The sequence below is a fragment of the Cibotium barometz genome, chromosome 7 (assembly GCF_041138505.1).
Source record: "Cibotium barometz isolate CiBa-2024 chromosome 7, ASM4113850v1, whole genome shotgun sequence".
Taxonomy (NCBI): Eukaryota; Viridiplantae; Streptophyta; class Polypodiopsida; order Cyatheales; family Cibotiaceae; genus Cibotium; species Cibotium barometz.
In genome coordinates, this window is record NC_141052.1 from 15,003,126 (window position 1) to 15,075,214 (window position 72,089).

Consider the following 72,089-nt stretch of genomic DNA (forward strand, 5'->3'; position numbering starts at 1 on the left):
TATTCAATTTGTAGTCAATTGAATGGTTATATTCTTTGTATTATTTGAGTTTTGTATTATTCTTCATCAAGTAATTAAAGATCCCATGATAGTGTAAAATGTTCGGAAACACCAGCAGTGATTTATTTGGCATGTGTCCATTGAGGACAAGTTGGATTGCACCAACTATCCCATGTGGGTATATATCATAAAGCATGTACTAGTGAGACAAAGAATTTGTGGGTGTATGTATTTGATGTTGACTTATGGCCTGCTGGTTCCACTTGTGCTGACTCAAGGCCTACTAGTTCGACATCTATAGCTAGTGCATCTGGCGGATCCACTGTTGGAATCCTAGTTCTAGTGAAAGTACGTCGCCTACACCTACTCCTTCCACACAAGAACAACACCGCTGAGATGCTAAAGATGCACAATCTCGTGCGTTGATTGCTCTCTTTTAAAACGGCAAGTCATACCTCATATCCGTTGATTGCTCTCTCTTTTAAAACGGCAAGTCATACCTCATATCCGTTGATGTACTTCTTCTAAAAGTGCATGAGATATACTTGCCTCTCTGTATTAGATCTGCAACAATGAAGCTCAAGTTGCCTATCTATGGAAAAAGCTTGACTTAGAGCATCTGAGTGAGGGTGAATCTATGGATGCATTTCTGACCCATGTTAAATTGTTTCCTCTTGACATGCATCTCATTTTGTTGATTCCATCCTTGTTGCTTCCGCATTAAATGAGGAGCCACTTTCTCCTAATTGGGTTGATTTGGATGACTAGGAAAATTTCAGCTTTCATTACTAAATTGCAGCATGCATTTGATGTTACAGACATGGGGATTTTGCATTTGGGTATCCAATTTATTCCGCAAGCTATCGGTGGTAATTGTTTCGCTCTTGGTAGTTCATGTATTTCATGGCTCAATAAGAAGTAGCCAATAGTGGCACTTCAACTTGTGAAGCTGAGTACAGGGCAACATTCACAACTACTGTGGAGTGTGTATGGCTCCGCTGTTTATTAGTAGATCTTAGTGTTAGATAGCCATCTTCTACCACCATTTTCACTAATAGGTAGTGCGCATCGGCAGTCATGCAGAATCTGGTATTTCATGCGCAAACAAATCACATTGGTAGATCTTGGTGCTAGATAGTCGTCTTCTACCACCATTTTCACTAACAAGCAGAGTGCATTGGCAATCATACGGAATCCGATATTTCATGTGCGGACAAATCACATTGAGGTGCATTATCATTATGTAAGGGAAAGGCTCCATGCAAGAGAGATTGCCTTGACTTATGTGCCTACACAGGCCAATGTGGCAAATGGGTTTACCAAGTCCCTTTCCAGGGAAACGTTTGAGGCTTTTCGCAAGGCTTTGACTTATTACCTCTACCAGGGGAGTCTGCTACACCTTGTACACATTCACACCATTCACTTCAGGGGGTTTATAAGCCTTGGAAGTCCTCCTACAATTATGAAAGCATGGGCAATGTGTGGTGCAACATGTGTAAAGGAATAAATATTTGGCTATAAAATAAGGGCCATGTTGTATGATTTTGTATGAGAAGCTTATGATAATGTTATTATGCTAAATTTTTCAGGGACTTGTTTAGCATTTTCTCTCTTTACTTATCTTACTCTATTAGCTTAATCAAATTTATTAAACATGCCTTATGCCATCCACCATAGCCAATGCAATCCCCATGCATCCTACAATCCATGTATGTTTACAGCTCAATCTTCACCTTCCTTATAAGCGCTTGGGCTTGTTTCATTTTCTCCTTCTCTAACCCGGGGGGTTGAGGTTCTTTGTAAGTTTTGCATAGTCAATGGGTTTATTCTCTTTGTTTTGAACAGAAGATTGCATGTTGTCTCCATGAGGGAGGCTGCTATCGTCTAAACCACTTTCAATTGTCATCAACGACATCGTTGCCATTGACAGTTAATCGTGCATTACGTTTTCGCATGCTCTTCGAGGTTTTCTTCTTTTGGGCCTCTATTTTGGTTCTTTAGTCTTTTCAAGGGCTACTGCAACCTTTGGAACTTGCATCTTACATTATTTAGCTGCTGGCCTTCGAGGGTGAAGCCTGAGCTTTTTGTTTCTTAGAAGCCTTTGAAGTTTCCTTGGTAGCTATCCTCATCTTGATATGGAGCCTTGTGATGGCATTAGGGGGGATTGTATGAATAAGTCCTCCTTGTACGATGATTATAACAAGTTAAAGGCTTACCGAAGTGATTGATGCTCCTATCACTGGGTGATTATATCACTATGTTGGGACAATCCTTAAAAGCATGTTCAAATCCTGACTTGTAACATGTTCCTCCATATGGAATGACATTGAGGTTTGGGATTGGATTTGAGGCTGGAGTTGGGGTACTTGGTGTGACAGCTCTATGAGGATACTCAACTCTATGAGGTAGGCGTGGGTAAAAAGAAATTAAAAAATATGATATCTACATCAAGTTATTATGTTTTTTAACTTTTCCCATTTTGAAATACGTAAATGCAATCTATTTGGAAGGAATTAGAAGCTGAAAAGTCAAGTGGGCATTTAAGAGTGTCACATCTTAGATGCTTCACATTTTTAGATCAAATAAAATATTATTATTTTAGATTTGAGAATTTTGAGACATGTGATCATAGCTTTGAAGATGGGACATTACTATAATAAAATATCTCTTTTAAAAACAATATAAAGAGATCTCCTTGATTCTACAAGAGCTAATATTATAACCATGGGAATGAGGCCCACAGAGCTTTGTGGTTTCCAATGGCACTTGTCTTATACCATACCATCCTAGCCTTGAGGTTGGAGGCTCGCTACAACTAAGGACACTTTATGTGAATGCCCTTGTGGATCCCTTTGGTTTAATTAAGGAAGTCCTAGACATTGTCTCTTTACCCTTCCCCTTGTTCTTTGTTCCTCATCCGAAAGGAGAAGAACTGGAACTTGGTTTCAGTTTCATATGGTGAAGATGCTTCTATAATGAGCTCCTATGGAAAGCAGGACTCCTCCTTACACTATATGTACTTATTGTTGTGGGTTTTGAGGAACACTTATCCCAAATGGTACAAAAAAGGAGAGATGTCCTGATATCCTTAATTATGCTTGTTGATGTGGTTGGTGGTTTTGGTGAGCTTGGGATAATTCCATATCAGTATTAGCATTATATGTTTGAAACATTATGGAATCTAACATGGTTTGACCACTTCTTGAGGGAGCGAACCTTGAGGTCCTATTCACACTCCTCCACTAGAACTTTACCCAAAGATAGGCCAGTTTAGTGCCATTTTCATGAAGTTTATAACATTGTTTATAGAGCTAGTTGATGAGTCAAGGCTCCGAGGAACCATGGTGGCTCCTATTTTCAAGTATCTCGTTGTTCCTCCACTCACGTTTACATTTCGTGAGCTCATTTCATCCCAAAGCTCCTTGCAGGAGGTGGACCCGAAGGAGTTTTACCTTCTTAATAAGAAAACACTAGGTTAAATATACTGGAGCAAAGACTTGGTGGGTTTAAGGAATTGTGGCTTGATGCACTATAGTTCATTGTATTATCATTTCCAACAATAAGCCTAGATCGGGCTTGTATCACTCTAATGAAACGGTCTCTAGTACTTCTTGAAGTAGGTCTAAAATTTATTTCAAATGCATCTATTTTTCTCATTCTATTTTTTTGAAAACCTTTTTTTATAACACCAAACAAAAAAAATGAATTCTGAGTTTTTTGAACTTTTTTTTTGGTTTCACGTCTCTAGGTTCATGCCTCTAGACTCACGTGTCCAAGATCACGTTTGTATATTCACGCGTCCAAGCTCATTTCTGCAGGCTGACATCTCCAAGTCACGTCTCTAGGCTCACGTATGTGGACTCACGCTTTTTTGCATGAATTAGGCTCACATATTTTATTTTTATGAAATAGGCCTACCAGGGGGACAAACTTTTATGTAATAGGTTTATGACAGGGTTAGTGTCCATTTATTGGAAAATAAGTCATGAGCCTACATTAGCCTTGTTGAAGCATGAGTCGTTGGGCCTTGCCTTTAGAGTCCCAATTGTAACTTCCCTATGTGGGTGTGCTAGCTTGTCTATCACGTCCTCGCTCCATTGTCACACCGGAATGCTCTGTTATATCGATGGAGTGAAGAGAGAGCTCTATTCGTCTAGACGGAGGCAAATAAAGATTCGTGAAGGTTCTCTCTCTTAAAAGGCGGGAGAAGAAAAGGAAGCTAATGCAAGCAAAAAACCTACACACAATCCTATCTAGCAAGCATCCATCAAGCATGCAAGATTCAATAGAGCACAAGCAAGTAAGAGTAGAGAAGAAGGGGAGCTCACAAGTATTCTATCGCAAGAGAATGATTATGTATTTCTTATTAACAAAAATGACTTATATACAAGTGACTAGTTTTCACACTAAGCCGACCAAACTTAAAAACGGTACGGCCTTTATAAGTAGTATTAAGCAAGTATGTACACAAAGTCCTTAGACTTTCCCTATTTAATATTAAACACAAGGTATGGCCGCTTTATAGTAAGGTAAATGTTTTTCATTCAACATGATGTAAAATGGTCATGTCATTACCTCTACCCTCTAGAGTAAATGTTTCTCATTCAAAATGTGCTCTCCCTACCTCTACAATTGATTGTGTTCTTCCAAGATTGTGTTCTTCCAACCCCATTGTTTGCTTGGATGTGTACCTGCATGTGACTTCCACTAGTTAGTGTTCCTGGGAGCTCTAGATTGTTACCTTCCACTAGTTAGTGTTTTGCCAAAGTTTAAGGTCAAAGACATCTCAAACAGCCCCCCCTCCCCCCACTCACCCAGCCATCCCCTCCTGCCCTTTCCTCCTACCTCCCTTTGCCCCCTTTCCCTCACTTTCTCGTGCTGCTCCAGGTCTACTGCCAACAACAAACATGCAGACGAGGGAGGTGGCCTCCGATGAGGCAACGAAAGAGACTAGGAGCTGGAAATGAGAACAAGTGAGACCCGTGTGTGCGACCAAATCAAGGATCTCCTACAATCAACCTTTCTGGAAGAAAATGGTCAGATTACTGATGTCTTGTTCCTACATCAGGATCGAATTTGACTCAGCAACTCTAGCTAAGAGCACCCTAGTGCAAATCGCCATAATAGTTCAAGAGGCACAAGTATTCTTAGCACGTTGGCACCATGGCTTCTCTCCTTAATCGGACCCTTTGGCTTGCAGCATCCATTGACTTCCCAATTACCGGACGCTTTCATTGGGCTCCCCAAGGAGTACATGATAGTGCTATTTCTTGAACTTTGATAAACCACCACAAACATGGACTTCTAGAGTAAACAAGTTTTGCAGATCACCACAAATGGGTTCGATCATGCACTTCCACAGATCAGCAAGAAGAGTTTTCAGCCTGCGTCTTTTTGCAAGAAGAGTTTTCAGCCTGCATCTTTTCTCCTATGCTCCCTTCGCGGCTGCGTTTTGGAGAAGATCTCCAAGGGGTGCATCCTAATTGCCCTCCCATTTGCGATACTTGTAGGTGGGCATGGAACAAAAGTGAAGGTCCAATGTATGCATGAGAACATATGTGTTCTTGCAGTAGGGGTGACTGTATTGCCTTTCCCTTAATAGATAGCCTTCTTACCCAGTCACATTATAAATTAAGAATCAGAGAGTTTGACTTCTTTATACTTTTTTTCTTTCATGCCATCAAGTCTGTTAGACAATTCTGATTATAGACCTAAGTGATCTTTTCTACACTCTCTCTCTCTCTCTCTCTCTCCAAGGAAGACTTTTTTAAAGATACTGGAACACAGTAGAAGTCTTCTCATGCCCTAAATCCCATATGAATTATTTAACCACCAAACCAAGACAAGGTTGGACAAAGGATAATACACCTCCAGCATGCCTAGAGAGGCAGTGCTTCTATGCATAAATTGTTTAACCAGCAAACCAAGACAAGGTTGAAGTCTTTTGTCTTCTATCTCATTAGTCGTACCATTTCAAACCAACATTTTCACCTCTCAACAAGAACATTCTGAACTAGGATTAATCATATAACCCAGCCTACCGATTTCGATAAATTGAAAAACTAAAAGAAAGTCTTTTCCCCAGCTCTTCTACAATGAGTCTCAAACTAGTGCTATTCATCTATAGTGCCAAGAGTTTATTACGCAATAATACTCATTTAAATATCAACAAGATGATTTAATTTTCTGTTGTGAAATGTTACAAGATCATATCTGCAGGTATGTACTACTTCTTGTTTCAGGAGTTACCAACTTACCAACTGTGGATGTCTGTTAAATAACTACGACATTTGGACTAATTATCTTACCTTGATGCTGGATGTATCTTCTAGATCGTATTTAAACCTGTGGAGCACAAAAACTTGAACGAGGCATGTGCCAATGAGAGCAACAGCCATCTTGCACTACTCTCTTGTAGACCCTCCTTTTAATTCACGTTGCACTCTGATTTGAGGCCCTCGGTTTGGAATAGAATAGGCAATCTGAGAATTTACATGGTATCCAGCAAAGCAGGATGGTCCTGCTCGTATATCCAATTTTTATGCTGAACTACAAAATGTGCAGAAATAAATTTTCTAGCTAAAGGAATCAAAATGCAGAACCCATGGTTCCTTGGGAGATATAGATTGTATGGTGCTCATCTTTGAGATTCCAAAATGCTACCAAACTGCCAAGGGTTGAACTCTCTACTTTTTGGGTCCATATCAGCTTCATTCAAACACACTTCAATTTGGGATCTGTGCTCTGTGTACTCGCCATTATATTCGTAAATCTCTAGATCTCCCCAAGGAGTCGAAGTGGTATCTCCAGTAAGTCTGAACCATTTAGGAGTAAACTCTTGCTTTAAAGCTTCTCTCTGTCTTTTCTCGGCCCGTTGCCTTTCCTCTATTCTGCCCACAAACCAAAAAAAACAAAAGGTTAAGCGTGTACCCCAGTAAAATACATGTAATCCTCACCTTTAAGCATACATACACTAACTGACACAGCTATGGCCAACAACCTCACCTTGCCTTTTCTATTCCAGCCTTGCTCAAATCACCCATCTCCAAAGCATATCTATCAGGACGAAGACGGGAATCTGACACGAGCATCTTCCTTGGTGCAGTATTGAAACTGTTGATCTTGTGTGCAAAATACGTGTATTGAAACTTGTCATTTGAAGGCACATCAGCAACCTTCCATACCTGGGCCAAGACAGCTGAGCACATAAGAGAACATATATACCATCATAAGGCCAGATGAATCTGAACTTACGAATAATTTTAAAAGAAAGAAGAGAATCGCTAAAAACAAACAAATCAAAAATAGGAAAGCTTAATAACCCTAACAAAAACAGATCATTCAGATCTTTAATTGCCATGGCACACATCTCCTTAAACCATTCTAGTTCAAAAAAAATGATGGTGCCTCCTAAGCCTAAGTATCTTAAACCATTTTAATTCAAAAAAATGATGGTGCCTGCTAGACCTCAGTATCTTAGTTTAACATCACGAAGGCCAAAGCCATACCTCTTTCAACTCAGTGCTAGGAAGGGGCTCACCCTCCATATCACAAGGTTGATAGCTCATAGAGCTGTTCCATTTACCAGTCATAAGGATTTTTGGTTCTTCATTACTATTGTACACATATCCATCCACTTCGTACCGTCCAGCTCTGTTCCAAAAAACCATCTGTCATTATCCAAGGCTATGGAACTCCTACAAATCTTAACAAGGTTCACACATAGAAAGTTAAGATTTAAGAGGAAGCCCAAGCTCAAGGTACATGGTAGCAGTGCAAGAAAGGGGAACAAGCAATCACATTGATAAAAGCACAGAAAATACTCCATAACTAACCAGGCCAGAGGCTACCTCATTAGGATAATGATGAATGATGATGAACAATTGTGCATGAAACAAAGGGACCAGTGGAATAGAACACATGCAACTTACATACTACTAATCCCAAACCCTAGGCAAAAGATTCTCAAAGTGACAGTAACCCATATCCATATTCCCTCAAGTTTTCTTGGCTTCGCTTGGTGAAGTGTTCTTCCTTGCTCCTACCTCCCCTGCCCTGATGCATGGCAAGCAGGTAAGGAAGAACAGCCACCTACTGGTCCCCACCCCCCACCCCCCCCCCCCCCAAAAAAAGGGAAGCCTATAGGAAGAGGGCAGCTTTGGAAGGTGTTAACATCTACCTACATGAGGAATGGACTCCATTGCACAAGGCAGATTAAGAGACGTGAGCAAATCCCACTAGAAAAGAAGCTCCCATAATCACCGAGTAGAATATGGGTCAAGGAGAACACTTCCACTGGCAAAGTGGAATTGCAATTATTCCAAGGACCTTTGCAAAGACCATTTAGCACAGACATTATTTTTGCAGAGAGAGAATGAAGCCAGTACAAGGGTCTAACTATAGTGCAAGGGGAGAACAAATCTTTAGGGAGACCACAAGAAGTAAGAGCGGTAAAAAAGAGCTAGAGAACAAATGATGAGCCCATCATTAAAGACAATTACAGAGTGCAGGTAACATTCACTGAAGGAGAGAGTGCAAGACATCACGTCTATGTACACCAACAATTTTCTCATAAGTTCACAAAGTACAGAACCATAAAAAGTTAAATGACATACCCAAACCATCCACAAGGTTGAAAATACAGCACCACTTTGTCACCAGTTGTTAAATTGGTCATCACCATTTCACCAGGAGAATCCAGCCACGTTCGTCCAAAAATTAAGTTATTCACTTTGGTCGGAGGAGGAACTAGATCTAGAACCTCACCAGTCCTTTTTAATGTAACCCTCGTCCTGAAGTGACACAGCAGAATTGAGCCTTTTTGAAATGGTACACAAAAAAACACCAAAACCTCTGGCAACAGCAATTCTAGATTCCAATGGACCAGTAAATAAAGACACATAAAATAACAGAAGCATCAATTTGCCTATTGACCTATATTAAGGGGAGAAGACGAAAAACACAACAGAAATACACTCTGTATATTTACATGGCAAGACTGAAGCCTGAAATGCTTGGCGTTGAGACTACTTTCAAACAGAATGTGATAGACAAACTATTGAAAATGGCATACTCAAGAAGCGACTGAGACATGAAATTCTTATCCTCAAAGGACAACAGACTCTTGCTCGCACATCATGATGTTAACAGGTGTCCCTTGAGATTTACCAATGAAAAGGGCTGCCACATCAATCCGGCAGGTCAGTCTGGCAGAGCCTAAAAACACAAAACAAGAGGCTGCTATGATATCTAATCAAAACAACCCAACCACAAATCCAACAAAGAGCCCATCATTAGAATCTAATTGTAATTTGTGCATCCCAAACTTCTCATACTGAGTCGAAACTAGATGGAAAGAACGTGCTGTCCCATTACCATTCTCTTCCACCTACTCCTGTCCCTTGACTCGCAGCCTTTGCTGGACACACTTGACACACTCCTGTCCCTTTGCTGGACACACTTCAGCAAATAACCCGCACGCTGGCATCTGTAGCAAGCCGTACAGAATGAAGAAAAGACCACAGGTTCTCCAAATTAGACCCATGGAGGCCAGAACAGATTACAGATGTATGAGAGAATGACATGGATCATTGTGATGGAGCTACTCTCAAAAATGCCTCTATGCTTCCTTCAATAAACACCCACAAGGGCAATCCATACGCCAAAGACTGTATACTCTCACCCTGAGACCCACATTTAGGTATCCGCTATGCAACATGAAAGAAAGTGTTGGCAATTGAATAAAGATGATCTCTCAGTTCTGTGAGGAGATAAGGAAAAATGACTCAACCTGAGCAAGTAGAGTCCTAATGATCAAAGGAAGGAGACCAATGGAAAACATACACAGAAACCTAATTGCCCCAACAGCCACCTCCACAAAGGAGGTCATAAACCACCACCTAGAATTCATAGAAGCCAAAATAAAAGCTCTTTCCAAGCACTGAGTAGCTGAGACTCTCCCACATGCAAAGAAAACCCAATTCATTTCTAATGCAGACAGCCATAACAGGTACAAGATAAACATAGTTGAACTCTCTCAAAAAATCTGGATTCTCCTTATAAAAGCGCAAAAAATAGAAAAAATTAAGAGGCCGAATAACCATTGCTAATCTTGCTAGAAATAGCCTCAGTTGCAATGACCACTTAGGCCCTGATGTAGATGTTACAAGGCAGACATGAAAAAAGCAAAAGCAAGCATTGACCTTGTTATATTCTAGCAAGCATTGACCTTGTTATATTCTAGCAAACTTTAAGCCCTAATTTTCCTTGCTGGAATTGCATAGACATACTTAGAGAATAAAAAATAAACAATGCACCACTCCCTTGCTAGGACATTTTGGTCCCTGGATTTTATTTTGAAGAACTGCTCAAACAAACTAACACTGTCACACAAGTCGAAATGCAAAAGATGCAGGGAAGACAATAATATATGAATCTTACTTCACTTTGCTATAAATAGAAACGGAAAAAATGCCACCTTCCAACTGGATAGACATCCAAAGAGTTTCCAAGAAACTTCGTCCTTAATTTTGAGGTCACATCGTATGTGAAATGCTGATTCTCCCCATGTCCACAACTCATTGGAGGGTGGTGACTGACCTGAAACATCAAGGAAGAAACAGATTTAGCGTGTTGTGGAGATGAGTGCTCAAAGTAGGAAATTGAAATGAACAGTAACCTTCACAAGTGTATTTGCCAAAAACTCACCTGTTCGCTGATGAACGTGATACCCAAATGGTTTGCCATCTCATATGTCTCCCCCAGAATAGGGTTGAAGGGTTTCCATGTCCTTTGATATGCATAGTAAACTGAAATGGCCCAGCTCGCTGACAGAAGCCACCAAAAGCTGCATAAGCCTTGACAATTCTAATGTGCAAAATTATCAATTGTAGAGTAGCAAAAGAAGCAAGGGACCACCATTACCCCTCATACATGTTATACATCACTACACAAGCCCTGTTCCAATGGCCACATAACAGCATATCTTGTGCTCAATAAATTACCTCACAACCATTTGCTAGACAAGAATCACTTAGATAATGGTTAAATGACTTACATGCATAAACCATCTTTAAATGTGGGTCCTCACACTGATCTGCCATGTCAAGAAGATGTGCATACTCCATCAACTGCATCCTCCACAATTAGAACATGTTTTTTCATCATAATCGTAATGTGATATAAAATTCCACACAGCAAATGGATTGAACACATGTTCTAGAAATACCCACACGTCATACCTCGGCCATCTTTTGAAGCATGGTCATTGGCTCAAATATAAATACTGGAAGAGTAACCATAGAGGTCACATCAGAGCCAATGTACTTGTGCATCATTTTCCAATAGCCCTCCCGGTCCTGCAATGCATGGCAAGAATCTTGACCCGATTACAACAGCTCATGCATCATGTTCAAAGATTAAACATATTATGTGTCATGGTAAGAAGACAGAGAATGCATGCCAATCACAACTGATAATTACAAGTGAATAGAGAAAAGTGGTATTTTACAGCACTCTCTAACTCTCTAAGGGAAAATGCCCCATGAATTCCCTACTTACATATGTACAAAACTAGAACACCGTGTCTCCCATATTCCCCTTATTCCATATTTATATAGTCAGTAGCATAAGGCTGCAAAGTATTGTGGAAATAACAACCCAGACCAAGCAAAAGGAGAATATGGCTTTTCTTTTTTTGGGAGAAAATGAATTTCTATTGTTGTTGCTAACCATATTAAATATTGAGTATTTGTCTTTGTGGTCATCTTCTCCACATGCTTAGTTATCATCTTCAATTTCTTTCATGTGGACCGTGCATGGTAAAAGGCAGCCGTATTTTGCAAATTTGATGTGATTACGTGTTTTGCAATGTTGAATAGGATAATCAACTTAAGAGATGATCTTGAACGTATCGTTTAATGCTAGCAAAAACAAGCTCCCTTTCACATACATAACCTATAACATATCCTGTAATGGCAAGATTTCCCTATGGGCTAACATGGCTACAAGATCGGGAGACCTAGAAGGCTCGCAAATGTGAGAAAGCAAATGGCCAAGGTTTGAGTGTTAGGCCCAATTAAGACTAGGGATTAGGCCCAAGGCATTATTTGAGGAAAAAAGGTGTAGAGACTAAGGTTTAGAGGGGCCACTTGGCACACATTAGGCTAGGGGGAGAATAATCAAAACATGGGGCATAAGTTTAAAAAAACCCAAATTAGAATGAGGAAGAAACTTTTTTGCACAACCTATGAGAGCTAGAGCTCCCCTTGCGCTAACATGTTCTTCCCACCCCCCTCCTTCCCCTTTCGCCCTCCTCTTGCTTGCCCGTCCAAGTCCCAACCTGCCCTTCAGCCCTCCTTTGCACCCTTGCCGCCTTTGCCTTGGCGCCTGCCTTCTACCGTCTCCTTCCAGCTCTCCTTCGTGCCACCACCACTGCCCCCCCCCCCCCCCAAAAAAAAAAACCACAACAAAAAAGCCTTAGCCATCCATACCCGCCATCTTCTCATCTTCTGCCCTGTCCATTGGCCTTTTGCTGGCCCTTTCTTTCCCTTCTACCTTTGCCTCTCCCCTGGCCGTCAACGTTATCCGCCTCTTCGCCCTTCCCCCGTCCCTCCCTACATCATCCCGCACCCTTTCCTCTCCTACCCCTTCCTCTTCACGTTATTGTTCTTTCGGCGAGTGTCGGCTTACTCTGATCATCACCCCATCAGGAGAACTCCATGGCAGCCGCTCCATTATCCCCGACCGAGGCAACTACCGCTTGCCTATTCTCTAAAGCGGGCCTCCAACTCTTGGCTTCAACATTTGCCTCCCTCAAGGACATTTCCCTAGTTTGCAAGATCGTGCGGACAGATTCAAGATTTGCTCCAAGAAGCCCTCATTGGCGATCCACGCAAAATCACCAATATACATTTTCTTGGCTTGTCTACTCTCAAGTGGAGTTTGACTCGCCGCCGGTAACGGCAAATCGGGTGATGCGCCAAAGCCCCATCGCGATATGCAACGCTCATGCATTTTTTGCTAGATCACACCATGGCTTTGACCATGGTTGTTTGTCGTACCGATACGAACCTATACCGTATGGTTCGTATGGTACAGTTGTCACAAATCCCTATATTCTAGGGACATGCGGATGCGTGTGAGGCCTAGAAACATGCGGATGCATGTATGTATTATACCTGGGCATGTGTATGGATCATATGAGTGGATGCATATGAGTCCAAGGACATGGCAGGACATTTGTGGACTTTCGGGCGGTGCCCGTGTGGATTCCGGCCATGCACACATGGTGTGTTATGATGGCAGGCGGAATATTTTCAAGTACAAGAATGATGATAGGTGGTTCTCCAAGTTTACATGTGCACAATGCATAAATGATGCATGCCATAACTTTATTTTACTTTGTGTGACATTGTCTTGTTGCCTGGACAATGCTTGTTATTTTGGCTTGTGAAGTCCGAGGGACCGGGGACGCCCGGGCACCTTGTGGACGCGTGTGTGCACTCCTGTTTGGGCCTAAAACTGTGGGCTTATGGGTTTTGCACGTGGTAAGTGCATCCACACTCAATTTACAGCTTATTTCATTTACTACTAAAGTTTATTGGTTTGCAGGTCCACACTCATTAATAAGTGGCCGGACAACTTATAATGCGTTCGCATTTGGTTGGACCAAAATTAATGAAGTCCGGACAGCTTATGGCCATTTCCCATTTGGTTGGACCTAAACTTATACAAACAGGACAAATGGAGCACTATGGGCTGGACACCTACCTGGACACCTTATGGGGACACTTGTCAGCCTGTATGTGAACCCACCAAGCCCCATAGGTGGCACTGGAGAAAGGCGCCTCCTTCAAGAGGCCATTTGGGCTGTTTTATTCATAATTTAGCACATTGGAGAGCTGGTTGAAGCTTTGGGAGTTGCTACAGGGCTGGTTGCTTGCTTCCCGGACTCACACAAGCTTGGATATCGATCCCCACACTCTTCTAAAGGGCTGGTTGGTAAATTTCAGACCTGTAATTTCTGGTTATTGCGAGTTTTGGGCTGGTTACAGGTGTCCAAAGCCAACTTGGACAGTACAGGACAGCTCTAGGGACCTCCACAGGGCTGTAGGACCCTTTACAGGTGGATTTCTCGCGATGGAAAGCTGCTGTTTTTGACTGGTTATTGCATAAAACAGGCCGGACAGCAATGGAATATGAGAGCATGGATGTGTCTCAAGGATTCCTGGTGTAACAGGTGTTTAGGGCAAGCATTGGGAACACTTGCTCGCGGAGAACACAGGTTTCTGGATCAGTTTCTCGCGTGGAAACAGGGCCTAAAGATTCATTTACATCCTGTGCAGGGCGGAGTACCTGTGAGGATTGTGATACTCTTGTGCAGGGCAGATGTACCTGTGAAGAGGCTTGTGCAGGGCGGATGTACCTGTGTGTAGGGCGGATGTACCTACAGATTCTCTTGTTTGAGATGTATTCATACATGATGTATTTGGTAGAATCAGGTGCAGGCTGGTGGAGAATCCCCAGGCACCCATAATCTTGTACTTTGCAAACTCTTTTGGTAATATAACCTAAAGGGGGGGGTCAGCCTATCATCGGCCCCTTTATGTGGTGTACTGTCATTTTCAGCTTTGTGGTTGTAATGCCCAAGTGTTAAGTGCTCAGAATCTTGTTCACATTTATACGATTCCAATACACGCGTCCGCCTCCCGTTACATTGGTATCAGAGCTCAGTTTTTCCCCTCATTGGAAAACGGTCTGAGGCTTGGAATCATAAGTGGTGACCTGATTTGAGTGTCATGGACAGCCACATTTCTGACAGTGTGGAGAACACACAGGACCGTGAATTTCATGGTACAAAGGATGCAAGAGATGCTGCAGGCAATGATGTCTATGGAGATGCAGGTACTCATGATACTATGCATTCTGATTTGGAATCTTTGAGGCGTCAAGTGCGACGCTATAGGGCTGAAACCGAAGAGCTTAGGTCATTGAAAAATGACCCGGATGTACAAAGGGTGTTGGCTGCGAAGGCAAAAGCTTCGGTCCATGAAGTCACTTTTGAAGCAATTGCAAAGGAAATGGATGTTGAGAAACCCCGAGAGCTTGCACTTGCATACCTAATGGTTAAGGGTGATGTATACACTGAAGCAGATGGTAGTTTGGCTTTCAAGAAGCCACCCCTCATGGCTGCCCATGGTGATGCACATGATGCAAAACAAGCAGAAAGGGCACAGCAAGTGCCAAATGCTGAAAGGACAAGAGTCCCTGGTGCTAGGCTTGATGCAGGTCAAGAGAAGAGTAAGGATGAGGGATCCTCTACTCATTCCCGCTTTGCTCCAAGAAGACATGTCCGTTCTCGTGTTGAGCTTTCCACTCATTTGGAGAGTGTGGCTCAAGAGAGAACGAAGAGGGATCGTGGATCTTCATCGCGGCATCATCATCATGCAGATGAACAGGATGTACTTAGGGATGCTTATAGAAGGAAGAAGCCTCGAGAGTTCAAGTCCGGTGACAAGGATGTAAAGTTTGAAAACTTTCAGGGACGGATGGACTCTACCAAAGCACTTGCTTTCATCAGACAGTTTGAGATAGCTTTTTGCAATGAAGACTTTTCGGAAAAGTCTATGCTCAGGCATGTGGGAATGCATCTCAAGGATACGGCAAGTGATTGGTGGCTTGCAAAAATACTTGATGGAAGTGCTGCCCCAACTTGGTCTTCTTTCAAAATTCAGTTTTATGATCAATTCTTACCACCAAACTTTGCAAAGGATGTACGCAAGGAGTGGGATTGGCTGTCCCAAGATGAGGGAGAGTCCGTTGCTTCATACATAGCAAAGTTTTGGAAAGTCCTTCTCAAGGTTACTCCCTTCATGAAGATTGGAGAGGACGAGAAGAAGAGAAAGTTTGAATCGGGGCTCCATCACATCATCCAACAAAGCTTGGGAGTGTACCCAAATAAGACCATACAAGAGCTTATACACTCAGCCATGATTGCAGAGAACTTGCACATGAAAGCACCCACAAATAAGCCATTTGCAGGTCAAAACAAGAGCAAATTCAGGGCTGGTTATGACCAGAAAAAGGGTGGACAGCCACCTAAGAATGCTCCCAAAGATGGCCGAGATGCAAAGGATGACTCCGAAAAGAAGCCGGGGGGTAAACGCCACAATTTTGGGCTCTCAAAACAGCAATTGGAAGAGTACAGGAAGGCTGGAAAATGCTTTAAGTGTGGCAGTAAAGATCATATATATCCTAAATGCCCACAGAATCCCAAGAATGCTGAGCCTAATGTGCAAAAACCTCTTGTGAATGTTGTACCCGATGTGCAGGGTAATACAGGGCATGAGCCCAAGAGTAGAGTCATATGCAAGGCTTGGGGCAAATTTAAGGATCAGCCCGCTTTGTTTCTTTTTGATGATGCTTCCACAGATAACTTTATATCCGTACAGATGGCTGCCGCCATAGGTCTCAATGTGGAAGACATGGGAATGCAAATGAATGCAGATGCCGCCTTTGAGGGCAAACATGTTGATGTAACTCCGGTCATTGGTAAGCTCCGTGTACATATACAGGACTACCTCGACTATGAGAGCTTTTTAGTGGCTCCTCTTACAGGTTGTGATGTTTTGTTGGGGATGCCCTGGCATCACCGTTTAGAGCCTGTTAAGGCTTACAAAGAGAAGAAAATCAGCTTTGTACATAGGGGCCGTGACCACTCTATAGATGCTGGTACTACTGGAAGTACCATACCTCTTGTAAGCCATGTACAAATTAATAAGGCAATAAAGAAATCAGCTTGTTCTTACTTGGTTTTTGTACGTGATACCATTGAACATTCTAGTGTTGATGTTAGTGCATTAGATCAAGACAAGCTTAACTTTTTGAATGAGTTCAAAGATTGTTTTGCAAATGCTTTGCCAGCAAGGTTGCCACCAGAGAGGCCGGAAGATCATTGCATAGATCTAATTCCCGGTAGCTCTCCACCTAATAGGCCACCATACAGGGTGAGTGCTAGTCAACAAGAAGAGATTATGGCTCAGGTGAATGAACTTTTGGAAAAGGGTTTGATTCGGCCTAGTTCCTCGCCATATTGCTCGCCGGTACTTCTTGTTCAAAAGAAGGATGGTACTTACAGGATGTGTGTTGATTACCGTGCCCTCAATAAGATAACCATCAAGAATCGGTTTTCGATTCCGCGCATTGATGACATCTTGGACAAGCTTGAAGGTTCGACATGTTTCAGCCGAATAGACCTCAAGAGTGGGTATCATCAAGTGAGAGTGGCACCTCAAGATGTACACAAGACTGCATTCAGGACAGCCTTTGGTCTTTATGAGTTTTTGGTGGTGCCTTTTGGCCTTACAAATGCACCCGCTACCTTCAACAGGATGATGGACATGGTGTTCAGAAAACATAGAAAGTTCACAGGTATATTCTTTGATGATATTATTGTATTCTCAAAGAATGAAGCCCAACATCGTGAGCACCTGGCTATTGTGTTTAAAGAGCTTAAGGAAAATCAGCTCTACATAAATGCAAAAAAGAGTGAATTCTTCCTCCCAGAGATTCACTATCTTGGTCACATTGTATCAAAGGATGGTGTGCGCATGGATCCCGCAAAGATACAAGCCATGCAAGAATGGCCAGAGCTGAAATCAGTCCATGAAGTGAGGAGCTTCCTTGGTTTATGTGCTTACTACAGGAGGTTCGTCAAGCATTTTGCTTTCATTGCCGCTCCGTTACATGACTTAACGAAGAAGAAAGCAATCTTTAAATGGACACAAGAAGAGAGAGATGCCTTTCAAAAGTTGAAGAGTGCAATCATCTCGGGACCGGTACTCATTATTCCGGATTTGCACAAACCTTTTGTGGTGGAATGTGATGCAAGTGGGGACTGCATAGGGGCTGTTTTGAACCAAGAAGGACATGCCATTGCCTATGAGAGCAGACGCTTGCAACATGCAGAGCTTCACTTACAGGTTTATGAGAAGGAGTTGTTGGCTGTAATTCATGCCCTTACTATTTGGAAACACTATCTTTTAGGGGCTGATTTTATGGTCAAAACTGATCATCAAAGTTTGAGATACTTTTTGACTCAAAGTAAGCTCTCAGAGAAGCATATGAGATGGGCAAATTTCCTCTCAATGTTTCATTTTCAGATTTTGCACACTCCAGGGAAAAAGAATGTGGTGGCAGATGCCTTATCTAGACGACCACAGGTTCATGCTATTACAGTTGCATACCATGAGGACTTATCGGATATGCGTAATACTTATCATCTGGATGAGGATTTTGCACATGTATGGGCTGATTTGCAAGAGGGTATTGCTGTCCCATCTTATGTCATAAGAGATGGATATCTCATGATGCAAAATCGTATGTGTGTGGTAAAGAACCTTCGCCATAAGGTTATGGATGAGTGTCATGCTCCTCCATATGCAGGTCATAGAGGCATTTTGGCCACAGCACAAGCTTTGGAGAGGTATTTCTTTTGGCCACATATTCGCAAGGATATTGAAGCATATGTACGTGAATGTATGGTATGTCAAAAGGTCAAGTTTGACCGACATAAAGCACCTGGATTGCTTCAGCCTTTGCCTATACCAAATGAACCATGGGAAAGCATTGCTATGGATTTCATTATGGATTTGCCAAGGACGCCACAGGGAAATGATGCTATTTGGACCATTATTGACAGGTTTAGCAAGCAGGCACATTTCATTCCCGTGTGCAAGACAATAAAGCCAGATCATATGGCTAGGATGTTTTTGGCACAGATATTCAAACACCATGGCATGCCTAAATCTATTGTGGGGGATAGAGATCCTAGAACCACAAGCTTATTTTGGCGCGCATTGTTTGACAATATGGGTACAAAGCTGAACTTCTCATCAGCTTACCATCCACAGACAGATGGGCAAAGTGAAATAGCAAATTCAGCCATCCTCGACTTGCTGAAATCTTATGTATCCGACCGCAAATCGGATTGGGAGAAGTATTTACCACTTGTGGAGTTTGCCTACAACAATACGGTACATACTTCTACGGGCAAGGCGCCCTTTGAGATTATCTATGGCAAGGTGGTACTACCACCCATTCTTCGTACAAAGGATGAGATTTTTGCAGCAGATGAGTATGTCAGAGACTTGGATACTGCATTTGCACAGGTACGGACAGCCATAGAGAGGTCTCAAACCAAGAATAAAAAGACAGCTGATAAGCATAGAAGGGATGTACAATTCAAACAAGGTGATTGGGTCTTGCTCAAATTTGAAAAGGCACGCCTTCGGAAGAGGCCAGGGAAAGAGGGAAAGTACCCTAAACTTTCCAACAGGTATTATGGACCTTTTCAGATCTTGGAGAAGATCAATGATGTTGCATTTCGGCTTGTACTCCCAGATCATTGGAACATGCATAATGCTTTTCATGTGAGCCTATTGAGGCCTTATGTGGGACCGACACCGTTTGAGCCGGTTTTGGAAGACCCACCCGAGGTGGATGAGCTGGAAGAGATTCTTCAACCTGAACAGATTGTTTTTCACAAGGAACGAAAGCTTGCGGGAGGCAAACTTGTTCGTAGGTACCTTGTGAAGTTCAAGAATTATTCAGCTTTGGATGCAAAATGGATGGATGAGGCCTACTTCGAGGATTACCCAGATCTCTTGAAGGCCTATCTGGAGGCTTCTCAGTTGCGGTCAACTGATTAGAAGCCGGGGGGATGTCACAAATCCCTATATTCTAGGGACATGCGGATGCGTGTGAGGCCTAGAAACATGCGGATGCATGTATGTATTATACCTGGGCATGTGTATGGATCATATGAGTGGATGCATATGAGTCCAAGGACATGGCAGGACATTTGTGGACTTTCGGGCGGTGCCCGTGTGGATTCCGGCCATGCACACATGGTGTGTTATGATGGCAAGCGGAATATTTTCAAGTACAAGAATGATGATAGGTGGTTCTCCAAGTTTACATGTGCACAATGCATAAATGATGCATGCCATAACTTTATTTTACTTTGTGTGACATTGTCTTGTTGCCTGGACAATGCTTGTTATTTTGGCTTGTGAAGTCCGAGGGACCGGGGACGCCCGGGCACCTTGTGGACGCGTGTGTGCACTCCTGTTTGGGCCTAAAACTGTGGGCTTATGGGTTTTGCAGGTGGTAAGTGCATCCACACTCAATTTACAGCTTATTTCATTTACTACTAAAGTTTATTGGTTTGCAGGTCCACACTCATTAATAAGTGGCCGGACAACTTATAATGCGTTCGCATTTGGTTGGACCAAAATTAATGAAGTCCGGACAGCTTATGGCCATTTCCCATTTGGTTGGACCTAAACTTATACAAACAGGACAAATGGAGCACTATGGGCTGGACACCTACCTGGACACCTTATGGGGACACTTGTCAGCCTGTATGTGAACCCACCAAGCCCCATAGGTGGCACTGGAGAAAGGCGCCTCCTTCAAGAGGCCATTTGGGCTGTTTTATTCATAATTTAGCACATTGGAGAGCTGGTTGAAGCTTTGGGAGTTGCTACAGGGCTGGTTGCTTGCTTCCCGGACTCACACAAGCTTGGATATCGATCCCCACACTCTTCTAAAGGGCTGGTTGGTAAATTTCAGACCTGTAATTTCTGGTTATTGCGAGTTTTGGGCTGGTTACAGGTGTCCAAAGCCAACTTGGATAGTACAGGACAGCTCTAGGGACCTCCACAGGGCTGTAGGACCCTTTACAGGTGGATTTCTCGCGATGGAAAGCTGCTGTTTTTGACTGGTTATTGCATAAAACAGGCCGGACAGCAATGGAATATGAGAGCATGGATGTGTCTCAAGGATTCCTGGTGTAACAGGTGTTTAGGGCAAGCATTGGGAACACTTGCTCGCGGAGAACACAGGTTTCTGGATCAGTTTCTCGCGTGGAAACAGGGCCTAAAGATTCATTTACATCCTGTGCAGGGCGGAGTACCTGTGAGGATTGTGATACTCTTGTGCAGGGCAGATGTACCTGTGAAGAGGCTTGTGCAGGGCGGATGTACCTGTGTGTAGGGCGGATGTACCTACAGATTCTCTTGTTTGAGATGTATTCATACATGATGTATTTGGTAGAATCAGGTGCAGGCTGGTGGAGAATCCCCAGGCACCCATAATCTTGTACTTTGCAAACTCTTTTGGTAATATAACCTAAAGGGGGGGGGTCAGCCTATCATCGGCCCCTTTATGTGGTGTACTGTCATTTTCAGCTTTGTGGTTGTAATGCCCAAGTGTTAAGTGCTCAGAATCTTGTTCACATTTATACGATTCCAATACACGCGTCCGCCTCCCGTTACAACAGTACCGTGCGATATACAATACGATATGACTGTTGGGCGCAATTTCAACCATTTACAAAAGCGTTGTTCCGCCCAATTTCAGCTCGTTTTTGTTCACTTTTCTTACTATTTTTCATTGTTTTTTTTTTGTGGCTTGTCTCTGCTATAGGCTTGAGCTCTTGAGCAACTCCTTTAAAGTGCCCTCCCTTGCCCTCCCCCCCCAACCTTCCCTCACATTCAAGCTTCAAGCTCCATAGCTTGAACTTTGATTCTTAAAGCTCTAGCCTCTCTCTCTCTCTCTCTCTCTCTCTCTCAAGCCTATTCATCTCTTCTAAGTTCTCTTTGTCTCTCTATTACAATGACGAGGGAGAAGAATGAAACCTTCAATGTGCATGCTATTCATGTCGAGAAAGCCAAAGGAAAGTCCAAATCATGTAGGTGGACTTGTAAGTATTGTGGCAAACAATACACAAGCAGCATTACTAGGCTTCTCCAACATCTCGGAAAGGTGGGGGGACAAGTTGCACCATGCAAGGACGTCCCCCTAGCTATATCCGATGAGATCTTCAACAATATTAGGGGTGGATTGGGTGCTCACCGTGATAGTAGTAGAAGCTCAAGGGCAGATGATGAGGTCATCTCCCCACCTTGTGATACATCCTCCTCCGCCACCTCCACCTCCTCAAAGAGGCAAAGGTTTGAGTCTCTGATGGGGCAACCCGCTCTTGCCAAGCCACCGGGGGTGTCTCTTCTTCTCTATCACATATCCGAGAACAACAACGGTTATAGATATAAAGATTGCATGCACCATTATTGAATGCAATCTCTCATTCCATGTACTCAAGGTAGATCGATGGAAGACAATGGTGAAAGCCATTGCGAATGTGGACCCATGTGAAGAATGGACCGGCATCGCCTACCATGCCATGCACACAAAGAGGCTTGTTGATGAGAAGGAGAGAATCGATAAATCTCTCAATCTAGTGTGAGCGGCATGGTCCAAGTATGGGTGTAGCATCGAATGCGCCGAGCTAGTTGCATGTCCTTGGGAGATATGGTAATCCTCTTTGCATGTATTGCAAGGAGGTTGGTGTCTTCAAAAAGCCCAACAAGGTAAGCCTCGGAGGCTTCTTGCAATGCTTCAAGGGCAATCCTCTGCACACGGAACTCTGTTCTATATCGTTGGAGAATCTCCTTCACTGTGAGAGCAAAAGGGGCTCTTCTTATGAGCAACTCAGTGTTCCTCTGATAAAACTTGATTTCTTGTAAGCAAAAGTCCTTTGCACAGGCGCCGATGGAAGGAGTGACCAAAAGAAGAGAGGCATCATCAACATACTTGTCTCCTGCCCTCTAGGCACATACTTTGTGCAGGGCGTGGATTCTGGAAAGGCGGGTTGGAAAACCTTGAACACATTCATATATCACCATAATAAGCAAGCCATCATGAAGGTAAGTTTCAAATTGTGCTAAGCCTTTAAAGTTTAAAGTTTAGCATATGTCATATGTGGCTATGTCATACGCTCATTACATCCATTCATGTGCATTGTGACGCGTAGGTCATGCCGGAAAAAGAGATACAAGTCATCACCGACAACACTTCAACTTGTCGTCAAATGGGGAAATTGCTTAAGGAGGACTATCCCTCCATAGTGTGGACACCTTGTGCCTCCCATTGCATTAACTTGCTCATGGAGGATATGGGCAAGTTAGTGTTGCTACGTGCACCCATGCACTGTGCAGTGTTGCCAGGCGTTTCAAAAACGGCAGGTATGAAACGGGTTTCATACGTTTTGAAACGTTTCATAAAAGGTAAGAAACGGGTACAAAAAGGTTTCATACAAAATAGAAAAAACATGTATATTTTTTACTTGAAATATACAAAAGAAAAAACTGTTGACATAACTTATAAGAGACCACATTGAATTCATTTCAATAAAAACAAAATACATGTAAGATATGATGATATCACAAATCACGTGGGTGGTCACTTATAACTAAACAGAAATCAAAAGGATCACCACGTGGGTGATGAGTCATGACTCAAAATCCAAGATCAAAATAAATAACATGTCCAAAGTTCAAACTAAATAACATGTCCAAATAAAATGATACTGGCATCTGCTAGCTACTATCTGCATCCTCATGCTCATCCTCATCCGCATCTTCTGCCTCTGCAACCTCACTCTCAAGGTCACTGCCGGTAGCCGAGTCCTCAAATGCCTCATCCTCTAGAGGTGCAGGTGCACCACTAGTACTAGCCTCTCGAGAAGATCGTGTAGTGCGAGCCGGAGCCATGATCTCCTCATAGAGCATAGAATAGATGTCTCTCTCCTCCTGAGGAATGTCGGGAATCTCCTTGCACTTCATGATATCAATCTTATCTGGATTCACTTGGCGAGGCTCAATGGGATGACCCTTTTGTTCTAGCAATCGAAGATTGCAATGACAAAAGACAAGCCTCTCCAATTGTGCTGAGGAGAGTCTGTTTCTCTTTTTCGTGTGAAAAAGAGCCCATGTACTCCAGTTTCTCTCACAAGGCCCTGAACTGCAATCCTGGGAGAGAACTCTCAATGCAATCCGTCTCTACATTGTACAAAAAAGAATGTTAAGTTAGAGTCAAAAAGAGAGTAGCATTTGAATGTAGATTTTGAAAGAGTAGGACTCAGGAGACAAAGATACAAGATTTAAGAATCAAGAAACCTTACTAAGTTGGGTGTCCCAATACCGTATTTCTCCCACCAAGACACTGGCTCCAACTGTCTCCCCGAGCAATGCAGTAGCTCACCCAAACATATGGCTACCGTTGCGGTAAATGAGACGCTCATCCTCGAGCTTTCTCATAAGCTGTATATCACCTCCCACTCCCACCAACTTGGTAATGTACTCGATCCATCCTGACTCTAGCTCCTCATTGAGGTATTGCTCCTCATTCCTCCAAAGGGGATGCAAAATGTGAGCAACAGCATGGATTGGCGTATGAAACCAATCCCAACGCCGATTCCAGATCTCCTTAATATCTTGAACTCTACATGTAACATGTGACATACATAAGAGATCAAGATTTATAAAATAACTTATAGGAAGACTCAAGAGAAAAACTCAAAGACTAAAGTTAAAGCCCAAGGGTGAGCACCTGTCACGCGACAAGGTAGTGAAATCATTGAGAGCTTTACCAATTCTGTCCATGAACTCATAAAGCAGCCCAATGGTACTCCCCTCCATGTCTGTGAGCCGAAGGACACTATACATGGACTGAAGTGCCTTCACAAGTCCCTCTACATCCTGCCACCAAGTATCTCTCATGACCATACGAGAGAATGCTATAGACTTGGGCTCATCCTTGTCCTCCCATGCTGTCCATTCACGACACACAATAGTGCGTAATAAGCCATGTCGCACTCTCACTAGTCCCTCCACTACAATAAACATATATGCAAACCGAGTTTTGGAGGGCTTTAGAAGCTCAAGATCACTATTGGCCCTGTACATGCTCAAAACCTTTGGCCTCTTTGTGACAAAGTTCACCATGGTAGATGCAGCTGAAAATACATGGCTCACCCAATCAAGCTTTCCCACATCCTCAATCATCAAGTCAAGGCTGTGTGCTGCACAAGGTGTCCACACAATCTTGGGGAACTCCTCCTCTAACATCCTGCCCATGGATACACAATTGGACCCATTGTCCGTGATCACCTGCACAATGTTATCAGGCCCAATTTCATTGATTGCCTGGCGCATGTGGGACATAATGAACTCCCCTGTAACCACTATCCCTAGCACCGATGCATCTATGGCACGAATGAACATTGTGCCTTTGCAGGAGGACACAAGAATGTTGTACACATTTCTCTTCCGCACATCTGTCCATCCATCACAAAGCAAAGTACAACCATACTTTGCCCAAGTGGCCTTGAGAGGCTCCATCTCCATCTCCACAGCCAGTTGCTCCTTGCGAAGCTCAGTAGTGCGCAATGTCTCGTAGGAGGGGCCATCCCACTCACACCCAATGCGGGAGATAGCTCTCATTGCCTTCTTCCATCGAGGAGTCCTGACAATGTGGAAGGATAATCCACATTGAATAAACAACTTCATCAACTCCCTCGTCGTCTCTTTCATGGCAGCCTTTTGCATCCCTGTCTGTACATGTCCTTTCTTGAACACTGGAAGACTAGTTCTTTTGGCTCGAGGTGCCGAGCTAGAACCACCTGCAACACCACCTGCAACCTCACCACTGTTGGGGTAAAGGCATTATGCCCACCCTTATAGTGTGTACAAGCCCATAAGTTATAGTACATAGTACACTTAGTACTTTTAATGTACTAAGTGCACTATGTGTACTAGTGCAAATATACATGTGTGATAGGGGAGTCACACACTCATAATCATGAGTTGACTTATCCCCGCATATATGTCTCTCTCTCTCTCCCTTCTTCTCTGTGTATATCTCCCACATGAAACCTAACCCTACCTCTTAATCTCCCATTCAACTCGTATCAGAGCTTGTGTTTTTTTTTTTTTGGTTTAAGCTGGCACTCTGACTATGAGGGATCTACTTCCCATTGCCATTGGGCTTGAAAACCTAACAGTGTTTACGCCCTCCTGCTGCTGCCAGCAACCTTCGTCGAAGTTCATGGCGTAGCTCAGCGCATCGTAGCGGAACGCAGGCGGAGCAAGCTTCCTGCAGTTCATCTTTCTTGTCTCTGCCCTCAGCTTCCTCACGAATAGCTTCCAGCGCGGAGGCTTGCAGTAGAAATCGTCGCTCGGCACGGCCTCCTCCGCCCAGACTTCCGTGCCATTGCTGAATCGGGCGCCGGTACTACCCTTCCTTCTGCTGCCCAGAAGTGCGCCAGCTTGGCTCGTATGCGTGCGAAGCTCTCCTCGTGGGCGAACACGTAAAAGCACCCCTTCAACAGGGTGTCGGCGAACACGTAAAAGCGCTTGAAAGTGCACAGCATTGAAGAGCCACGCACGCAACCCCCTTCCAGAACGAAGGTCACCTTGTACGCCTGCACCTGTTCGACTACAAAGACCTGCATGAATACAGGCACGCAGAGCAAAGGCATGGACGGAGGACAGCTGCAAACAGCTAAGCTTCCTAATTCTCCTGCGACTTTCAAAGGCCAAGGAGTTTTTCAGACTGCAGCAGCATCAACACTACCCCCCCCCCCCTCTTTCCTGCAATCAGAAATTGCAAAGGTATTTGCTTCAATTTTTTTTGGGATTTGCAATTGAGCAGGTACAATCATCAATTGAGCATGTAAGGTGCCAAATTGCTCAAATTTTGAGCAAAAATGGCAAAATTGGGTGACATTGGTCACAATCAGGATCAATTTGCAGGAAATTGGATGTCAAAATTTCGGGCTTTTGATGTAATTGTGCCATTGGGCATTCATACATGCTGTATGATGTCAGCAATCTCACATTCGGGGCAAAATTGCAAGAAATTGGAGTGCAAATCAAAGGGCTTTTGTGCCAATTGGATTGATTTGCATGCAGGTACTGACATTTGATGCTTTGGGCAATGTGTTGATGCCTGTCAAGCGCTCAATGTGCCTGTAAATCAAGGGGCTTTTATGTACTGGATGTATATGTGGCCAGGGGGAAGCACTGCGAAGACTCTGGATGCCTTCATGTGCGTTAATGTACCATGTATGATCAGAAATTGATCTTAAATCAAGGGGCTTTTTCAAGATTTTATGCTTGTTGAGCTTGGCAAAGCAGCAGGCAAGACTTTTATGCCTTGAATCCTCAGAAATCCACTTGCAGTCAAGGGGCTTTTGCCCAATTTCTGTTCGGGAATGTTGTATGCAGTGGTCGAACTGTAAAAGCCTGATTTTCACTCATTTGGACAGCCAGGAGAGCATTTATTGTTGCTGCTGAACTTGCTGGTACAGATTTGGTACAACTTTGTGCAAGTTTTGGCATGGCTGTACATTGATTTGAGTGAGGAAAAGGTTCATTTTCAGCTGCTGTACTTGCCAGTACAGGTTTGGTACATCATTGGTGAGCACTTGGTACTGTTGTACAATACTTTGGAAGGGGAACAGAGCACATTTAAGGTGCTGTCCTAAATCTGCAGCAACCAGATTTTGGTGATTTTATCACATAGTTGAGTTGCATTTGTGCTTCCGCAGTGGGAGATAAACTTTGGGAGAACAACTGTGAGCACTTTGTGTGCTTTTGGTGCAGTGTTTGCACACTTGCAGGGAGTCAGGCATTGACAAAGGTTGCATATTGCTATGGCAACCACAGGTGAGAGCTCTTCATTGCTTCACATCAAGAAGCTTGAAGGCTCACATAATTATGATATTTGGCAAACCCAGTGCTATAATGTGTTGCTCCAGAAGAAGCAGCACAAGCCTATCAAAGAAAGGGGTGTAATGCCCGCTTCTCTTACTGCTGAAGAGTGGGAAGATATGGATGAGCTGGCAAGATCTACTATCATGTTGTCTGTGTCAGACTCTTTACTTTTCAGCATTTGTGAAGAGAAGACAGCTTGGGGAATGTGGCAAAGATTGCAGGACTTGTATGCCCAGCAAAGTGCCTCAAGCAAAGTGTATTGGTTGAAGAAACTCATAGGTCTTCAGATGAAGGAAGGGGCATCTATGACAGCCCATCTAAATGAGTTTAATGGTATTGTCAGCCAGGTCATTAATCAAAAGTTGGCAATGGACGATGAGTTCAAAGCCACTTTTCTCTTATGCACTTTGCCAGAGAGTTGGGACACATTCAGGACAGCCACTAGCAATTCGAATGCTATGCTGTCATATGCAGATGTGGAGGGTGCTCTTCTTCAAGAAAAGATGAACAGGAAGAACAATTCTGTTGGAAAGTCCAATGCAATGAATGCACGTGGGAGATCCCAGCAAAGGGGTAAAAGCCAAGAACGGGGAAGGAGCAAGTCCCGCTCCAAAAAGGATTTGGAATGCCATTATTGTGGCAAGAAGGGACATATCAAAAAGCAATGCTACAAATGGAAAAATGATCAAAAGGAAAAGGGAGCAAAGACAAAGACAAAGATGAAGCCAAAGATGTAAAGCCAAAGGGGAGTCAAGATTGAAGAAGTCAATGTGTCACATGCAGGTGACAGTGAGGATGAGGTCCTATTCACGTCTTCACTTGATGCCCATTCACTTCTTACAGGAGATGGTCATGGTATGCACTCATGGATCATTGATTCAGGTGCCTCCTTTCATGTCACAGGTTGCAGAGACTTGTTTGTCAGGTATACTGCTGGCAATGAAGGAGTAGTTTATTTGGGTGACAACCATGCATGCAAGATTCTTGGCAGAGGTGATGTGAGGCTTGTGTTTTCAGATGGCTCACAGCTTAATGCTCCATGATGTCAGGCATGTGCCTGAGATCAAGAAGAACCTGCTTTCTACTGGACAGCTTGATGATGCTGATTATGTTACCACATTTGGTCGTGGAAAGTGGAAGATTAGTAAGGGCTCACTGGTTGTTGCCAGAGGCTCTAAGGTGGACACTCTTTACTTCATGCATGCTGGTGTTTGTCACCATGCTAATGTAAATGCAACCGAGCTGCCGGAAATCTCTATGTGGCATAGCCGGTTGGGACACATGAGTGTCAAAGGAATGGAGCAATTGTCTCGTTTGGGTTACTTGCCTTCTCTAAAGTTTTCAAGTTTTCAGTTTTGTGAGCATTGTATATATGGCAGGCAACTCCAGTGTCCCCACAAGAAAGCTCTTGGACAGAAAGATGCTCAGTTAGAGCTTGTGCATACAGATGTATGTGAGATGCCTCAGCTTTCTTTGGAAGGGGCAAAATATTTTGTGTCTTTTATTGATGATGCCACACGCAAGGTGTGGGTTTATCCTCTTCGTTTGAAGAGTGATACATTCTCAGCGTTTCAGAAGTTTGTTGCTCATGTTGAGAATCAAACTGGCAAAACACTGAAGGCTTTGCGTTCCGACAATGGTGGAGAGTATATGTCCAAACAGTTTCAGGACTTTTGTGATGCTGAAGGCATCAAGAGAGAGCTCTCTACTCCGTATGATCCTCCACAAAACGGGACAGCAGAGAGGATGAACAGGACCATTCAGGAGAAGGTCCGTTCTATGTTGTCACATGCTGCATTACCTCATGGTTTTTGGGCTGAAGCTGTTATGACAGCCGTTCATCTTATAAACAGGTCACCTAACACGAGGCTTGGTGGGAAAGTGCCAGAGGAAGTATGGACAGGGAAGCCTCCGTCCTACAAGCACTTGAGAGTGTTTGGTTGCGTTGGGTACGTGCACATACGCAGGGAAATGCGCACCAAACTTGATCCTAAGTCTCACAAATGCATATTCCTAGGATATGGTGACAGAGGTGAAATGGGGTATAGACTTTGGGATCCAGTGAATAGAAAGATTATACGCAGCAGTGATGTCATTTTTGATGAAACATGCATGTATAAGGAGCCTGCAAGGCAACAGGAGCCTGGCAGAGTCATCTTTGATGATGATGGACATCATGGACAACAACCAAGGGCTGTAAATCAGCCATTACAGCAGCAAAACCAGCCCTTAAATGGTGCTGAAAATGGTCCAAATGGACAGCCAGAGATGGCAGAAGATATCCCTATGGATATCCCACAGTTAGAGGAAATACCGGGCATGATCTTTCAACCTTATGGCATGGAACAGGAGCCACCAATAGGTGATATGCAAGCTGGACAGCAACCTGCAAATGATGGTCATTGGGTACGGAGGTCCACAAGACCCTCCAGAGCCCCTGACAGGTTTGTTCCAAGGGTTGACTACTTGATGCTCAGTGACTGTGGGGAGCCCTCATGTTACAAGGAGGCTTTACAGAGGCCAAACAAGGCTCTATGGGAGCGTGCTATGAAGTCAGAGATGGATTCTCTGCACAAAAATGGAACATGGAAGTTGGTGCATTTGCCTACAAGCAAGAAGGTTTTGCCTTGCAAGTGGGTTTACAGGCTCAAAGTTGCACCAGATGCAAAGCCAAGATACAAAGCCATGTTAGTGGCTAAGGGCTTCAAGCAGGAATATGATGTGGACTTTGATGAGATCTTCTCTCCAGTGGTCAAAATGACCACACTTAGAGCTGTATTTGCTTTGGTTGCTCATGATGATCTGGACTTGATTCAGATGGATGTGAAGACTGCTTTTCTTCACACGGTGATCTCCATGAGGAGATATATATGCAACAGCCAGAGGGTTCTGCAGTAAATGGAAAGGAGAAGCTTGTATGCAAGCTGAAAAAGAGTCTTTATGGGCTCAAACAGGCACCAAGGGAATGGTATCATAAATTTGATACATTCATGAAATCCCAAGATTTCAGGAGAAGTGACATAGATCACTGCTTATACACCAAGAAAGCTTTGGATGGCAGTCTATTGATCCTCATCTTGTATGTTGATGATATGTTGATTGCCGGGAAATCTCGTAAGGAGATGGATGCCTTGAAGAAGAGGCTGCATCAGACCTTTGATATGAAGGATTTGGGTGATGCAAATCACATTTTGGGTATGCGGATACTTCGGGACAGAAATCAGCATGTGTTGTATTTGTCTCAGAAGGAATACATTGGCAAAGTTTTGCAGAGGTTCAATATGGATGGGGGGAAGAAGACTAGTACTCCTTTTTCTCCATATGTGAAACTCAGTGCTACGGACAACCCACAGTCGGATAGTGACAGGGCTGATATGGCCAAGATTCCGTATGCTTCAGCTTGTGGCAGTCTCATGTATGCCATGGTTGCTACTAGGCCGGACATTGCATTTGCAGTGGGAGTGGTTTCTAGATACATGGCCAAACCTGGCAAGACGCATTGGGAAGCAGTGAAAGGTGTCATGAGATACCTGAAGGGCACACAGGATATGTGCATTTGTTTTGGCAAACAGGATGCATTAGTGCATGGTTACACGGATTCGGATTATGCCGGTCATCCAAATAACCGGAAGTCTACTACCGGTTATGTGTTTACATTCACAGGAGGTGCTGTGTCATGGATATCCAGGATGCAGAAGTGCACTGCCTTACCTACTACAGAGGCCGAGTATATTGCAGCCACAGAGGCTTGCAAGGAGGCATTATGGCTATCTCGGTTAGTGGTTGATTTGGGTTATACAGGGGATATTCCATTGTTGCCTTGTGATAGTCAGAGTGCCATCCAGTTGGCAAAGAACCCTGTCTTTCATGCAAAGACGAAGCATGTGGATGTGAAGTATCACTTCATCAGAGAGGTGATAGAGAACAAGCAAATTCAGCTTGTTAAGATTCATACGGATGACAACCCGGCTGATCTGTTGACAAAGAGTTTGCCTCCAGAGCGGTTTGCTCATTGCAGACACTTGATGGGCATTGGATGAGGCCAGTTTCAGCCTTGATATGGCCTTGTATATTATCATGTACATGCTGATTTTTCTTTTCCTTCATTTAAGGGCACTTTGCCTTTAAGTGGGAGTATATTGCAGCCACAGAGGCTTGCAAGGAGGCATTATGGCTATCTCGGTTAGTGGTTGATTTGGGTTATACAGGGGATATTCCATTGTTGCATTGTGATAGTCAGAGTGCCATCCAGTTGGCAAAGAACCCTGTCTTTCATGCAAAGACGAAGCATGTGGATGTGAAGTATCACTTCATCAGAGAGGTGATAGAGAACAAGCAAATTCAGCTTGTTAAGATTCATACGGATGACAACCCGGCTGATCTGTTGACAAAGAGTTTGCCTCCAGAGCGGTTTGCTCATTGCAGACACTTGATGGGCATTGGATGAGGCCAGTTTCAGCCTTGATATGGCCTTGTATATTATCATGTACATGCTGATTTTTCTTTTCCTTCATTTAAGGGCACTTTGCCTTTAAGTGGGAGGTTGTTGGGGTAAAGGCATTATGCCCACCCTTATAGTGTGTACAAGCCCATAAGTTATAGTACATAGTACACTTAGTACTTTTAATGTACTAAGTGCACACTGTGTACTAGTGCAAATATACATGTGTGATAGGGGAGTCGCACACTCATAATCATGAGTTGACTTATCCCCACATATTTGTCTCTCTCTCTCCCTTCTTCTCTGTGTATATCTCCCATATGAAACCTAACCCTAACTCTTAATCTCCCATTCACTGGTATCTTCCTCTCTGATACTGCGAGTCCTCTTGGAGACACTTTGACGTGCTTCAGGCTCTCCCAGATTGGGGATATCCTCAAGGGGGATACCTAGCTGCATGGCATTCCAAGCCTTGAGGCTATCATAGATTTCTTGTGGCGCATGCTTACATGGCCAAATGCCGAAACCCTTTGTTTGTGACAAATGTGCCTTCAGCCTGGTGACACTGCCATGGTGCTTATCAGCACAAAAGTTGCATTTCCACTTTCCGGAGCCCGAGCCACCATATCTAGACTCGAAGGTGACATTGTTCCAAAGAGAATCACCTGTTCGAGGCATCCTACAAGGCGGGGATAAATGCAGATTGTTGGCCCGGCAAGTGCGACACAGAACATTAACTAATCTCAATAGAGCAAGGGTGGACCGTGGAAGATATGCCATAAATATTGATGGAAGAGAAAAAAGTGTGCTGCTTTGTGAGTTGTGCAGAGAAAACCAACTTAAAGCAAAACATGACATTACCCCTTTGGAAGACCTCCACAAGGCCCAAGGACACCAAGGAGCAGGCAGGCCGACACAAGCGATGGAAGGAATCGAAGGATGGCACACAAATCGGCAAACTCACAGGCAACCGCCACTAGGAAGCGTGAATGAAGTGCGCCATACGATTCACGAAAGGAATCGTTTTTTAAGGTTTTAAAAATATGCATGATGTATGAAACACGTTTCATACAGGACGAAACGTTTCGAAACTTTCGTACGTTTCGAACCTGTATGAAACACGTTTCTATGCAACTGTGCACTGTGGCACACAATGACAAACTGGCTCATCAACAGTGCAAGAAACATGTACAGAAGTAGTACTTTGATAGGATATTTTGTCGTATGCCATGACCCCTTTGTGAGCCCAATCCGAGACATGTCAAGCATGAGCTAAATAGGTCAGTCTCCCAACCATAGAGGTCTGTTAGGTCAATCCTCTTAACCCACTTTGGAGATGAAGAGAGAGGGCAGGGCTCCAATTTATAAATTTGGGGCTATCGTAAGCTAGAATGCCAAGTAAAAGCTATAATGACAACTGGAGAGCTGAGGAGACAAGTGTGAGGCCACTTGTCTCACTTTGACCTAGAGTCCTGCCACATGTCCCACTTTAAGAGTTGAACCCTCCCATAAACTTCAGCTCTAAAAATATCTCAACTCGTAGACATTCTGTCAAAGATGCTTTAGCAAGTCTCCCCATTTGCTTACGCAAACTGAATTTCAGTTGAGAGTTGTCCAAAAATAGTAAACTCCTAGATTTTAGGAGTGTGTTCCTTTGTATTCCACCTTATTAGAAATATATGTGAGCACATTTAGAACCATGTTTCAAAGCTAGATCTCTCCAAAATCTTGGAGCTCGCCATATATGCTTCCCACTTGACACTTGAGCTCCAATGCCCATTTTTGTGTTCAAGAAACCATCTTAGGCGCCTAGAGCAAGCTTCAAGCGATTGATCTTTTATACTAGATAATCCTCCATTGTACTTTCCAAATATTTAGAGTCCAATAGACTCCTTCCATGTCTAGGAAGGTGACATCAAGCGCTTGATCTTTTGTATTGGATAACCCCCCATTCCCATAGCTTGTACTTTCCAAATATTTAGACCTCATGGAATCCACCAGACTCCTTTCTTACTTGGAAATGTTCGGGATGGGGGATAGTATGAACCCCGATCTCTTGTGATCTTAGGACTTCAGGGTTTGAAACTAGATGCGGCTAGGAACTTTTTGCTTGATATGCAAGAGATACTTCCGCATACTAGAGAGTCTATCAAAAGACCTCATGATAAGGCACGGCTTTATACTAATAGGCAGCATTCACCAAGAGTTTCTCCGAGGGAATGCTCGTGTATTTGAGGGTACCCAAAAGTTCTAAGACTTTGAAGACACTGAAGTATGCAAAATGATCCCCTAGGTATCATTTTGCATACAGTTACTTTTGTTAACTATAATGACCAAAACACATAAGATGCACATATGAAGTCGATTTGGCAGGGCCCCTCATATGCAATAGAGTCTTGGGCCTAAATAAAGTAAACCCAGCAGACGGCTCTCTTTTGTATTTCATATTGAAACAAAGTAAAGTATACAGTCGTCTTAAGCCTGCACATAAAAAGAATCTGTGGGATCCGTCATCAGATCTCTCCAGTAAAAGAAGAGCAGGTGTAGACCACGGTGAGGGTGCTTCAAACACAAGTACTGGACGAACAGTAACAGTAAATGGGGTCTGTTTGTGTGCAGGAAAGAAGAGCAGGGCAGTCAGACACATAAAAACATGGAAGTGATGAAGTGGCCAGGTGAGGGTGCTTTGTATACAAGTACTGGATGAACAGTAACAGTAAATGAGGTCTGTTTATGTGCAGGAAAGAAGAGCAGGGAAGTTGGACACGTCAAAACACGGAAGTGAAGGAATCGTACAAGGCCCACGAGGAAACAAACACTGCAAGAAGCACAAGCAGATATTGCTTCAGTGCTGAACAGCTCTTGTAGAGCCATCTTCGAAGTTATGCTAGCCTCTCATAGGAGGAGATGATGAGCCCCTTCACGATGTCTCCAACGAAAATCAACCAATTCCTACCCCATCTATAGAGATAAGAATAGCTGTTCATTACTCAAGCTTCAACTTGCCTTTCTTGAGTGATCTCGGTTCTCCCCCCCAACTCCTCGATCATAGAATATCCAACTTTATCTGCGCATACACTCCAGGGATTCCCCGTGGAGTTCTCTATCACCCCAGCTTACTGACCAATCCGTTCACTTCCTCCATTGAGTTTGGTGTACAACACAATTTCTAAGCAACATTTTTCATTGTAATTTAACAGAATTTCCCTATGATATGAAATACCATTTACACAATGTTATGTAATGCATAGAAAGAACTAGCTAAACTGCAGTCCTCATCAATCACATCACTGTCCCAAGGTGGCATTACAAAGATGCACTAAAATGTATGCCACACATGATCTTTTTTGAGTTGGATGTAGGATTTTTAAGTGAATTTCAACTAATAAAGCACGTAAACCTCACTAGCCATGGAAAGCATACATTTTGTATAGAGTGATCTTTACTTCTTTTGCTGAAAATAGCTTGGCCAATTTATATACAATATTTTTTCGCTACATAGAGTCAATTCTCCTTTGTTTTTATTGGGAGTTCAGTAGCAGTGTAGTACTTGATTAGTTTTAGGGAGCTCACCACCCGGTGGCTAGCGAGGGTTTGAATTCTAACCCATGCCTTGGGAACCCTCCTCACCACTAGGCTAAACACCCGTGCTCACCTTGTGGGTTAAGAATCGGCAAGCATGCATGAACATGCACTTGACAACATCCAGGAGGGATTTAACAACCTAAGCTGCACATTTTGCCTACACACCAAACCCCCAATGAGGCTCAACGCAACGAACTACTGAAACATGCACACTAAGGCTTTGTAATGGATCTCTCAAAGCACATGGCCCCGAAGTGAGAGAGTCAAAGTTCAAACATAAGAATCTGTGGCAAGGTCTTGCTGACCCTGAGCTCTGAATGATAGACTGAAAATCAAAAATAAGGAAACACAAAAAGTAAATATGATGGCACACCTCTTGCTTCCATCGGCCCTTCCTTGCTTCGTCTTCTGCATCCTCTTGACCGCCTTCGGGATTGATCACCTCCAAACCCTCATATCCAAGCAAGCTACAAAACAGTTCAAAAACCTGTGAAAACGTTTCCGCTCTTCCAAACGTGAATTATCTTACAGATATTTCTGATCAAGGGACGGAAAAAGAAAAAGCTGTCAGAGACGGTGAAGAATCCGGCACAAACCTGTTGACTGAATTGTGCATAGCGCTGCCGAGACTGGAGAAGCCCGAAGTGATGGCAGCAAAGAAGCCACCACCGCCATTACGATTGCTCATGGCTGGAAATCTTAGGGTTTTCTGCAACCCTGAGAAAGCTAAGAGAAACCCTAACCGTCTGGAAAAACCCTAGAAAACCCAGGGATCAAACGAAAGCCTGTGCGTGATCGAAGATCTGCAGCAGAGCTCTCTGGCTACGGAGCAAAAACCACAGATCTAGCTAAGGAAGGAGGAAGGAGAGAGGGGGAACGAGAGCTGGATAAAATAGGGTAAAATGACCTAGAAAAACCAGCTCTCGCCCTCTGCCACAGCAAAACAGTGAGAGAGAGAACGTGTCAAAATCCTCTTTTGAAAATTTGTTTTCGAGTGAGAACCTTACTCTTAAAAATTAACCCAAAATGAATTTTTCAACCAATCAAAATAAAGGTGATGCTAAATTTGAAGTTATGATCCTTATGTCCATGACCTATACATGTCATTGACATATCAGCATTACTTCTTAGCGTGATTTATTTTCCTCGCTTGAGTCTATTCCTAAAGGAGGAATAGTCACATGTACAAACAACTCCTTGTATCCAGTAAAAGGAGTTGGTAAGTTTATTCTCGCTACCGAACAATCACTCTCTTAGAAGTCTTGTCTATGCCAGGCATCAAAAAGAGCTTGCTATCAGTCTTTGTCATTGCTAGGCTGCTTTACATTTGCCTCATGTTTTTTGGCTAGAGCAGTTATGTGTGCCACTTATGTGCTAAACAGATACCGCACCAAGGCATTGCAAACAATTACCCCTTATGAAGCTTGGAATGGCAAGAAGGCCCCTGTGGTTCATTTGCGAGTTTTTGGTTATCTTGCTTATGCTCTTGTGCTTGAGCAACAACACAATAAGCTAGATGATAAAGGTGTAAAATGTATTTTTATGGGTTACAACTCAAAAAGTAGAGGGTATAGACTAGATCTACCATCCGGCCATAAAGAGGACCTTGGAGTAAAGATGTTGGACATCTTTGTTGAGAGCTTAGTTCAGCCCATATTTTTATGTTTAAAAAACAGCAAAATGTGTGCTCACAGGATATCTTTGATACACTACTACCTTTGTATAATGTCGTGTAGCCATATGTGGAGCAAATGAATGCTCAAAAAGGTGCTACAAATCAACCCGTACTGGCTAAAAATCAGCTCAAATTTTAGCCCACAGATCAAGCTATTAATCAGGCAATTGTGGATGATGTAACGGATGAGGAAAGGGCAGCCATATAGGCATCCAAGAGTATGCTAAAATGGCTAGAGTAGACATTCCGAGACGGCAAATTAGTTACTCCTTTACCTTAGCAAGACACGTGCAAGTTCTCATCATGTATCTTATTCTTTTATGGATCGTGCTCTCGTTGCTAGTATATGCAATAAAGAGGAACCTGTTTCCTTTCAAGAAGCACATGAAAATGATCATGGACGCATGCAAGATGAGGACGACTTAATCCTCAAAAATGATACTTGGTATTTAGCAAATTTACCTTATGGTGAAAAGGCCATTAGTATGAAGTGGGTTTATAAGCTTAAGCATAAAGCTAATGGTAGCTAATCGCTACAAGGTAAGGCTTATTTTTGTAAGGGGTTATACTCAAGAGAAGGGCATAGATTATAATGAGTCCTTTTGCACCTACATATTGAATGGCTACGATCAAGTGTATTATTGCATGGTAAAGCATCATGGTTGGAATATACATCAATTGGCTATCAAGACTGCTTTCGTAAATGGTGACTTGATAGTTTATGGGAATCTTATGAGCCATTGGATGAAGAATAAAGATCAAGGGCTAGAGTTCAATAAAGATCAAGGGCTAGAGTTCAATATCACCTTTTTCAAAACCCATCTCTGTTCAAACCAAAACCACCCCTCTTCTTGCAAAACTACCTTTCTCAATATTCTACCTCTCAAGGATCAAGCCAACAGGATAACAATTCCCTAACTTCAGAATTGCTAAACCTACTACACAGAGGAAATCCATATTCAAAAAGGGAAAAAAATTTCATCCCCTGTGCGTTAGCGCTGCCTATATATTTTTTGTTGGCCGCCGATTTCTTCCCTCCAATTGTTGCGCTTTTTAAAAAAGAATCTGCACCGGCTGCCTTGTCATTGTTTATCTCTCTCCTCTCCTTGTGCAAATTGGCTCTGTTGCTTTCCTTTTTGGCTATGTGTTGAGCACTTTAGCAAGCTTTAGTCTTAAACCTTTGTTTATTAAAAGCTTCAATCTTTAAGCTTTTATAGTAAACCTTTTTTTTCAAAGCTTTAAGCTTTAAAGTTTTAAAAAGCTTTAAGCTTTAAACTTTAAAGCTTTAAGCTTTAAAGTTTTAAAAAGCTTATAGCAAAAGCCCACAATCCTCATCAAAAGCTTATTGTTATTAAGCTTAAATGATATAAAGCCTATATTACAAAGATTTAATAACTCTTATTCAAAGCTTCAAGCACCTTCATTTCCCCATGCTTAATCACTGAAAGCTTCAAAAGGATTATAAAAAACTTGAAACTTTCGTATCCTAAAAAGCCTTAAAAGCTTTTGAAGGCTCTTACCCAAGCTTTCTAAGAGTTCGGAATACTACAAAAGGCACAAGATAGAAAGAAGGGAAAAAGATTCAAGCATATTGGTCACACGCGTGTGACTTCAACAATTTATTCTCGAAGACTACACCAACATGCAAAACTTTAAAAAAAGATTTTCTCCAGGCTTAATCCAAGGATTAACATCAAAACTCTATAAAATTAACGCCACCTCATAGTTTTGTCGAGATTTGGTTTTTGCATATTAAATCACCGGTTTAAAGACACTTTGGGCATTAAGAAATTTTCATATTTTTGACTTCTTTGACATTTCTTTCTCACAAGCTCCTAAAGGGATATAAACAAAAAGCAAGGCCTTTAGCAAATTGAGCATCAACCAAGATAAGAATTTCAAAGGTTTTGTCAATGTTTGCTTTTTGCAGTTTTGAAAAACTTTATCCGAGGTTGATCTTTACCAACAAAATCAAAGATTTCAAAGGCAATTTATTATGAACGACTTTCATTTTTCGTGCTTCTTTGACATCTTTTCAATCATGATGATGATGACTTCTCTGCCGAGCAAGATGGTAATTCCGAACATAAAAATATTTTTGATGATCCAAGTATGCCTAAACCTAATGGAAATAAAATCTCACTTTATATACTTCTTTAAATAAATCAATCAATCAAAAAACGACAAAGAAATAATATATGCTAAAATTAGTTCCTAAATTTTATGGGCATTTCAAACAGAAGAACATTTTATGCATGAGATTATCATTGACCACCATGAGACCATCACTACATGCACTAGCAACACTAATGTCAAATATCTTGAATCATCCTATTGTTGAAGATGCCAAATGGATGGTAGAAAAAAATTTCCATTTTTATAAAAATCTCATCCACTCATACCATTCATGTGACTGAGGTAAGTTATAACTTGAGCAACATAGAATGTAACCTCTATGGGGATGCCCATTATTTATTTCGAGATATTTTATTTTGGATATTCCTTTTATTTCATCTTTACTAGGATTAATGTTTTCAATCAAGCTATGTGCGCTGGTATGATGCCTACTATGATTAATGTGTTTAATCAGTTGTGTGCACTAACTAATATTATTTTGAATCAAGGTAATAAATGAGTGGTGGATTATGTGTTAATCGCGAGTGTAACATGTGTTGGACCACTATGAGATATAAACATATTTTGGAAGACTTGTAAACACCTTTTATGGTTTCATATTTAGGCATCAATATTTTTGTAAGGCTGCTAAGGCCTCATACCTTTGTACATACCAGGCCGCCCAAGACTTTATATTAATGCTTGCTATATTTTTGTAGATCTTGCACACTTATAAACTTAAAAGCACTTATTCTTTGTTTTTTGAATTATTTTTTTGGAAAGCAAGCACTTTTTCTAATACATATAAATATGGGTGAGTGGTACAAGGGCCACACTCATCCCAGGGGAGATTTAACCCAATCTTGTGTCAATGGTGATCTCTTTTTTATTTAATTTGGTTTATTAAGGTTTATACTCTTAATTTGTGCAAATATATATTACAATCTAATTTTTGTGTTGAGAAATTAGAATTCTTTCTCCAAGGGTCTCAAAGGTCATGACGCGAAGGCTCTCTCACAAGAGTTTGAAGCTTTTTGTAAAGCTTTGGCTTATTGCCATTTGGGGATTGATCAGTGAATCCATGTCCATGTTCACATCATCACTATATAGGGGGGATTTGTAGCCACTTATATGGTAATGATGTGTGAATGTAGGCTAATAATAGATTGGGGTACTTTTTCCCTCTTTAAGATGTTTTTTCCCCTGAAACACGTTTGTGAGTAAAATAGGTAATTGACCTAGACTACGTGGAAAGATTTCGTTCCAAATATTAAAAATATATATCTTTTTATTGGATAGAAAAAAAAATTTGATTCTCACAAAAGACTAAAATTTGCTTAAATTTTAAATAACTTAAAGTAAATCAAAGCACTACCTTCAAAATATATCAATTTTTTTTTATACTTGAATCATAACCATGTTTATACAATGCTTTATTTTTGGATTATTACACAAATAGTAGCTGCTAAAAAAACAAAAGTGTGTAAGATTTAAAATACATGAACATACAAGGCAAGCTAGAAAAAGAATTTATTAGTTTACTTGAAAAACAATTCAAGCATATAGTTAGCAAATATTAAGTTAATGAAATTGTAAAGCTTGTGTAAGGTTACATTCTTTTATACGGTAAAGCTTAATCTTTTGAGAAATAATGTCAAGAAAATTATAACATTTGTGCAATATTGCAATCATTAGGATTTCTCATTAATGATATATCAAAATCTATAATTGAATAAACAAATTACAACGCATCATCATTTGAAGATAATAAATAGTGCTCTAACACTTTTCAACAATAACAATTTCAAATCATAAGTAAACTAGAACCAATTAGATTCAGAAAAAAAGAATGTAATGTTAAAAAGATTACTAAAAAACATATTGACACACAAAGTGTCTAGTTCGCTAAGGTGAAACCTAGCACGACTAAAAGCTGTCAAAATCATAATATAACATCCTATTATTGGTCTATATGCACCTTGTTCAATTACAAAGTATCAATTCTCAAGTATAAAGTCCTACCAATCCTACTAGCTATGCAAAAGCACTTTATTTTAGTACCAAAAACTTAACTAGGGGTCAAGTATTTGTTCTGGGGTTATGGATCTTTCTCACCTATCATTATTATTTTGATCCCCCTCCAATATTGCTTCTTCTGTGTTTGAAAGCATTAAGACATCGTCTTTGCCCTCCATCTCAGCTAAGGAAAGAGGATGTATGACATCACCTTGCGGATACTCGATGGATTTTTGACATGATATCAGAGTAGGATATAGTACCACTCGGCGTAGCTCTCAACTTGGTGTAGGCGGCGTAGGCAATGGCAACTCCGCTTGGTGTAGGCGGCGTACACAGTGTAGGCAAGATGTAGCAGACGACAGCTCTTGGCTTAGTGTAGGCGGCATAGCCAGTGTAGGTGGCCTAAGCAACGACAGTAGACGGTGTAAACCCAAGCAGACGATAGTTCATGGCAACTACGATGGTGTAGTTACCGTCGATGGGCAGTAACTACAATGGTGTAGGCGTAGACCCGAGCGTTGACAATGGCAACTACAATGGTGTAGGCGTAGACCCGAGCGTTGACAATGGCAACTACTACGGCGCAGGCATAGACTGAGTGTCGAAAACAAAAGGAAATGGCAGCACCACGATGGAGCTAAGGCACAAGACGGAGTCAGCCTTTATTTTTGGAAAAAGCACGTGGTATTTTTGGAAGATGGGAAGATGTGTTTGTCTTTTGTGGAGAGAGGTGAACTTTTGTAGCAATTTGGATGTTCAACATCCGAATTTCCACAAAACTTGTGAACTTTTGAAGCAATTTGGATGCAACATCCAAATTGCCACAAAACTCAACCTAGAGTGAGACAATTATTTTATCTTTTTTCTCTCTCTCACTTTCGTGAATGTGCGACACACACACAATCTCTACTCTCCACTCACACACACACACTTCTGTTGTGCACCTCCCAATTTCTTTCTTGATATCAAGATACCATAGGTGTTCCTCAAGCTCATAGCCTCTTCAAGCTCCTACAACAATCAAGCTCTTGTAGCAATCCAGAAGAGGAGATGATTCCAAGTGTGGAGCTGATTTCAAGTGTGATTGAAGTCATGTAATCAAGCACTACCTTCAGTGGGAGAAGAAGAAGCTGGTGTAGAGCAAGCAAAGAGTGAAGTAAGAAAGGGTGTGCTCTATTCTTTCTATGTTGCAGGCACATGATGATGGGCGAGTCTAGGTTCAAGCTGAGGTGACGGATCCAATGATGCACAGGGACCTGCTCGCTCTAAAAGACTTCTCAATGGAGACGGTTGATCAGTACTGGGTGCAAGCGTGCATGTCGCTTGTGTGGGACATGGCGCTTGTTTTTAGATCGCTGGTTGAGTTTGAGATGTCGCTTGATCATCCGGCCCTACAGCAGTGGGCCGGGAAGTGGTTGGTTAGCCACCATTTCTCTCTCTCTCTCTCTCTCTCTCTCTCTCTCTCTCTCTCTCTCTCTCTCTCTCTCCATCTCGAGACCCCTTAAGATGGTGGCTGGTTAGCCACCATCTCTCTCTCTCTCTCTCTCTCTCTCTCTCTCTCTCTCTCTCTCTCTCTCTCTCTCTCTCTCTCTCTCTCTCCATCTCGAGACCCCTTAATCCTTTGCATCAATCACCCCTTCACAAAGGAGGATCCCCCCCCATTAGAATAGGTGGTTACTATCAAAGCAATCAAACAAGAGCAAAAGGGTCTCCCTCTTCAATTTGTGCAATGCTCAGTAAGGCATGGAGGAGGCAGAGCTGATTAAGAAGAGGAGGAGGAGGATGTTAAGAAGAGGAGGAGGAGGAGGCATTGGCCATCTCCCCCCTACCACAGCAAATGGGCCATCGCTCCCTTCTATCGATGGTGAGCAGGCGGCCAAGTCCCTGTAGAGTAATCACAATTTCCCACTTATCCCTCCCCCTAGAGAATCACACCATATCCAGACCATGGATCACAAGAATACCATATCTTTTTGTATACATGCAATACACTTCATGTAATGATTTTGGGAGAACACTAAGCTAAAGACTTGTGTAATGCTAGTTGATCCATTATTACCGAGCTTATGACATGTGTAACGCTATTAATCTCCAAGAAAATTAGCTCATTCTAGTTTTTGGGCCCCCGAACATTACCTAGACAACCAGGCATTATAAACATGAGGCATGTATATAAGTCATTTTTGGCTAATGAGAATACATATATCCCATGATCATAAATAAGTCTATTCTTGTACTCTTGTGGTGGTGAGGTTTCTTGCTTGCTTTGCTTATTCTTGGTGCTTGCTTGCTTGCAAGTAATGAGAATACATATATCCCATGATCATAATTAAGTCTATTCTTGTACTCTTGTGGTGGTGAGGTTTCTTGCTTGCTTTGCTTATTCTTGGTGCTTGCTTGCTTGCAAGTAAAGTGTGTGCGTGAGTGCATTGAGTGATATTCCTTTGATCTCGCCTTCTCCCTCTCCCTCTCCCTCTCCATCTCTCCTCCATTCTTGCACTCATGATTGGCATTGAGGTAGAGAAAGAGCTCTCCATAGCCCTCTCCCTCTCTACGAAGTGCAAAGCCAATGTGGTACCATTGTGTGACACCAATGGAGGCAAGTTTGAGAACCCTTTCTTGTCCACAAGAAAGGGTTGTTCAATCTTGAATGGCCTAAGGGTGCAAACCGGCCATGATTCCTCACTTCTCTTCCCTTGCGCAAGGCACAAGTGTTCCCATTTAGGTGAACACATTTCAAGGACTAGGAGAAAAACACTAGAAGAGAAAGACTACAAGACAAGAAACCTTAAGAAAAGAGTGGAGAAAACACTAGAATAGTAAGGAAAGGATACGAGAAACTACAAGGAACATAGTGAAGAAAAAGAATATTCGAGTTACCCATAGCATATCTTGTGAACAACAATATTCAAGTTACCCATGGCTAGGTTATCTTGTGAACAATTTAGAAACTTGAAATTATTTATCATTTTGAGACAACCCATGGCTTCATCCTTCCTATATGACTTGAGGAAACAAGAGATAGTAGTACAAGGGCTGATATACTCATGGTTGATCATGGAAGCTATACTATTACAATATAGAATAGAGGATATAAAGTTGAGAGCATAATAATCAATGAAGGATCTAGGGTGAATATCTTAAAACAAGCAGACTTGGCAAAGACTAAAGCGAAAAGGATTGCAAAAGGAACATTTTTTAAGTGAGGATGGTAGATCAACACTCACTTCATCCCATGTATTTTTTGGAGAAGATGATAATTACAATTGAGGGAGTTGATTTTTGTGTCACCTTCATTGTCTTTAAGATTGGAAAACAAACCAAAACAAGATGGACAAAGAGTGTTAGCGTCAACCTTTAATCTAGAACGTCCTATTTTCTCCCCACAAGATATCTTCTTAGCTCTCACACCCACATCCCTTTGGTGGGGAGTCACTCTAAAACGTCCTATTTTCTCCCCACAAGATATCTTCTTAGCTCTCACACCCACATCCCTTTGGGGAGTCACTCTAAACTTATAAGGCACGCGTGCTCAAAGAGTCAAGACGATGTCCTCTGCCACATACATAGGAAGTAAAGTTGTCTCAACTGAAACTCATGGCTTTTATCTCTCTAATGTTTAACCAACTCTTTTACTCCCATGCCTTTCATTGATCTTCATGTCATTGGACTCCTTGTGTCGACAGAATTCTTCATGTCATTGGACTCCTTGTCGGACAGAATTCTTCCAATATGAAGAAACATATTTTTCTCATCCACACCCAAGCCTTTAATTGGTACGAGAATAGGTCTTCATCACATGAGAATATACTCCATGTCTGCCCTATTTACTTGGAGATGAAAACGCACACCTTTGATGAGGATTGCCCTATGCTATAATACCAATGTAATATGCCAGCTTACGTAAAAGCTAATTAATGACTAAGCAAGAGAGATTAATGTGCTAAACACATAAGCATTGATGACATAGAGAAGTAGAGAGAAGAAGAAGAAACAGACTCTTTACCTAATCTACTCCTTGTTGCTAATCCAAATGTTGTGGCTACATGCCTTTGGTCTAGGCTCTCTTGCCCTTAGTCTTGGCTCTACATCTTGTTGCTCTTAAATAACCCTTGACTTGCCTTTATATAGGGATTTTGATAGCAAGTCGTATTCATGTTGTGCACCTATCAAAACTGGTTTTCATAAATGCCCATTTGTGGTCCTTAACTTTGCCTCTAAGGTGGCTACAAGGAATAATTATGTCTATGTGTGACACTAGATTGAGGTGTGCATGCAACAAGGCAAGAGAGGCCACCCCACACAATGGTGGTGGACCACAATGAGTTCTTTATGATTGGGGATGTGAAGAGGGATTAGGAAGTAGGTGAGGAAGAGGACATTGGCTTGTTGCTTCCAAAATTCAAAACCAAACTTGCTGCACAAAAATAAGCCCTTCCACGACTAGCAGGAGGTCCAAGAATGGTGAAGCTACAGAGGATGAAGGGGGAAGGGACAACCTCTTATGGCTCAAGGTTCATGTTCATCGCATCTCAATTATTTTAGACATGTTTGATTGTGGTGTTTATTACTAAACTCCTAAACATCTTCCTTGTGGGATTTCCTCTTCAACTTATGCACACAAACCTCACCAGTAAATCCGAGACGGAGTCTTGTTCGAAAAGCATAGCTATCCTTCCACATTACCTCCACATTGGCATGCTCAGAAAAAACAACTATCTACAGTGACAATGAAGCATGACACAACTAACTTGAGTATGTTTAATCTAAACGTGTATGTTTTAATGCAGATTCAGACAAGAACACATGGCAAGTACAAACACCTGAAATTTGCACATGAGCATATAGTGATTTCAGCTTTCTGTAAACATGGAATCCACTCCCACAGCTTGATCATGTCCTACAATTAAGACCCTCATATTGCCTCTATCCACCTAAGCCTTAATGCAATAAAAACAAATGAACACACATAAATAGCTTCAGATATGTTCTCCACCACAAGTAGTGAGCTGAAATGTCTTACTATAAAACACTAGAATGTGTGATTTGCCTATAATTTGTAAGAACTGCATGAATGACAATAAAACTGGGCAGTTTATTGATTTCGCTACAAGATAATATGAATGAAAGGAGGTGCCATTACTGAAGGAGATTTTTATGTGGTAAAACCACTCATGCACCAACAAGCACACCCAAGCATGCACATAGATACCCATGCGGGAACATACACACATTTGGCTCCGTATTTTAGTTTCAAATAATTTGATAAGACAAAACAAAGAGACCAAAAAACATTAATTCAACTACTAGATGGTAATGATGAAAGAGGCAGACTTGGCCATGGTAAATACCCCAACCCTTGCATTCACCCACAGCTATCTCATGCCATGCTCCCATATCATGTCATGTATATAGTGCTATGATACCATACAAATTCATAACCTTCACATTGCATGTGCTATGTCTTGACATGGACAATGCGTATCACATAGCCCATGGCATGGCATGCACATAGCCTATGCCATGGCATGATACATACAACACATAGCACATGACCTACAAGATCCATACACAAAGACAAGCTCCTCAATAATTGTCGTGTTTTAATGGAGGAAGTGCACATGCTGAGAGAGGGCTAAGGTAATTTGACCTGGAGGAAATTTTAAGGGCTCGCAAGCTGGAGCTGGAAGCACTGGTTCTCGCGCAACAGTGCAAGTAGATATCATTTCAGTTGGGGATGCGGTGCTAGTTAGAGAAAACGGGCGAGCACACGCATGGGCGTAGGCGTCCACTTGCAACACCTCGTAGACTGTGGCACATGTCTTGGAAGGGTTGGGGTCCTTAGCAAAGGTGCCTCCCTTGTTGAGCATCTGCTTGGAGGTGCACACACGCTCGCACACAAACACGTTGTTATCATCCACCACAACAGGACCTACGCCCACAATGCCACCCTTCTCGCACGTTCTATTGTCCCCTCGCACGTCCTTCTTCACCTTTCGCTGACTCACCCGCAACGTTTTGATGGCCGGGTTGCTCTTGTGTGACGAATGGTCGAGGTGAAGGACACGATGACGCCCCCATGAACTTTTGTAGCAGATTGCCACAAAACTCAACCTAGAGTGATATAAGTGAGGTTTTATTTGATATAGGGCAACAATATCAGTTCTCAAGCAAAAAATTACTGCTTTGAATGTTGGGGAGCATGCAAATGCTTCATCACCAAATGTGCAGCGGACACGCCAACGAAGCAGTGGAGTGTTTCCTCTAGGAGTTCACTTAGAGGAGGGAAATGTACTTGTCACAGTGAGGAGGAGTACGCATCAAATTCCTCAAGGGATGAGACTGCCACTAGTGATAGTCGAGGACTCAATAGTAGTGAAGAATAAGGAGTGTGGGAGCTGCACTGAGTAGAGTATGGTTTTTTATTGACATTTCAATCGTTAATGTAAGATCCAAATTATGGCATAAATTTGTACTTAAGTTTTCTACTTTTCAAGTAACATTTTGTTAAAAAATCACAAATTTTTGAGTTTATTTGTCATTTTGTATCTTGTCAAATTTGTACACAGTGCCCAAAATTTTGTCATTTTTTCGACATGCTTTACTTATGAGTACAATGTTTTTAAAAAACCCCTTAAAAAAGGTCTTTTTTGTAAGGAATCTTTGAAAGATGCCAAATGTTTCTTTTTTGAGAAAATATTATTTATTTTACTCGTCTCGCAAACGTGTTCCAAGCATATGTATGCACTCTTATGAGTGTGTGTAAGTGACCTTATCATATCACTTCACTTATACTTAACTCATTCTCATCGATCTACTTTGAGTTTTATGCTTCCATCTATCTCTCCTTTCTTGCTGCATCTATGTGTGTGATGCCTTATGGATCTCCACTCCAATACGACTAAGTGTTATTATATCGTATCACTTATACTTCACTCATTCTCATCACTCTACTTTAAGTGTTGTGCTTCCATCAATCTCTCCTTGCTTTTTCTCCATCGATGTGTGTGTTGCTACATTGATCTCCACTCCAACAAGACTAATTGTTAAAGTCCACTAGAAGCAATTTTGAACCTAAAATTTGAGAAAAAATAGCATGAAAAACTAGTTTTTTATGGTCGTGATTAACTCGAGTTTTTCACATCCAAAAAGGTTGGTAAGGTGATAACCTATTTTAAACCTACTGCTAGATTTCATTGGAAGCAATTTTGAACCAAATATTTTAAAATATTTTGGCTTGAAATACAATAAATTTTTCAGGGTCATGATTATCTCAAGTTTTTTCACGTCCAAATTTTTTAAATTCTTTGAGGTTATTAAGGTATCATCGAAGTTCATTGGAAGTGTTTTTTCTAAAAATTGTTTTTTTAAAAAGCGTGAACAACTACATTTTTATGGCCACAGGGTAGGGAAAAAAATAATATAAAAAGAAGCCTTGTTTATCATCACAGACCATGAGGCCAATGAACGTGTTTTAATACTCATCTCAAAGATCTTATCGGGCTCTTTAAACCTTCCTTGAAGAGTGGACCAAGCCGATTTTCATTGTTTTAGCCTCTAACCAACAGCTACAAAAGTTGGTTCGAAATTCAAGGTGAAAAACGTACTAAAACAGACAAAAACAAGCTTGTGGACCACTTTTGGACCATAGTTTTGAGAGACCAAATGAAATAATTTGAACAAGGTCACGAGAGCAAAGTTGTAGTATTTCAAAAGTACTACAACTTTCTCATAGAACTTGTTTCTAAATTTTCTATGTATAATACATATAAAAAATGGCTTTAAAACTTGAAATTTTTAATTTTTAAAATTTCCTTTAAAAAACATAATTCTAGTTAAGGAAGTTCATCTCACAAGTGTGGTGGTAAAAGAAAGAAAAGATTTTAATCTTTAAGACACAGAGGATTCCCATTGGGCCTAGTAGCTATACCATTTGCCATTTTCACAATAAGATTAATTCATTCCAAAGGTAGAGTGGCAATTCTTACGCTAACACCATCGTTCAAGATCATCGTGGCTTCCCAACATTTGTGAACCGCAAGAGGTGTGGCATTAGTATCATCTTCTCTCAATTTTTGATGGGAAAAGATCCTATATGTGCTTTGTCCTAGCGTGATACATTGGTTTACTAGCCAACTGTATACTTCTCATCATGTAGTTACACATCCCTATCCATGGGCTCACCCATATCTTCCAGTAGCCTCTACAACCAAGATACCTTATATGTTGCCATAGCAGCACCTCTGTGATTGGCCTCTATACTTGACAAAGAAACGACTTTCTTCTTGCTACTCTAGCTAAGAGTAGCACCCCCAAAAGAAAACATTAAGTCACTACTATAGTAGATCTCATGTCTGAGATGCTACTAGCCCAATGTGCATCTGTATATCCATGTACTTGTTTCTATACTCCAGCCTCATAGAAAAATCATAGTGTACTATGGACTTTATGTATCGGAGTATCTTCCTAGTCACATCCAACTGTGGCTTCCTTCAGTCCTATATAATCTAACTCACCAACCCAACAACATATCTCAAATCTAGCTTGTTGATAGTTATGTAAATTAAACTCCCAGAGTATGCCTATACATAGTAGGGTCATCCAAAAGATGTACTTATAGCCAATTTTTTATTATGCTCCAATGGCAATGAGACTATCTTACAACCTATCATCCCATACTCGGATAACATGTCGAAAATCATACTGCCTTTGTAATAGCCAAATCTCATCATGCAGTCTTATCACCTCTATACCCATGAAGCATTGCAGCTCACCCAAATCCTTCATTTAAAATCTCATCATGTGGTCTTATCACATCGATACCCATGAAGTATTATAGCTCACCCAAATCCTTTATTTCAAATTTCCTTTTAAGGAGGATCTTCACCTCATGAATGTCAACGTCACTATCCCTAGTGAAAATCAACTACTAGAATAATCACATAAAAAGTGAAAAATCTACTATGAATATCAAATAGTGAAAAGATACTCTCTTATCTTGTTTGAACATGCTCTAGGTGTATGTTTCAAGCCATACAAGGCTTTACCCAACCTGCAAACAAAATCTTGATGTGCATGGTCCTCATATCCTGGTAACTGCAACATGTAGACCTCCTCCTCAAAGATTGCCATGTAGAAATGCATTCTTTACATTCATCTAATGTATAACAACAATGAATGCTTTCATTATTTCCATCCTAGCAATCAGATTGAAAGTCTTCTCATAATCAACCCCATAGGTTTGTGCATATCCCTTGGCTACCAGTCCTGCCTTATACCTATTGGTGATAAACCCATCTGAATTTTGCTTTACTTTATAGACCTTCTTACATCCAATTGCCTTCTTCTTAGGCACCAACTCCCATGTCTCATTTGCATCCAATGCCATCGCTTCATCTATAACATCTTCCCAATGCTTATGCCCAAGTGTCTCCTCAAAGCATGCAGGCTCTATCTCTTATATTTCTTTGATCATATAAGCATAATGATGGGCTATATACCCATCATGTCTCAACCTATCCACCCGAGATGTAACCCTCATAGACTTATGCACACGTGGATTAATGCTAGGTGTTCTCAACAATTCTTTAGTTCTTTTTACACATGGTATAACAACAATTGGGATCCCAAACTCCTCATCAAGGCTCTATTTTGAGCCACTATCCCTATCAACAAATGAATAGTTTGCTGAAACATCATGCATTATGAAAGGTTAGTCTCTTTTCCCTTACGTGGTGATTCATGTAAATTTATTGATTTTTTAGCACATGTAGTACCACCAAGTGATGTGTCAATGTTATGGGCTACCACACCTCTAAGAGGGAACTCAATGCATTCACCTTTAGAAAGAGCAATAGAACACAACTGTCGTAGGGCACTTACCAATGCTTTGAACTTTGTGTCCCTTCTTGAGGTCTCCAAGCTCACTTGAGAAGCTCCAATCCTCCAAGCTCCACCTCCACGCTGCCACCGTAGAGTCGATCACACCACCACACAAGGTAATCACTCTCTCTCACTCCTCCATATAAGCATATAACATACAAGTATAGAGAAGGCACAAGTGCTAGAAAGATCTCTCTCAATCTCTCTCTTAAGACAAAAGCAAGAACTCTCATAGAACAAAGAGAGATTGAGAAAGATCATTCTAGCATTTGTGCCTTCTTTATACTTGTATGTTGTATACTTGTATGGAGGAGTGAGAGAGAGTGACTGCCTTGTGTGGTGGTGTGATCGACTCTATGGTGACAGTGTGGAGGTGGAGCTTGGAGGATTGAAGCTTCTCAAGTGAGCTTGGAGACCTCAAGGGACACAAGTTTGAAGCATTAGTAAGTGCCCTACGACAGTTGTGTTCTATTGCTCTTTCCAAAGGTGAATGCATTGAGTTCCCTCTTGGAGGTGTGGTAGCCCATAACATTTTTAGCGCCGCTGTCGGGAAAACACCTCCGTTTCTTCCATCCTCTTTGAGTTTCAGCTCCCATTACATAAGATTCATCATTGCCTTTGCATTCTAGTAGCGTATTGTGCATGGAATGACTGAATAACATTTGAGTGGAAGTGAAAAGTTGTGAGAAATTGGTTGTTTTTGTGGTATGGTAATGTAGTGGAGTGGCCTTGGAAGAAAACTCCACTGCTTTTCTAGTCAATTTTGATGTTTGTATCATCAGAATCGTTAACATGAATGAGCAGGGTGATATTTTGTTTTGCTTTCCTTGCAAAAATTATAAAAATCGTAAAAATAAAGAGCCATTGATTGTGTCTTGAACTCGTATTACATTCTTTATGCGTGGTATAATCATTTTTAAAGCATCTGGATAGGTATTTTACACCCAAACTCATCTCAGTGACGCGGGAATTTTTCATGTGAAACTACAGGAGACCAATTATGACGTAAAGTACTCTCTGCAATCTCACGGCATGAAACGCTCCCAACATCATCACCATAATTAGCGCAGCAATTCACGGGATTACCTTGCTAAAAATAGGTAGCCTTATCCTGACACCTTTGAAACCACGGGTCCTGACAAAATTAAGAACCGTGAACTAGCAGAAAACATTTCACGACGTGAACAATTTACACTTCACGACGTGAACTGATTCAGAGCCTTTCACGACGTGAACTGATTTCCCTTCATGGCATGAACAGATTCCACTTCACGACGTGAACTATTTCTGTAGTTTCACGCCTTAAACCAGATCTAGCTCATGAATCGGGTATTGTTAGATTAAGGTTAAGGAAGTTCTTGAGACTAGTAAAATTTATAACAAGGTAACCTGGATTTTTGAGTCCGAAGCAAAAATTTTGAACACAACAATGAGTCATGAAAAATGTTTACAAAATCGTGCAAACGTTCGCTCAACTCCATTTTTGAAAAAAAAAACCAAAAAATGTACCTTTTTTTTCAAATTTATGGAGACAAAAGACATACATTCATGTCAAACATAAAAAAACCATTATTTTTGTGGAAAAAAATGCATAAAACATTACTTACATTTTACTCGAAACCCAAAAACATCCAATTTGAAAAAAGAATTACAAAGGAGAAGAAACTCTTCCAATCAACTAGAAGAGTCATTGGACCTTTTGCTTAAAAATATCAATTGTTTTCTGGTGTAAGTGTCCATAATTTTTTAACTTAAATCCATACACAAGAATTTCTATATCATACAAAATAAGCATGTCCACATGTTGACGAATTACACTTTTCTTTCCTTTTTTACTTTGTTTAAACATCTCTAGATCATACTTTCTCTTTAGAACGGATAAGTTTTATACCAATACATGTTTGATAGGTGGTAAACTTGATGTTACTTTTAGACCCAATATAATTTGATGAAACTCTCTTACATGGGACTAGTGTATTATCTAAGAAAATAATTTTTCTTTGTATACAAAGTTGATCCAATGGTTGAATTTAAGCATATTTTGATATTAAGGTAGGTAGGTATATGGAGTCCATGGCCATAGAAGAGGTTTATTGAAAGCAAAGATGTCTCTAGATTTAGATAGAAATCCAACGATCCAAACGGTCAAACTTTAGATGGTACGATCCAAACGGTCAAACTTTAGATGGTAGTGAGTACTACAATTTATCACTTTACTTTATTTTGATCTAATGGTTTGATTGTGAGTTAAAGTCTTTGCAAAAACATAGTTTTTAGTTTATAACAGTTAATTTTTGAGCCATGAAAATGATAATATTTGTTGTTTTGAAAAATTGATGAAAATTTGGATTCTAGAATCCACTGTTGATTCTGGAATCCAAAATTCCGTGACAAACTGAAGTTTCTATCGTGAGGATAATAAAAATTTCGTCCAAAAAAAGAGAAATTTTGGTCCATAATAATTTTACTTTTATTAGAAGAAAAATTTAGTCCATCGGTGGAAAACATTTTCATCGACGGAATTTTTCCGTTGATGGGAAAAATTTTCGTAAGAATTTGGATTCCATAATCCACTTGGATTTTGGAATCCGAATTTTCGTTGATGGTTTGAAATTTTTATCGATGAATTTTTTTTCCGTCAAAAATTTCGTTGACGCGAAACTTCTGTCGACGGAAAAATTCCGCCAAAAGAAAAAATTCCATCGACGGAAAAAATTCCATCAAAAATTCCGTTGAGGGAATCCACATTCTCATCACAACAAATTTTTTATTCCGTCGATGGAAAAAATTTCTGTCACAACGGAAATTTATTCCGTTGATAAAAATTTGGACTCTAGAATCCAAATTTTATCGACGGAAATCTTTTTCGGATGGAAATTTCACTCATGATAGAAACGTCAATCTTTTGGATTCCAGAAATCGACTTTGTCAATAAAGTGGATTCTATCATCCAAATTTCCATCAATTTTTTAAAACGATAACTGTTGTCATTTTCATGGTTCAAAATCTAAATGTTATAAACTAAAATTTGTGTTTTTGCAAAGATTATAACTCTATACCAAACTATTAGATCAAAATAAAGTAAACTAATAAATTGTAGTACACACTACCATCTAAAATTTGATCGTTTGGATTGTTGGTTTTCTATCTGGATCTAGAGAAATCATTTCTTTCAATAAACCTCTTCTATGGCCATGGACTCTATATACCTTCTTATCTTAATATCAAATATATGCTCTAATTCAATGATTGGGATAAAGTGCAATGATTGGGATGAAGTTAGTTAAATTCTTGTAGAAGAAAAAGCACATTTTGTAATTCTAAGTAAAGAATGTATTATGATTTTATAGACATGCATGAATTATTAGTAGTTTTAAAGAATATTAGATCTTGTCATTGACCTTGTTTTTTCCATTTTTTTTATTTGACATAAAAGGTGAAAAAAAATTCACCTTTAAATTAGCAATATGTACATTTTTTAAAAGATGCTTGAAACTATGCTTATTTTATAAAAGTTATAAAAAAGTTCTCTTTAATGTCTCCAAAAGATTATAAAATTGATCAATATTTAGGACTAGTGAAAAATTAAGATAGCCTACTGCAAACGACTACTCACGGCTCGTGAACATTTTTCATGACTCGGTGTTACACGTGAAAGTGCAAAAAATTGTTCGCGTTGTGAACAATTTTCTGACTTTTCACACCATGAACTACGGCCTTAGAAAACAAGTCGAGAAAGTATCTTACCAGAATTTAATTGGGGTAGCAAAATAGCTTATCAAATCATATTCACATGCACTTGAGGTCTGGAAAGCTCATCAGAGATGACCTCACTTCGACGATAGTGCATCAAATCACCCAGGATCTTCCTATCAAAAGAGTGTGGGTTCAAGTAAATGCCATTGGGATAACTGCTACGCAGTTCACCAACATTATGGGCAGACATAAAGAAATGGGTAGAGGCCAGCCGACACTACAGAGGAGGTTCAGTCACCTCTGGTAGAAAGAACCTTAAAACACACAAGGGAAAGAACAACCAGAGCCGTCAAGATATCGGTTAATCAATTGGGGCATTATTATGAAAGCGATGACACTAATGCTACGATCCTAATTCATCATAACGGATACCAGGCAACTGGCTATCTTGGATGGTGGGGAAAGGGTTAGCATCATCACAAAATGATGTTGGAAAAACTAGGGAAATCCCAATCTGAAAAGAGCAGATCTTATCGTTAAAATGGTAGACGTAACATCTTTGAGGCCCATTGGGCTTTTAGATAATGTGAGACTCAAACTCTTTACGTTTTGCTCTACCATTATACATTCATAGTAATGGACTTTCTACGCCAACTAGACTTATATGACATAATATTGGGGAGACCGGAATCCAAATTGGGGAGACCCTTCATAATATTGGGGAAACCCTTCTCTCATGAGGGAATCCAAATTGGTGCACGATTGGGCATTAGACCATGTGTATGTTCGCAGGGATTTCCAAATTCTAAACATAAATCTGAGAACATGGAGAGCACACCCCATGGAAGGGCAACTGTTCGGTAATGATTTGGTCACAACCGAGCGAGCCACATCGGTACAAATAATACAGCCCATGGTGGAAATTTCCAAAGAGGAAGAGGAAAAGTAAATGTATGCATCACTTCCTCCTCCAAATTTCAATGAAAACTGGATGCATGTGCTAGCCACCATAGATGTGATCTAACCCCGAGGAACCCAATATGTGGAATATGGGACTATTCCCACTACCTCTGTTTGTATGGTCAATTGGAAAACCATATGAGGAATCAGAAGAGGAAGTTTCTAGCATAGAAGGGACTAGATCACAAGGTCGTACCAACGGCCAACGCCTTAGAATATGGCGAAAGTAGAAAAAATATATCGCTCGACGAAATGCTCTGCTATGAAGAAAATCCACGGATGCCTAGTGGCTAAGATACCTTGAAGCTACTAAGGTACACGATGAGTTTTCTAAGGATTGGGGTGAGGAATTGAGTAAGATATCCCTGGAAGGGGAAACATAGGGAGGAAGTCATTCTTCGAGAACCGAAAACGCCTAAGCTTACTGAACGCCGATAACAAAACAAAGCTTTGGTAGAAGTTGAGCGAGAGGCTAGCAAAATTTATGGCTAAAACAAAAAGTGAAAATGAGAATAAACCAGACCTGCTTTCAGTACCAGACCATTTCAAAACATACACAATTGATGAACGAAAGGTGATCCGAGACTGACACCAAAAAGAGTTAAGGAAGATGGGTTGTTCACATCATATGATGGGCTAGCTGAAGTCAAGGAAGTTGATATTGCAAAACTAGGGGAGGAAGCCAAACCTGTTTATATCACTAAGGACTTGACTCCGGTTGAAGAAAATGAGCTTGTGGCTCTCCTTAAAGAGTTTAAGGATTGTTTTGCCTGGAACTACAAAGAGATGAAGGGTGTACCACCTGAAGTGGTACAACATACGATCCCAATCATGGATGGATCAAGACCAACCAAGTAAAAACCATACCAGATGAATCCTAAATATGTAGCAATTATAAAGGAGGAAATCGATAAACTCATTGCTGTAGATTTCATCTACGAGATAGAACATACGGATTGGTTGTCACCAATCGTAATAGTGCCAAAGAAGAATGGGAAACTTAGGGTATGTGTCAATCTCAAAAAGGTCAACGTGGCTACTAGGAAGGACCATTACCCATTGCCTCTTATACGGAACACGTTTTAGAGGGAGTGGCTGGTGAAGAAGCTTACAGCTTCTTGGACAGATTTTTAGGCTACAATCAGGTGTCTATAGCACCCGCCGAAGACCATCATAAGACAACCTTCAATACAATGTGGGGGACGTTTGCTTACAAAGTCATGCCTTTCGTGCTCACCAATGCCCAACAACATTCTAACGATTAATGTGCATAGCCTTCAAAGACTACTTGCAAAAGTGGTTGGAGGTATTTATTGATGATCTGTGTGCACACCCTCAATGGACATACCATTTGACTTGCTTGAGAAAGGTGTTTGAGCGATGTCAATTATATCGTATATTCTTAAACCCTTTAAAATGCCAATTTTGGGTCAAACACGGTGTGATATTGGGACACATTGTCTCTAATAACGGTATATCCATAGATGACAGCAAGGTCAGGTTGATCTTGGAACTTCCCCAACCCACTAATTACAAAGGTGTGCAAAGATTTATGGGCCACGTTGGGTATTACTGCCGCTTCATAATATTTTATGTGCTGAAATTACCAGGCCATTATATAAGCTACTCATTGTCTTTGAATGGACTGAAGAATGCTAGGAAGCATAATGGTAGATTGAAGCAAGTGCTGCCAATTCGAAGACCACCTAATTGGGACCTTATTTTTCATGTGCACATCGATTCATCGAACTTTGCTATTGGATACGTATTGGCATAGCCTGGTGAGTTCAAATTGGACTACCCAGTCTCCTATTCTAGTCACCCAATTGTATGATGTAGAGGTAAATTATACTACCACAGAACGAGAAGGTTGGCCATGGTTTATGCAAGTCAAGAAGTATCGATATTACCTATTGGCCAACAAATTTGTGTTCTTTGTGAACCATCATGCCTTATTATACTTGGTGAACAAGCCTTGCACCACGGAAAGAATCACATGCTGGTTGTTATTACTATTGGAATTTGACTTCACGGTTACGATGAGAAAGGGGACACATCATGTGTTGGCCAATCATATGCCGAGAATTCCAAATGGGGAACCAAAAATTGGTGTTGATGATGACCTCTTTCATGCTTGTTTGTTCAAACTGGACATGGTGCCCGAATGGAGCGAGGAAATATCCGATTATCTAGCTTATGGTTTTTTCGCAAGAATGACCCTTGAACAAAGATAAAATGTGGCAACTTGTTAAGCTTGCTGCACCTTATCAATTAATTGCTAGAGAACTATACAAGCTAGGACAATGTCTTAAGGAGATGCATGAGGGAAGATGAGTTCGCACGATATTGGATAAAGCACATTCAGAGGTAGTCGGAGGACATTTTGTTGGAGAGATTAAAACTCGTAAGGTGCTTCAAGCAAGACTATGGTGGGCTACGTTGTTCAAGGATGCCATAGAGTTTGTCAAAAGGTGCGAAGAGTGTCAGTGATTCGCTATCCTACAACAAAGGGACAAGATGCCACTTCCCTTGTTATTGTAAGACAACCTTTCGAGAAATGGGGAATTGATTTTGTTGGACCTATTAGTCCAGCTACGCATCCATCATCACACAAGCCCGATATGTAATCGTGGCCACATACTATTTCACAAAATGGGTAGAAGCCAGAGCCTCTAAGTGAGTTGATGCACGAACAACAACTAAGTTCTTATATGAGCAAATCATTGCTTGTTGGTGCAACTACTCTTCAAGAAAAGGTAATATGTAAATGGGAGTGGAAATTAAACACCAATTGTATCATTTGCTTCCCCCGCCCGCCGAGAAGCTTCATTCTAGGGAGGTGATAGTGCCTCTTTGTGCTAAAGCAGAACCAATGTAGGTACCAATCTTGAATTCCACTCACCCATCAAGACCCAACTTCGTCATCATCGATAGTCTACTAAAGTAATGAAGCCTTCTTTCCCCAAAGCTCAAGAATACAACTCAACTTCACCAATCAATTCTTAAAAACTATTTATCATCGACCCAACCCCATGATTGAGTCTTTAAATTTTCATTTTGTCTAGTGTATATTAAAAACAAAAGAGAGAGAACACCACTCACATGTGAAACAAGATTGTTCCTGTCCATCCTCTCTGCAACTTTCTCCTTTTCTGTACAATTTCGGTTATCCATGCATTATGCAGTCTCCTTTCATCCAGCTTAAGGAGTTCCTCAATCATGTGCACCTTTGATTCTTCTGAGAGAGCCTTTCTGCTACTATCCTAAGGCTCTGTGTAAGGAACTCCATGGGCACTACTGCCTCTAGTTCATACACCATGCTGAAAGGCGTAAGTCATGTGTTGCATTCTTGTACATTGTTTGGAATGCCCACAATGTTGAGTGTAGCTTTGTGTCCCAGTCGGTCATGTTCTCATTCACTGTCTTGACCAGGATTCCCTTCAAGATTTTGTTGGTGGATTATGCTTACCCATTTGCCTGCAAGTAGTAGATTGTTGACTTCTTATGTATTATCATATGCTGCTCTGTTAGCTTCCTGATCACTTCATTAAAGAAGTGGGTCCCTTGGTTTGCTGACTAACTCTATTGGGCATCTAAATCTTGTCATGATAGTTTCATAAATAAACTATTGACGATGCCTTACAATCTCTCAGGGCCTTGGCCTCTACCCGTTTTGTGTAGTAATCCGTAGCCACCAGAATGTATTTGTTTCTTGTTCCTTGATTTGCCTGCCCATTAGAGTTAGTCAATGATCGCGGTTCACATTTCATTAATGAGGTGATAGATCACTTACTGATACTGGATTCCTTGTAGTCCATCAGAAGTCATCACCTTATTATCCACAGGCTAATGGTCAAGCAGAGAGTACAAACAAGATTTTGTATACTATCTTGACAAAAACATTGGACGCAAGTTGAATAGATTGGGAACATAAGCTAACACAGCAGCCTTATGGGCATATCAAATATCGTATAAGTAGGACGAGATATACTCCCTTCCGTTTAGCTTATGTGTTGAAAGTAATGTCTATGGAGTACCTAGTTCCAAGCTTAAGAATTGTAGTGCAAGCACGCTTGACGGAGAATGCATTAGCTAAAAGGCTAATAGATTTAGAGAAGCTTGATGAAACCAGACGAATTGCATCACATGGACTTATGGTCGAAAATTTACGGAAGAAAACATTGGTTCGACAATAACTTAAAACAAAAGGAACTAGAAACGGGGGACCTTGTCCTCATGTATGGTGTAGGGAGCACCAGAAAAAAGAAACTCAAGTACAAAGGGCTAGGACCTTTTTGAGTGTCTGAGATCACACCTCAGGGGTCGGTTAGAATTGAGACAATTGAGGGCGTACAAATGGAGGGTTACATCAATGGAAGCAAACTTAAAAAGTATTTTGGATCACTGACCCAAGATATGCTCTTGCAAGAACATCTTTTAAAACAATGGAAGGAGCTTGCAAAAGAAAAAATCCAGCAAGCTCAAGAAGAGGCTAAGGCAAGGGAGGCCAAGGCCAAACAGGTACTCCAGAAAAGGATATTGCATGTGAACATGGCTTCACTAACTCTCCTTAACGAAGATGAACTAAACATCAAGCCAGCACGTGGGAGTCTCTACAACTGCATGTGAACATGGCTTCACTAACTCTCCTTTTAACGAAGATGAACTAAACATCAAGCCAGCACGTGGGAGTCTCTACAACTAAATGTCATGCAACGAGAATTGCATTGATAGATACGGGATCAAGTCATAACCTGATCTCATATGAGACATGGGTAGCTCTAGTCATAAACCGCACCTTGAGGCCACCGATGCACAAGTACGAAGTGTGCACTTGACAACTACGAAAGCGGAGGGATTTCTAAGTATTAATGTTTCCATTAGAAATAATTTCTTAGTTGGAAAGGTGTTTGTTATGCCTGCAGGATTTATGGAGGAAGAAATGATCCTGGGGAGATCTTGGATTTGTGCCAGTAACTGTAATATCCAATGGGAGAAGAGGACAACACAACTGAATGAGGGCAACAACATCATTTTCGTACCCTTATTGGAGCCCAATAAACACAGGGAAGCAGGCCATGATTGAGGATATGGAAACACAAAGCACGGTAACAACAGCTGACGTAACAGAAAAGGCATGAACCCCGTAATCCATATGCAAAAAACAGCCAAAATTACAAGGTACTCAATAGTGGGTGCCTAAGGGTCAAGTTGGAAACCAGCTATACAAAGATGAGAAGGGCGTTATAAGGAATCAAGGAGAAAATTCCAAAGAGTAGACAAAGAACAAAAATGGTCTTCAAATGTAAGCTAGCAGTATTCCAAGCACTCCACACAAAGCCCTCGTCAGCAATGGGTTCGAAAGGAATTGCTCTAGTGGCACAAGGCTATTACCAGGGCAATATAACAATATAGGTGCCCAAATTCCACCTAAAGGCAATTGTTGCAAATACCTACAAATACAAAGAAAAGGGTAGTAAAGGCATTCAGAACCAACTCCCAACTAAAACAAATGCTAGGAATACACAAGCATTGGTGTGGAGGAAGAAACCAATCCAATAGGATAGGCAAAATATAACAAAACCGCTACCTGTAAACCACCACGATCGAGAAGCTGGACAAGGTTATTGAAAAGAAGAAAAAGAAGGTGCAATAAGTGGACACCGATACAAACCCCAATCCACATGCAAAAAACAACGAAAATTACAAGGTACTCAGTAGTAGTGGGTGCCTAAGGGTCAACTTGGAAACTAGCTATACAAAGATGAGAAGGGCGTCAATAAGGAATCAAGGAGAAAATTCCAAAGAGCAGACAAAGAACATAAATGGTCTTCAAATGTAAGCTGGCATTATTCCAAACAAAATAGCACTCCACAAAGCCCTCGTCAGCAATGGGTTCAAAAGGAATGGCTAGTGGCACAAGGCTATTACCAGGGCAATACAACAGTATAGGTGCCCGAATTCTACCCAAAGGCCATTGTTGCAAATACCTACAAATACAAAGAAAAGGGAAGTAAAGGCATTCAGAACCAACTCCCAACTAAAACAAATGCTAGGAATGCACAAACATTGGTGTGGAGGAACAAACCAATCCAACAGGATAGGCTAAATATAACAAAACCGCTACCTGTAAACCACCATGATCGAGAAGTTGGACAAGGTTATTGAAAAGAATAAAAAGAAGGTGCAATAAGTGGACACCGATACAAACCCCAATCCACAGGACTCAGTAGAAAAACTCTTCCGTTGGATGGAGGGAAGGATCAAGCACTCACACCATGGAGTTAAAACGCCTGCAAAACAACAACTACCCAAAAGTGCCAAAGTACCACCTTGGTTTCCATGGCAATAAACAGATAAAGGTATCCATTACTCAAAAATGGATACAAGGTAAAAATGGGTATTATTCACTTCATCCAATCTTTGAATGCATGATTGAGTGTCTGAGCATGAAAGGAACATAGGGTATCCATTACTCAAAAATGGATACAAGGTAAAAATGGGTATCATTCACTTCATCCAATCTTTGAATGCATGATTGAGTGTCTGAGCATGAAAGGAACATAGGGTATCAACCTTGCACACACTTGGTTCAAAATAGTTCCCATCGTGAACTGGTACAAAAAGGTTCATGTCGTGAAACATTCTAAGCTGTTCATGGGAATTTTTTGGGGGGACTTAGTACTAACTAATCCTAAAGATATTTTCTTCTATCCTTTTCTCCCCATTGTGCTCAACCTTCGTAGTTGGTGTTGGGTGCTACAAAACTCCGACATCCTGGACAACATCGACGATAAATTAGACCTGTTTGTTCCAGATGATATTGCCGAAACACAGACCAACTACGAGGTTGTAGCCCGTAGTTATCAATGCATCATAATCCATGGGTGGTTAGAGGTATATAATACTCACCAACATTTAAATCTGTGTGAGTCCACGTTATATCATCCTTTTGGTATTCTCAAACTATATCAAAATATACAAACATCTAGAAGCCATGTTAACCACCGTACTTTATAATTTTGATAAAACACATATTGAGTATCCTAATATATCTTCGGAGGATATCACTGAGCTACAAGAATTTATGAAGCTCCACAAACCCAGCCACCCACCCCCTAGTTCCGGAGAGGGTCAAGAAAAAGCATAAAGTTCATCACCTAATCCTACTTACCCTGTATACTCAAATGTTGCCAGTAAATTACTTAATCCATATCCAAGTGCTCCACCAACTGACAAATCTCAGGCTGATTGTATATTTTCTTGACTTCTTTCTCAACCCTTAGAATTTCCCACTAACACTCTCGCCCCTGAGGAGTTGCTGGCACTTGCCCGTCTCCACCACGGCCAACTCAAGAGGTTAGTCACACTCTACCACAAGATTCACTTGAGCCATTTACTTATGATTCTATTCTTGAGTCCTTGTCTGTTTTGCAGCATATGAAGGTTTAATAAGAGTAGGGAATCCTCTGCTCAAGCTAAAGCTTATGTTCAAGGTGTTAATGCAAATAACACCCTTTGAACCTACTCAACGGATTCTACCCGAAGCCTATTCAAATGTCACACCAACGAAGTAGCCGTATGTATCGTACCCTCTTCGAGCACTAAGACGAGAATTAGAAGAGCTATTGCCTTTGGCTAGAAAGGGCACGTTATGGTCCAATGTAGCATGACATACAAAGCTGGCAAACCCACACTTGTGGCAGATCTACTGGAAATCAAAATTGTTACATTTATGATCGGTTTACTGCTTCCGCAGGGGTGGAGAAAGGCTAATCCAGTAAACACAAGAGGGGGTTATACAACGATTATCACATATGATGCCCACCCCAAACTGGAAGATTTCGGTATACAGCCGGATTGGAGGAAAGAGTACCTTACAATTCTAGAATATAGCCATTAATATATGTGCACCACCAACATAGAGAGTAGACACTCTATACATGCCACTGAGGAGAAGGTGGACACCATTGGAGTTTCAAGAGGCAAAGCAAAGAGATTTACATGTTTGATATAACTTCCCTATATTCTTGGAGGTGGAGCTTGGAGGACTAGAGCTTCTCAAGTGAGCTTGGAGACCTCAAGGGACACAAGTTCAAAGCATTGGTAAGTGCCCTACGATAGTTATGTTCTATTGCTCTTTCCAAAGGTGAATGGATACCCAACGAAGCAGCCATATATATACCGTACCCTCCGTATATGTACCGTATGTACGATAATTGGTTTAGAGGATAGAATCTACATCAAGTAAGGGGGGATGTTAATCCCATTTTGGATTAACAAATATGCTCCTCCATTTGAGGACATTAATAAGTGTCATGCAAAGGCACTATAAAAGTTGTACATTATGAGATAATGGCCACCCAAGGCCTTAGTTAAGTAAGTTTTGGGTGCCCAAGTGTGAATAAGGGCCAATTTTATATAAGGCATTTTCTCATAATGAATGGACACAATCCCCCTTTGTGCTATGAGAGTTCTTGCTTTTATCTTGAGAGAGAGAATTCTAGCACTTGTGCCTTCTCTATACTTGTATATTAGAGGAAGAACTCCACTACTTTGTGTTGGTAACTATGGTGGAAAACAAAGTGTGCCATTCATATTAATGAGAAAGCATTTTCCACTCTTAGAAATGAGTACAAGGCTTGGGCTAGTATAGAGGAGAGCTTTCAGATATGACATAAGCGATGACTCAAATGAGCATTCTCCTAGCTTAGAGTAAGTTTCCACACACACACTCATGGCCAAGTGAGGGTTACATTTCAACACCCCCCTTAAGTCTAACTTGGACAAAAGACTAAGACTCTTGAGACTAGGGTATCAATAATCCTACCTTGAGAAATAGTGCCCCTCCTTTTCTTTTTCTTATGGAGGTGATACACTTTACAAAAAGCAAGGTTTTTCCTAGGATACAAAATTTGATAGAAGACCCTAAAAGGTTCAAGAGAGAAATCATGTTAGAAATATTTAAAAGGCTCAGGACTCATCATATGACGAGTCTTGAGTTGTGTCCAAAACAACTGTAGTATTTGCTTGCTCTTCTGTGGATGCCACATTAGCTTTGTCCAACTTCTTCTTACCTTTGAGGAAGCAGTGGAAGTGGGGATGACCTGTCTTCCCACAATGGATGCACGACTTTGAAACAATCTTTCGTTGAATGGTTGGACTTTCCACATGTATCGCATTTCTTTTTGGAGTGGGTAACTGCTAGTGCTCCTTTTGAGACGAACCTGTTGGTGCCATTTAGCTTCTTCTCCTCTTCTTGGAGTGAATTGATGACGCTCTCGAATGAAGGAATCAGGTCCTTCTCCTTGAGAACGGTCACTATGTTATCGTACTCCATAGGCATAGCCTTGAGAAGGATGGCTATGGCATCCTCATCATCAATTGGTGCCTTCACATAGGTGAGCTGGGTGATTACACTCTTCATTCTATTAACAAAGGAGGCAATGGATTCAGCGGGTTCTTTGACTAGACCATACAATTGCATTTTTAGGCTGATTTTAGAATGTTTAGCCCTAGCCCCAAAGGTTTTATCTAATGTATCCCAAGCTTGTGCAGCAGTGATATAATCATCTATATGATGTATATAATTATCATCAAGTGCAGTGATTATTATACCTAGGGCTTGCTCGTCCTTTACTTGGTTAGCAACTAATGTTGCTCTTGTAGCTACACCCTCATCCCCTTTAATAGGCTTTACTAGTCCCCATAGGCTTTTCTTCATAAGGTGACCCTTCACCTTTGTTTGCCGAAACCCGTGGTTGTTAAATTTATCGGGAGACTTTCCATTGGTTGCCATAACTAGAGTGGAAGCATGTACTAGGGTGGTCTTACCACTGGAATAGATAACCCAGGGCAGTGTCTAAACCCTTTACAAAATTTATTGGGCTAAAAACAAAAACTTAAAAGAAAACACAAAATATCCTTTAGATGGATTTTACATTCATTGCATGGTAGACATAAGTCTATTGTGGTTTAGGTTTCTCTACGAACCACCGGTTAGTGATAGGACAAAACCTTTTTCTAGCGGTTCGCAGGAATATTGGCCCTCTGTGCGACGAGTTGGTTGGGTGGTCACTTCTTGATCTTGGGTTGGAGCAGGGGCTAGTGAGTTCACAGAGCTTTGAGAGCTATCGGAGGATATTACAATGACGTTTGATGGGACACTTCCCTTAGAGGACATTAGTTGACTTTACCGTAAAAAAAAAAACTTCCAAATTGTCACATAAGCAAAATGTGGGGAGTAAATCCCGAGTGATTGTGCCCAATGTACAATGCTCTCAATGTGTAACGACACATGTGAGAATGCCCACTTAATTAAGGCCTATAGAGAAGCCTTTAGAACCCAAGTGGAATAGAAAGGCTAATAGAGCTTTCACACAAAATCCAAGCGAACAAGCTTGATACCTGTGTTATAGAGATGACTTCGATGCCTGATAACCACTGCCCAAGGCTTTTCCTCAAGCTATGGGGCAAGCTTGCAAGTGGGGTGAGCTTGCTAGAGGGAGATGGCATGCGGTTCGCAGGCAGAGGTGGCGGCGAAGGCGCTGCAGAGCTGCGGCCGACAGGGTATGTGGGTAGTGTGACGGCAAGGCGACGACGTTGTATATAGGCAGCGACGGCGATGTGCGGCACTACAGAGCTGCGGCCAGCGCTGGGTGGCTATGGCAAGGCCTAGCAAGGCTGGGTGCGGGAGGGGAAGGCGGTCGAGAGCACAAGGGGCTGTCGTGGGAGCGAAAGGCTGTCGTGGAAGCAAGCGCAGAGCCAAGGGCTGCCAAGAGTGAGCACGATGGTGGTTATACCATCGCGAGCATGGCGTTGGTGAGTGTGCTTCCTGCACTCTTGAAGCAAGGAGGTGAAGGCAAAAGCTTGCTGTAGAATGTGACTATGGTGCCACAAACAGAGAGTAGAGAGAAGCTTTGATTTTTAGTTAACTAGGAGATAAGAGGATTAAGGTTTAATCTAAACTAATGGTTAAGGAGGATCAATTGCTCTCATACCATGTTGGTAACTATGGTGGAAAAGAAAGTGTGCCATTCATATTAATGAGAAAGCATTTTGCACTCAATGAGTACAAGGCTTGGGCTAGTTATATAGCCATAGAGAGAGCTTTCAAGCGATGACTCGAATGAGCATTATCCTTTAGAGTAGGCTCCCACACACACTCATGGCCAAGTGAGGGTTACATTTCAACACTTTGTTGGTGTGTCCGTTGCACATTTGGTTATGAAGCGTTTGCACGCTCCCCAACATTCAAAGCAGGAATTTTTTGCTTGAGAATTGAAATTGTTGCCCTATATCAAATAAAACCTCACTTATATCACTCTAGGTTGAGTTTTCTGGCTATTTTTTATAAAATTTCATGGGGGCATCATCGTGTCCTTCATCTCAACCATTCGTAAAGAGAAACCTGGCGATCAAAATGCTAGGGGGGTGAGTCAGCGGAAGGTGGAGCAGGAGGACGTGCAAGGGGGTAGCGGAACGCGCAAGAAGCGTGGCATTGTGGGCGTAGGTCCTTCTATGGTGGATGACAAAAATATGTTCTTGTGCGAGCGTGTTTGCGCCTCCAAGCGGATGCTCAACAAGGTAGGCGCCTTTGCTAAGTACCCCAACCCTTCCAAGACATGTGTCACGGTCTAGGGGTGTTGCAAGTGGACGCCTATGGCCATGCGTGCGCTTGCTCCGTTTGCTCCAACCAACATCACATCCCCAACTGGAACGATAACTGCCTGCGCTGTTGTGCCAGAACCAGTGGCTCCAGCTCTAGCTCTCAAGCCCTTAAAATGTCCTCTAGGTCAAATTTAGGGTTTGCTTTAGCCCTCTCTCAGCATGTGCATTTCTTCCATTAAAACATGACAATTATTGAGGAGCTTATCTTTGTGTATGGATCTTGTAGGTCATGTGCTATGCGTTGTCCGTATCATGCCATGGCATGGGCTATGTGCATGCCATGGATGTGTCATGCCATGCCATGGACTATGTGCTATGTATTGTCTATGTCAAGACGTACCACACGCAATGTGAAGGTCATGAATTTGTATGATGTCATAGCACTATGTACATGACATGATTGTTAAGGCTCACCCTAACCCTCCTTAAGGCTCACCCTAACCCTCCTTGAAACATATCCAAAAAGAGCTTACTTGGTGAATCGTAACTGTCGTGAGGATCTTTCCAATGGCCGAGCTCGTAACCCTCGAGGTCTCCAAGCTCTACAATTCCTTGAGAAGCAATTCCACCACGTCTCCCATGAGCGTTGTCACACCGTCGCGTTGCACTACTACGGGTCGTCGTCCCTCCTCTCACCTCACTTCACTCACACACACTTACTAGCATGCATTAGGGAGAGAGATTAGCAAGAGCAAGACTCAATTGCACAATGGGAGAGTCCCTTGTATTATGAGAGAAATTCACTTATATACATGACTTTAAGTGTTTACACTCACTTAAACTATGGGGCCGGCCAGGCACTTTAGGCTCATAAGAGGCCTAATGCTATTACAAAGTTGTAGCTTTGGACATGCTCTTGAAGTGGGAATTGCCATAAATACTCCGTCACACCATTACGAGCGCTTGTCCAAGTTGTAGCTTTGGACATGCTCTTGAAGTGGGAATTGCCATAAATACTCCGTCACACCATTACGAGCGCCTGTCCAAGTTGTAGCTTTGGACACTATTGCTTGGTATCTATGACCCTTTGGTATATCTATCGTGACTCCTTGATGTAAGATAATGGCGGTAGGTCTTGTTAATCCTAGAATTGGATTAGCATTCCCCCCTGATGATTGCGTCCTTTTATGATCGTGTTGAAGACTTTTGTGTGGGGAGAATGAATAAGCTTTGTTGATGGCTTTGATGTTGAATGACGTTCAATGGTTTGTGTTCCTCCGAAAAGGAATAAGAAAAGCGAGTTAATGAATGAAGAGGTTAGTGGTGTATTGGGAATTCCTAACGGGATGGGAGATTTTTACAAATGAATGTATTTTTATATTTGTGTGACCGTTTTTTTTACTTACTTTGTTTTTGGAAATCATCGGCAAGGTTACATGTGTTTTTTGTTAGTGGGGACACTAAGAGGTGTTAATAATGGGAAAGAAGAGAGAGAAGGATCCGGAGGAACATAGACTTTATTATCAGAATGAGATGGTTATTCTCAGTTCCTCATTTGATTCATTGAAGCGACATTCATCATTTGAAGTAATTGGCTTGTGATGATGTCCCTTTGTGTGGCAGGATTCTTGTCAAATGTTGTTGAGTAGGATTCTTGTCAAATGTTGTCTTCTTCTACCCATGTGCTTTTTATGTTTCTATGTATATTTCAGTGCTCTTAGAAGAAGATTTTCATGAAGTACAGGAACTGAGTCATATAGACTCGTATTGAAGTGCTTTGTGTTGAAGTAGCCACTTGTTGGTGAGGATTGAAGGAATTACGTTGACTTGCGAGGCTAATATAGATACTTCTAAGGATTGAAGATCATTGATTTGTGAAGATGGTGGCATCGTTTGGAGAGGTTTATAATTTGAAAGAAAATTCCAGTCGATGGGTTGTACCATTGACCAGCAGGCTTTCGCCCACCATGGCCCCCGTACCTAGAAGTTGATGGTGAGGCATTGGTGCAAATGTTCTCCAGTGCATGAGTATGGATTCATACTCATGGAGCAGCTATTACTTTAGCCAAAAGAATAGTAAGCAATAAGCTTAACAAATATATAGTGGCTGTTGTGTGATATGGCTTAATCCATGATGAGACTTAAATCGTAAAAGTGCAGGTTCTTAAGCCTTGAGATGGAACTCCTTGAATTTGCAAATGTTGATTTATTTAATTATTTTTTTAAACGTGAACTGCTAAGACGTGAAACACTGAGGCATGAAAGACCAGACATGAAAGTGCAGACGTGAAAGTCATGATGTGAAATAGCAGACGTGAGAGTCATGACGTGAAGATCTAAGACGTGAAAGTGCAGACGTGAAAGTTATGACATGAAATAGCAGACGTGAAAGTCATGACGTGAAGTCGCAGAGATTGACATGGGTCGTGACTTTACAACTGTGTTTGTACTTACTTAGGATGGATCATTTATCATTTCCAGAGGGGTGACAAGAGCATTGTTATTTTGTTCTTGATGTGCTCTTAAGTCTCCGTATTTGATCTTGAATTTGTTTTTGCTGAAATGATGTCGAGGTAGTAGGGAAGACTGCTGATTGTTTGCTTGAACAGACAAGCTCTTGTGTTGGTGTTGGATGCATGAGAGTGGTTGAGGGATTTGCTTGCTATTTCTTGGGCCTCCATTCTTGTCGAACTATAGGTGAAGTTGTTGGGGTTGAAGTCGGTGGTGAGATTTTTTTCACATTGTTCGATTTTGGCAACCATATGATGGACTTACCATCATAGTATCCTTGTTGTTGAAGTACAGGTAGAGGCACCCATCTTTGATGAACACTGTAATTTGGTTGCCGATGTGTTGGGTGTTGAGGCTTCCTTCTTTGTGCGAGCTTAGGGGACTTTGTGATGTGCTTGGGGACCCAAGCTTTGGTATTTCTTTAGTGGTACCCTTGTGCTTGGAGTAATGTTTTTGGTACCCACACTTGTTGCATTGGTGGAGTTCTTTGAGGAACTCGCATAGGCTTTTGTGGACGGTGTTGTGGAGTACTCTTGTTCTCCCTTTGCTTTCGAGTGTTACGTTGAGGAACAGGTTTTGACTGTCAAGGCACCCAAATTTGATTGGCACCTTCATAGTAGCCTTGAGCTACAAGTAGTTGCTTTTCCACCCACATTTTGATACTATTAAGATATCTTGATTATGGTTGTCATGGTGGAGTTTTCTTTTGGGGTGATGTGGAAGGTTTGGGACCCTCCTTGACTTTGGTTGGCACTGAGGCTGCATGTTTGAGGCTCATTGGCATTGTTGATGATGAGGTTAGAGTCTCTTGTGGAGTGGTTTTCGATGACGAGGCCTTTGAGCATGTCGCTATCTCCTTTGGTGAGGTTTGTCGATGAAGATGCATAGGAGCCGGGGCCTTTCCTTTGAGTTCCCTGTTAGAGTTAGATGGTTGGGAAATTCTTCAGGAATAGCCGCTGATTGCGAGGTTTTGGCATCGAACTTCGTAGGTGAGGATGGGGTTGATGGAGTAGAGGCTTTATCGTTGGTGGTTGATGCAGATGGTAGGTTTTTGGGTAAAGGGGCTTTTGTGTAAAGGGGCTTTTGTGAAAGAGGCTTGTATCCTTTTGCGTTTAGCATTATAGATATCCATTAAAGTTGGATCCTCTTACTCGCAGTATGGTATTGTCAACTTCTTGTCACCGCCGTTGACCATCATGAGATGACTCTATCGCTAGCAAAGCACAGTGGTGCTTGGGCAGCAACAGTTCATTTATGCCCCAAGATCAAATCTGCTTCCAACACATACTCAACCACAAAAAACTTGCAAGTGAGGGGGTTAGTGTCAATATACATTGTATGTTCAAAGTACCCCAGATATGGCATGGTCAATTCTTGTGTAAAGGTAATCCTTTCAAGATGTACTGTGAGTGTTGGTTGACCTAACAAATCCCATAGCTCGAGGGTCATAAGATTGTGTTCTCGTTTTGGATAAAGCTGTGCTTGAGCTATGGTGATTTCATTTGAAATTTCCAATCCAACTAAAATCCTAGGGATCTTTTTCAGTAAGATATGTTGGAAGTTTCAGCTCCTGCAAGGTTTCTTCCTCCCATTAATAGCAATTGTACAGTGCTTGCAGGAGTGTTCAAGGTGACTATTTGCATGGATTCATCTAGTGAATACAACGATTCAATTATCTAAGATCCGCCAATGATGACATCATACTCAAGGAAATCTAGGGTGACATGAAATGTAAATTCCGTATCGCCACCATCGATTGTTTGAGTAGTGTATCTCAAGTAACCTGGAACTTCAATGTTTTGTTCATTGGTTCCTTTTGCCAGACTATTGCTTGTCGAGGTGAGTTTAGGTTGTCCCAATGACACCCAAGTGTCTATTGTCATGTTGTTATGACTTGCTCAAGGGCTAATCAATGGATGCTTGCGCTGAACATCATTGCTTGTAGGGAAATCCAACCATATCATGATAGAATCTT

The 72,089-nt window shown here is 41.5% G+C and overlaps 1 protein-coding gene across 1 annotated transcript; it reads right to left on the reverse strand.

Moving 5' to 3' along the window:
• Window positions 1-6,157: 6,157 nt before the first annotated feature.
• LOC147636727 (oxysterol-binding protein-related protein 3B-like) lies at window positions 6,158-36,757 on the reverse strand. The gene is made up of 10 exons (XM_086800211.1): window positions 36,243-36,757; window positions 36,020-36,113; window positions 11,241-11,357; window positions 11,057-11,129; window positions 10,708-10,826; window positions 10,478-10,599; window positions 8,616-8,792; window positions 7,509-7,653; window positions 7,006-7,184; window positions 6,158-6,890 (listed from the first exon to the last, which is right to left on the reverse strand). Exons 1-10 carry the CDS (start codon window positions 36,332-36,334, stop codon window positions 6,638-6,640), a joined length of 1,371 nt encoding a protein of 456 aa, XP_086656337.1. The 5' UTR covers window positions 36,335-36,757; the 3' UTR covers window positions 6,158-6,637.
• Between the last annotated feature and the right edge of the window lie 35,332 nt (window positions 36,758-72,089).

What these genes read in the sequence shown, in the direction of transcription:
- LOC147636727 (XM_086800211.1), bottom strand. Translation starts at nt 36,334, where the DNA reads ATGAGCAATCGTAATGGCGGTGGTGGCTTCTTTGCTGCCATCACTTCG. An exon ending in TGCTTCAAAAGATGGCCGAG is followed by an intron (nt 11,130 to 11,240) that starts GTATGACGTGTG and finishes TGGAGGATGCAG; the next exon opens with TTGATGGAGTATGCACATCT. An exon ending in GATGTCTATCCAGTTGGAAG is followed by an intron (nt 8,793 to 10,477) that starts GTGGCATTTTTT and finishes GTGTCACTTCAG; the next exon opens with GACGAGGGTTACATTAAAAA.